This window comes from Cnephaeus nilssonii (genome assembly GCF_951640355.1).
Source record: "Cnephaeus nilssonii genome assembly, chromosome: 6".
NCBI lineage: Eukaryota > Metazoa > Chordata > Mammalia > Chiroptera > Vespertilionidae > Cnephaeus > Cnephaeus nilssonii.
In genome coordinates this window covers 68,460,495-68,532,583 of record NC_137077.1, presented here as the reverse complement: position 1 = coordinate 68,532,583, position 72,089 = coordinate 68,460,495, and positions in this window count along the sequence as shown.

The following is a 72,089-nucleotide window of genomic DNA, read 5'->3' as shown; positions in this document are numbered from 1 at the left end:
TTGACTAATTTTAGGCTCATGCTTGCACCAATGTTAATAGTAAATTTATAAACACAAAAAAACTAGTAAAATAATTTACTAACTATTTAATATAGGAGTTAAAATTTGTTTTTGATTCATTTTCTTAAATAGGCTTATTTTTACCTTATTTTCCATGAATTTTCTATTTTTCAGTGTAATCAAATGCTTTTTCTCTACCCTTCATTCCCTTTTCTTTATGTCTTGGAATGGTAGAGCAGACTGTGTAAGTTATTGTAAGCACATAGGCAGAAATTTGCAGAAAATTTAAACAGAGCAAAAAAGAAAGTAAAAATTACAACAAAAATTTATATATATATATATATATATATATATATATATATATATATATATAACCATTTTCATTATTCTTTCCTATCTCTACACTTTCTATACTTGGCATATTCTCCAACTTTCCTCCCTTAAAACTGAACTCATATGGCATTTTCTCAATGTTTTATTTTTTCTTTTCTTTTCTATTCTCCCAGAATGTGAGAGAGAGTCAGGTTATATATTTAAAATCTGGCATTAGGCAAACCTCACTAATTGCATTCTTTCCTTGCTAATTTAAAGTCACTATTTTATCTTAAGTGGAAAAAGAGGTGTCCCTGCCTCAGGAATTTCTATGAGAATTTAATGAGCTTGTGTATATAAAGTTTAGAATTATTACATGTTCTGCCGGGACTGACCAGCAGACCCTGAGCAACGGATGAATGGATTACTCTGACACACGTTTCTGTGAAAGAGAGGGTTAAGGGGCTGCTTGGCAGGAGGCACCAAAACAGCCTTGATTGCCGGCCTCCTTAGGCTTTTATTGTAGCAACAGCTTGAACTAAAACTAACCTCTAGGTACTATCAGCAGGGTAAGCATCCTTGAGAAAGCACATGCTTCCACACAGCCGTGTCTGAAGACTAAACATTGAGATTCTAGTAAAACACCTGGGGGCTCGGACTTGTTTGGAAAAGTGAAGGCAGGGGCTGCCACCTTCGGCAAGGTCCCCCTAGAGACCCCGGCCTTTCGGAGAATCCTCCTTACAGACTTTCCAACCAAGTCCTGTGCTTCCCCACAATGTTCTACTACAATATTCCCTTGTTGCATTATAAATGCTTCTGCTCTCTAATCCTTATTCTCTGATTGTTTTCCTTAAACTCACCCCAATGAGATTATTCCCCATCCAACACACTGAAAATCTTATCAAGGCCACCAATGGTACTTTATTTCTCAGTTCTCATGAAATTACAATAGTATTAGACACAATTGATTGATTATTTCCTCACCATGAAAATATTCTAGGGCCACTTCCCACTACTGCACGTTTTCCTCTTCAATCATTGGCCACACCTCAGTCCCACTTCCTGATTCCTCCTCATATCCTCAAAATTTTTTTAAATTTATCTTTATTATTGAAAGTATTACAGGTGTCCCATTTTTTTCACCCATTGACCCCCTTCACCCAGCACCTGTCCCCCACCCCAAGTCTTCACCACACACTATTATCTGTGTCTATGGGTATTGCAAATATGCATACAAGTTCTTTAGTTAATCTCTCCCCACCCACCCACACCTTCCCTCTGGGATTGGACAGTCTGTTCTATGCTTCTATGACTCTGGATCTACTTTATTCATCAGTTTATTTTGTTCATTAGATTCCACATATGAGTGAGATCAGGTGATACTTGTCTTTCTCTGACTGGCTTATTTTGCTTAGCTCACACCTTCCAGGTCCCTCCATGCTATCTCAAAGGGCAAGAGATACTTCTTTTATACTGCTGCATATTATTCAATGGTATAAATGTACCACAGCTTTATTATCCACTTATCTTTTGATGGGCACTTGGGCTGTTTCCAAATCTTAGCTATTGTAAATTGCACTCCTATGAACATAGGGGTGCATACATTTTTTCTGGTAGGTGTTTCAGGTATCTTAAGATATATTCCTAGAATTGGCATCACTGGGGCAAATGGCAGTTCCATTTTTAATTTTTTGAGGAAACTCCATACTATTTTCCATAGTGTCTGCACCAGTCTGCATTCCCACCAGCAGTGTACTAGGGTTCCCTTTTCTCCACATCCTCACCAACAGTGGTCATTTGTTGATTTGTTGATGATAGCCATTCTGACAGGTGTGAGGCGATACCTCATTGTCATTTTAATGTGTATATTTCTGATGATTAGTGACTTTGAGCATTTTTTCATATGTCTCTTGGCCTTCGGTATGTCTAGTTTGGAGAAGGGTCTATTTATGTTCTTTGCTCATTTTTTTAATTGGATTGTTTGAATTCCTTTTTTAAAGTTGTATGAGTTCCTTATATATTTTGGATATTAACCACATATCAGATGTATTATTGGCAAATATTTTCTCTCAAACAGTGGGCTCCCTTTGCATTTTGTTGATGGTTTATTTTGATGTATAGAAAGATGTCTGCTTTCTCCACTTTTATTCAACATAGTACTGGAAGTCCTAGCCACAGCAATCAGCTAAAAAGAAAACAAAAGCCATCCAAATTGGAAAGTAGGAAGTAAAGCCGTAGAAAACCATAAAGACTGCACCAAAAATTTATTAGATTTAATAAATGAATTAGACAATGTAGCATGATACAAAATTAACACACATAAATCAATGGCATTTTTATACACCAATAATTAATTCCCAGAAAGAGAAACTGAAAAAACAATCCCATTTACCATTACAACAAAAAATTAAGATTCCTAGGAATAAACCAATGCTAGAAATGCTCTTAACTGATGTTGCAGGGATAAAACAAATGCTCGAAAATGGATCAACAAGGCACTTTTATTTTTGCAGAAGGGTGCCAGTGCAACCAGCAACAATATGGTGGGTAAGCACAAAGAATAGGAAATCAGTTCTCCTTTTAATCCCTCATGTGTTACTGCACCATGCCCTGATTGGCTTAAGGCCATGGTCATAATCTGGCAGGAATGTCTAACCTGAGGAGGGCGGTGCAACAGGGGTGGGGGCTGTTTCAAATGCCTTCCTTGAAGAGGTGCAAAGCTATGTCTTGTCTCCTACAGGAATGTCTGTGGTTTTAACTGCCTATGAGACTTTAACTGCCTTCCAGGAAATGGGAGAGAGCTGTGCCTCTGTCTTTTCTAGGAAGGGAGGCCTGGGTGAATTTGAGTACAAAATGAAGAGTTATAAAAAAAAAAAAAGAAATGGAGTTAATATTTAAACTATAGCTGTGATAGAAAAGACTTCCTAATTCTTACACCAAGGAGGTAAAAGACCTATACTTGGAAAACTACAGGACATTGAGAAAAGTGATAGAGGAAGATATAAATAAGTGGAAGAATATTCCACGTTCATGGATTGGTAGAATTAACATAATTAAAATGGTCATACTACCCCAAACAATCTATAGATTCAATGCAATCCCTATTAAAATACCAATTGAAATAGGAATTTTAGGGGAATATAGGCAGGTTTAAGGAATTTTTAGTATTGGGGGTCCATGGAAAAAACACAAGGCTACAGACTGGGAGAAGGTACATTTCCATAACATAAGGGAGGGCAACAGTTACATTTACAAAAGACAAGGGAAGTGGGAGTAGCCAAAGGTCTATATTTACAAAATAAAGAAAGAGGAAGAAAGCCCAGAAGGAATAGGAGGACTATAAGGGAGGAGGGCCTCGGAGTTACTATAGTAACCAATTTAAAAGGGAATATTGACAAATCAGAAGGGATATCAGGGCATAGGAACTGCAGCCTTTATAAACCGTGGAAACAGGAAGTCTGTGGGACTCTTCCCCCTCCCCACGTGGGAGTCTGTGCTGTGAGATTCTTTCCCCTTCCCCACATGGGAGTCTGTACTTGTTCTTCAATAAAATTACTACCTTTCATCCGTGGATTCATTCTTCGACTCCATTGGACAAAGAGCCCAGGAACCATCCTGCCCAGGAGAACACCCTGTGTTCCAGTCCAAAAATTCCGTTTCACAATGGTATATTTCACAGATCTAGAACAAATACTCCAAAAATTCATATGGAATAAAAAAAAAAGACCCCAAATAGTCACAGCAATCTTGAGAAAGGTGAACAAAGTTGGGGGGAATCACAATATCAGATATCAAGCTATATTACAAAGCCACTGTACTCAAAACTGCCTGGTACTGGCACAAGAACAGGCATATAGATCAATGGAACAGAACAGAGAACCCAGAAATTGACCCAAACCATTACGCTCAAATAATATTTGACAAAGGAGGCAAGAGCATAATGGAGTAAAGACAGTCTTTTCAATAAATGGTGTTGGGGAAATTGGACAGGTACATGGGAAAAAAATGAAACTAGATCACCAACTTACACCCTACACAAGAATAAACTCAAAATGGATAAAAATCTTAAATACAAATTGTAAAGCCATAAAAGTCTTAGAAGAAACCATAGGCAGCAAAATCTCAGACATCCCTCATAGCAATATGTTTGCCAATACACCTCCGAAAGCAAGGGAAACAAAGGAGAAAATGAACAAATGGTACTATATCCTCAAATGCTTAAAGATAGAGGGACAGACCCAAGGCTCATGGACCTTTCTTCACTGTCTGTACTAACTCCCATTGTAATGTCATGCAGTCTATACACCTAAGGCTCCTATATTTACAACTGCTATGGAAGCAGTACTTGTCTATCCAAGGGCCTGCATAACTTTTCCATTTAATACCTAAGAGACATCTCAAATTTGATCTCCTCAACACCAGTTTCCCCATCTCAACCTGCTCTTTCCTCATTCTTCTAGACACCTCAGTTGATGGCAACTCTGTGCTACTGGAAGAGGCACAAACCCAGCTGTTGTCTTTGCCTTTTCTTTCTCTTAGATACCACATCAAATTCCTCTATTGGCTAAACTTTAAGATATATACAGAATTAGACATTTACTCACCCCTCTATTACTCTCTCTCTGGTCAAAGTAAAGAATACAGCAAATGCCTTTTAAAAAAGTTCCCCGATTCTATTATCTGTTCCTCTGGAGTATCTTCTCAATACAGAAGCCAGAATGATCCTGTGTAAAATATACTTAGATCAGGTTCCTTCTCAAAATATTTATAGTGTTTGCCGATATCATTTAGCACAAAAAACAAAAACAATGTATTTACAATGACCTTAAAATTACTCAAATCTGTTCTTTACTTCTTTGATGTCCACCTCTACTAACTTTTTATCTTGCATATCATTTTAGCTATAATAGCATCCTTGCTGAGTTTCGAGCTTTCCAATTAGGCTCCTACTCCAGGGTCTTTGTACTTACTCTTCTCTCTCTCCATGATGTTTCTCTTCCACATATCCACAGGCTAGTTCCTTTATCAACTTGAACCTTTTGCTCAAATATAACTTTCTAAATAAAGAGGCCCCTTATGGCTACCCTTTTTAACTTGGAGCACTCCTTATCTGGCTTCCTTGCTCTAGTTTTCTCCATAGGATGCATGACATATTTTATCTGTATCTTATCACCTTCATAATGTAGAACAGCTGTTATATAGTAGGCCCACAATCAATAGTGGACTAATTGGATTGAGCTGAATTCCATTTCTTCTTTGGATACTGTGTTAGTCTGCTTGGGTTGCTATACAAAAATCATAGACAGGTTGGTTTAAACAACAGAAATATATTTTCTTACAGTTCTGGAGGCTAGAAGCCCAAGATCAAAGTTCTGATCAATTCTGGCTTGCTGACAGCCACCTTCTCACTATGTCCTCACATGCACTTTCCCCAGTGCATGCACATGAAGGTAGAAAAAGAGAGACAGCTCTCTGGTATTTCTTCTGATAAGTATACCAGTATTATCAGATCAGGGCTCCATCCTTATGGTTTCACGTAACTTTAATTATGTCCTTGGGTCCCATCTTCAAATACAGCCCTATCGTGGGGCAATGATTCAATATATGAATTTTAGAGGGACACCTACCTTCATTCCATAACAGATATCACTCTTATAATCTGTGAATTTTTAGATATAGATTCAGCATTGTCCATGTTTCTTTGTATAGTACCCAACATATGGAAATTTTATCAGTTTACCTAAAGATGAAGTCACATAGGCTGCAAAATATTAAAAGTCCATCAGAATATCTAAGAAGCATTTATTAATTTATCATAGACATATAGAGTGATTTAATCAGTCATACTTCTTTAAAAACCACATGACCACCATTCTTTTTTAATATTATATGATTGCTTTAGAAATATTTAGAAAATCTATAGGCTGAAAGCCTGAATTTATGCTTGCGTTATGATTAAATGCGATTCTACACATTAATTTCAAAAGATTCAATAATGAACATAATAATAAAAATGAGTATGTTTTGATAATGATCAAGATAGCTCTACAATTTAAACTTCCTTCTTTGCTTGGTCTGTTTATAATACTGCCTTTTCCCTTCATCTAAAATAGAGATCTCTTTATTTATACAATCAAAAATACATTAATCTTTTTTCTTCATCACCCACTGAGGTTTTCACTTAGGTTTTTTGTTGTTGTATTTTTTACTTTGTAAAAGTGCTCACCTCTCTCTGGGGTGATTTTGCTAAATGCAGTGTAGTTTGTTTAAATATAACACTTATAATCCATAGATAATGTTCTTAAACAAAATGCTTCACTTAAGAATAATCTATCTTTCAAGTTCAACAGTATCCTCAGAAATAACTGAAAATTTTCAGTAAATGGTCAGGAGCTTTTTATTTAATCTAAAAAGTGCATTTTCATTTCTCTTAAATGTGTAGTAACTATTAATGAAATAAAAATATTTCAAAGGATTCCAGTGTTACAATAGATTCTAGGGTCGAGTGAGCTCCAGGAGTTACTATCCTCACTTATAAAATTAAGATTATATGCTAACATGTGCCAAGTACACAGTTAGAATGACTGGCTTATAAAAATAGTATTTCTTAGTCTATAGAATGGAATAGACAGGAAGGAAAGGCATAAAGGGTCTAATTAATCAAAAGAATAAAAGACTCTAAAGCTATGGAAATATAATATAATAAAAGCTTATTCCAAAATAAAAAAGTGATTTGATTTGGCAGTTTTATAGAAAATATTCCATAGATATAGATTTCTACTTTTATTTTTAATTTAGAGCATTCTTAAAGCAACACCTCCAAAATGAATTGGATAATACCCATCTTGTTTGGGAGATATGCCAACAAGTAAGGTTTTTAAGTTCCTTTACTATTTCTACACGTCTAATTTATTTTAATTTTGTTACCAAATATTTTCTCAAGACATGTGTTAGAAAGAGATCTTCCACCCTTAGGTATGTACATTTAATCAGTAGGGTTATATGTTTTCCCTAAATACTTACAACAAAAATTCCTGTCTAGAAAAAATATTTTCAAACATTTTTGGTTTGACAAATAACCTTGCTCTGCTTATTGCTCTTCAAGAATATTGTTTAATTTACACAATTTATTCAACAGTTGTGACAAATCTAAGATTTTTCTGCTAGGAATGTCATCCCATCCCCCTCCTGTAGTTAGCTCAATAAAATCTAAAAATAAAATTTCAAGTAATAGTAGATATACATTGAGTCACTCCTAAATAATGCTTCAGAACTCAACAGGACTTATAGTAAGTCTGAATATAGGAATGATTCCCTACAGTTGCCAGAGACCCACCATAGTCTTTGTATTATTAGTAACACCAGGAAGCTTTGTCAAAGTGCGTGATTGCTGAACCTGGAAATACTCTGAAATGTCACACATCAAATGAATCTCCATTGCTATACAGAAACTACACAGACTTGTAAAGATATTTTAAGGTATATTGACATCTCTGCTTCCTGAAAAACTAGCTTTCAAGAAGCTAATGTTCTTTGGATCTATAGTTTGCTTCTTTCCATGTTATAAGAATATCATTTCTTGGTAATACTCTTACATAGCTATTCTAAATTGTGTTTAATTTAAGGAGTTTATATATGAAAAATGAACAGAGGGTACTAAACTATGAAGGTAATTGAACAACTTAGAAAAAGAAATGCCTGCACATGTTTCAAGATGTTTAAAACATGAACAGACCTAAACACTAACTAAAAGAAAAATAAAATTATTTATTTAATAAAATAAGTGTTTAATTTGATGATAATGAAAAACTCACTAAAATGCAAAACTACAGGGACATTATTATAAATGTTAAGGAACTTTAAACTAAAAAACAGAATCTTTAAACTTACATATTCTTTAGAATTGCTAATAGGAAAAAATATAAAATTCCAACTAATTAAAAAGAAAACTAGGCTATGCTTTAAACATTAAAGAGTGAATTAGAAAATATAGGCAATAATCTAGATAACTGAGTGAAATAAAAAATACCTCCATGCATCTTTGCAAATTTGTAAGCATTTTGAGTGACAAACTTTTTGCCAGATGATTTAAACAATTGCATAAATATATATAGGCACAGACAAAATCAGTAAGAAATGAAAAAAAAATGTACTAGTTGTAGATTCGTGAAATAATTGTCTTTGTAATCACTGGCTTAATGCTTACTAGTGTTTAGAAAAAAATGAGGTCTACAATATTTTTAAATGAAACTAATTTTTATTTGAAAAACATTGTTCAAGCTCCTCTACATATCAAATATATCTAGAAAAAAAAATCAAATATATCTCCAAAAATAATTTGTTAGATTTTCAAAAGTATTTGGAATGCTGCAGATTCTTGCTGTGTTTTTTTTTATTATAATTTACATTGCATTGTAAAACATTTTTATGGGAGGCATAGCCACTCTCATGAGATCTGTTTGTTGTAGGCAAAGGGAGAATGCTAATACTTCCCCAGCTGCATTGTCTCTATTTCCACTGGCATAAGAATGGAGGCTTTCTCTTGGGAAATATTGGTGGCCTCTGTTGAAACCACCTTCCTCAAAACATACATACTGCATACATAGTCCATTTCCTGACTTGAGAATACCATTTTCTATAGCCACAGCTTAACCTAGTGGAAATTTACATACCTGAACCTACTTCTCTGCTACCATCTCTCATCACCATACTGGTCATGGTTCATCCAGTAAACCACCAGTTTTGAAAATTCCTCAGAAAAGAGCCAGGATCCAGCTCTAGGGACAAATTTCAATTTCTTAAGAATATTGTCCTCCAGTGGCAGTTCTAGGATGGGCCTAATGGTTCCTGCAGCTTTTGAAACATCCCACTAGAAATGATCAATGTCAACTCCCCTCTGGTAAACACCCCCAATCTCTCTGAGATTGCGCTCCACTCAGTTATGCCAATGAGCCTCACCCAGCACTAACAGACTCATTTCTCCCTCCATAGCTCTCAATTTTCTGTTATACTAGAGGCCGGGTGCATAGATTCATGCACCGGTGGGGTCCCTCGGCCTAGCCTGTGCCCTCTCGCAATCTGGGACCCCTCGGGGGATGTCAGACTGCCAGTTTCGGTCCAATCCTCACAGACCAGGCCAAGGGACCCCACTGGTGCATGAATCCGTGCACTAGGCATCTAGTATGCATATAAGATCCCTGGTTAATCTCTTCCCACCCTCCCCCTTCCCTCTAAGATTCATCAGTTTGTTCCATGTTTCCATGCCTGTGCATTGAGCGTCTGCCCCCTGGTGGTCAGTGAGCATCATAGCTACCGGTCAAACAGTCGAATGGTTGGACACTTAGCATATTAGCCTTTTACATATATAGATGGCTGGATTGACAAGTAGATGGAGTCCAGGGTAAGGTCTGGGGAGAGCTATGACAACTCCATAATTCTTTTATAATGTTGATAGACTTGTTGTCTATTGTCCTCAAAATTAAAAAAAAAAATCACACCACATTTTACATATTGTAATGTACATCAGCTAATTCACTCATATAACTAGAACTTTCTTATAATGCATGAATTAAAGGGGTTAGGAGTTACGAAGAACAACACTATAAAAATTACCAAAATAATTTTAATGGGTATAAAAGATTCTCTTTCATGAACATGTAGCCACAAAGTGATGTGCTAACATAAATATCAAACTGGGGATCAATTCTGTGTGACTGTGTGCATAAACACTAAGCTTTGATGGTCATTATATTAGTTCTGAATAAAACTCACTGCTCATAGGCTTCTATGAATACTTCACTTATGCTATGGTACACATGAGAATGTTTATTAATATATATTTTACTGAACAAGATACAACTTGCCTTCCATTTTCCTGCCCTCCACTTAGCACACACCTGACATGCATCAAATGGAGGGTTAAAACAAAAATCATTACATAACATAGCCAGAGTGATTTATTAAAAATTTAATGTTGCAGAATAACCTTTTGAGAAATTAACTGTCTAGTGTTGTTGTTGTTTTCCTGCCATAACACAACAAAACAGATAAAGTGCTATTCTGTTTCACCATCCTTTGCAACAGGGCGCTGTGTTCTATGTCCTTGAATTCTGGCTTTTCTTTATTTCCTAGGTATGCAGTCAGAGGAGAGTGTTTTAGGTGTTTTTGGACAATGGAGAGGAAGTTGTCAGGCAGAATATATAATAATAATATGCATTAAAAAGTAAAATCCCCTGGGAGGTGGGGGTAATGGAGGAATAAGGACACATATGTAATACCTTAATCAATAAAGAAATTAAAAAAAAAAGAAATGACCAAAAAAAAAAAGTAAAATCCCCTATGTTTCCTTCTACCCACTCTAATCTTTTGAATATACTCTACTCATTGGGATGACAGGGTTTAACATGTCTTTTTGTTCTGGCACTCAAAGGTCTATGGTTCTCAAAGGATTCTTAAATCTCTGATCTTCTTACATATGGATGGCTTTGGTTGATTATAGCAATTCCCACGATTCTAGACATTCACATCACCTACTCTTGCTGGCATAGTCTCAATTGCAGGAGATACATGGAATACTAATTTTCTTAGAAGAAACCAAAAGAAAGGCATATATATACATATATATGTGTGTGTGTGTATATATATATATGTATATATATGTGTGTGTGTGTATATATATATATATATATATATATATATATATAGTTATTTTTAACATCTTCCTTTTTTATTGTTGTTTTATTTTTTTGAAATATATTTTATTGATTTTTTTACAGAGTGGAAGGGAGAGGGATAGAGAGTTAGAAACATCGATGAGAGAGAAACATCAATCAGCTGCCTCCTGCACACCCCCCACTGGGGATGTGCCCGCAACCAAGGTACATGCCCTTGACCGGAATCGAACCTGGGACCCTTCAGTCCTCAGGCCGACACTCTATCCACTAAGCCAAACCGGTCAGGGCTTTATTGTTGTTTTAATGTAATTATGAAAATGTTTCTTTACTGTCCAGTGTGGTAACCATAAGCCATTTGTGTCTAATGAGCACTTAAAATGTGCCTACTGCACTGAGAAACAAATTTAACTTTCATCTAATTTCAAATACCTTAAAATTAAATTCAGATAGTTAATGTAGTTTGTGGATACCATACCAGGCAAGGGAGATCTATAGGAAAGTCAGTTTTATTTTATGACAAGTTAAAGTAGAGAAACATCTTAGAGGGGGAAAAGTATGCATATTTTCAAGCAGTTAAAGAAATGTGCAAACTTCTGCCTTGTTTTAACTTCATAAGAACCAATTAAAAATGGGAAGATGGCAATGATTAAAACTAAAAGTATATATTGATTACTTAGAAAATTAGAGACGGTGAGCCACAAAATTTCCTGTTGCAGAAAGTATAAAAGAAGGTAATATATTTTATAATATATAGATGATTAATGATTCTACAATATAAGTATATTTAGAGATGTTATAAAACATTATAAGTGGGCTAGATCTCAGAATCCAAAAATTCACAAGATGCAAGTGCATACATGAAATTTTGAATTACTTACAAACTAGAAGGCAGGATGCTCTCCCATTGAGTTGTCTATGAAAAACCTGCTTGTTATACAAGTCAGGTAGAAAGTGGAAGCCATGGAAAGGAGAACACTGGTTTTTAATTAACCCATAAATCTGAGGCTAATATTCAGAATTCAATACTTCCATTGAGATTACAGTTTTGTTTTCCCTCAATATCATAAATTTTGCAAAGAATTTATGGCAATAAAGCTAAAATCACAGCATAGCTGTTAAATTATTCTGTTGGATTTCTTGAAAAGCTAAGTTGATATAAATACATATAACATTTCCTAATTATGCTAAAATGTGTAGAAAAAACAACTTGTGAAGTTTTTATCTATTTAGTAGGGATATTTAAAATTTAATCTGAAGTTTATTTATAATTTATTTTTGCTTTATTTCACATTTAGGTAATCACCAATGAGTTTATTTTAGCATCTCTAAATTAAAAAAAAAGTCTGTTTTATGTTTAGAATTATAGACATAAATATCTGAGATGAATCCGGCTAATAGTAAAATTGGAGACTTTTTATCTTCTAAAATTTATCCTGTATTGTGTGCATTCATATTAAATATAAGTCAATAAAATATCTAGTCATGAGCTTTGAAAGTTCACTGAAGAATATTAAAGATGAAAAATTAAACATTTTATCAGATCTGCAAGTTTATATAAGTATTACATTTGAAAAAGGGTTTTCCTATAGACCAATGCTATAGATTTCACTACATACAATATTTGTCTCCAGCATTACTTTGCAAGAGTTATGGCGTAAACCCACTATTTAAATTAATATATCAAATACTTTTCCCTTATGCAGCAGTATCTCTGTCCTGTGTTTAGACAGTGCGGCCATTTATGAGTATGTGTCTGTGTGCCTGCCTGACAAAGTAATCCATCTGAAGGCTAGTGAAGGGGAAAAGTTGTCTTTTCTGTTGTTGAGTTAATGAAAATGTCCAAACTAAGCCCTCATGGAGAAAGGAAATAAGATATTATAGGCAAAGTGGTATTTTTTGCATTGTGTCTGATAAGAAAAAAATTAAATTGAGTATTAAATCATATACTTTCTAGCCCTAGCTGGTTTGGCTCAGTGGATAGAGCATCAGCCTGCGAACTAAAGGGTCCAGGTTCAATTCTGATCGAGGGCACGTAACTGGGATGTGGGCTCAATCCCCAGTTAGGGGCATGCAGGAGTCAGCTGATCAATGATTCTCTCTCATCATTGCTGTTTCTATCTCTCTCTCCCTCTCCCTTCCTCTCTGAAATCAATAAAAATATATTAAAAAATAAATCATATACTTTCCATAGGTTTGTTCATTATGATATACATGTTCCAGTAACATAGTAAATAAGCCTGACTAATCCACCTTTCTGCAAAGAATATTACTTCTCTGATTTGCCCTGTTTAGGCAACGAATTTGAACACAAAATTTTGGGTGGACCCAATCAGCCCACATGGATTCTACATGAATTTTTAGATTAAGAAAATTTTGTAGAAACTTTTGAAATGGTTTTATTATTTGTTATTTACATATGAATAACAAATGTCACATATTGGTTATAAATATAGAACAAACACCCATGAATCTACCACCCAACTTAAGAAGCAAATTCTATAAATAACTCTACATGTTCTCTTCCCTATCCTACTCTCTCCTCCACCTTCCCATAGGTAACCACTATCCTGATTATGAGATTATTCACCTCTGTGTGTTTTTTAAATATAATATACCACAAATTATGAAAAATAAAATTTAAAACATTTTAGGTATTAAATACCTGTGTAGTACAAGCAGAAATAATTTGATTCATATCATGTTTTGCCATATTATTTCTGTATCTTTGACCTTTTTAGTTTGACTTAAAAGGTGCAGAAGGTATTGTTGGTACCGCTTTTATAAAGTTTTTATGAGGATTCAATGAGATAATGTATCTAAAATGCTCAATGTTTGCCTCATAGTGAATGTTTTCTTTCAATACTGTTATAATTAATATTGCTGACACTATTTTATGTTGATGTATATTTGTAATTTTTTATGATTTAATAACTGTTTAGTCAATCAGTATAGCTCAATCCAAAGTCTGGACTTAATTCTCAGACTATATATGATACACACACACACACACACACACACACACACACACACACACTAGAGGCCCAGCGTGCAAAATCATGCGAGACCCAGATGCGCTGCGCTGGCGGGACCCCTGACCTGCCGCACCGGTGGGACTCCAGAACCACCATGCGTGAGTAGCTCGTCGCCGCGAGCCGCGAGCCCCATGCGAGCAGCTTGTGGGCTGAGGGGAGGGACCTAGAGGTGCTCCTGGTGACTGGTTATTTGGTCGTTCCGGTGTTACGGCCACTGGCCTTTTGTAATATATATATTGCTGTTATACATGTTACTCTTTTTCTTTTTTAAAAATATATTTTTATTGATTTCAGCGAGGAAGGAAGAGGGACAGAGAGAGAGAAAAATCAATGATGAGAGAGACTAATTGATTGGCTGCCTCCTGCATGCCCCCAACTGGGGATCAAGTCTGCAACCCAGGCATGTGCCCTTGACCATAATCTAACCCGGAACCCTTCAGTCTGCAGGCTGACGCTCTATCCACTGAGCCAAATCAGCTAGAGCACATGTTACTCTTTTGATTAAAGCATTTCCTGAGTGATTATTAAGAGAATTTTAGCAAATAATTTTATATCAACTTTTATAGTCAATACCCTAACATTTCTATAGTTGGTTAAGATAAACATTCACATGAACAATTGTGTCAGAACAGACTATATTCCTGTCCAGTATTGTATTCCAGTGTCTACATATAGTGAAACATGTTTAAGCTGACACTTTCACGACATTTAAAAAATGTCTATAGCGTAGCCAGTGTGGCTCCCTGGTTGAGTACCAATCTGTGCATCAGGAGATCACGGTTTGATTACTGGTCAGGGCACATGTCCAGTTGTGGGCTCAATCCCCAGTAGTGGGTGTGCAGGAGGCAGCTGATCAACGATTCTCTCTCATCATTGATGTTTCTATCTCTCTCTTCATCTCCTTTCCTCTCTGAAATAAATACAAAAATATGTTTTTAAAAAGTTTATAACTTACAACCTATTTCAACCTCCCTGTCTCTTGCTTTATGTGAGAAAATTGGAATAAAGCCCCATATTATTCTAAAATTGTTTCCATATATAATATTTATAATTTAAAATTTCAGGGGATTTAGCTATATACATTTTATATATACAAACACCATGTAGTTTTCAATTACAGAAGTAATTAATAGGTATGTAATAATGCTATAAAAGTATAGAATTCCTTTGATATCTATGCTCCTGCAGTGTTTTACTACATATGTGTGTCATATGAAAAAGAAAAATGATATCATTTTGACAATTTCCTATTCTCCTCGGCTTGTTGCTTAGCAATGCAGATGGCCTCATTTCTTTCAGTTCTTTGTGTCACATGCATAATTTTAAAAGTTATAGGGCTTGCAATGGCTTTGAAGAAATCACTGTCCTCAAGATTGTGTACTGTGTTATTGGTATGTTACTTAACAGGTACTTTTTATACATTCTTGCTAAAATAGGCAATACGGTTTCCCCTATCACTTTCCTCCTTCCCTTTGCATTTGTTTAATAAGAAAATCTGAGGGAGTAAAAAAACTGTTTTATAAATAAAACTAGAGTCCCTGTGCACAGATTTGTGCACTGGTGGGGTCCTTAAGCCTGGCCTGCACCCTCTCACAATCCGGGACCCCTCGGGGAATGTTGGACTGCCAGTTTTAGTAGTGCATGAAGCAGCAGGCGGCCAGGGAGGAGCCCGAGCCTGGGCCAGGCACCGCGCCACTCCCGCTCATCCTGGCCCACTGTGCCTGCCACTGCCACCACTCGGTAGCGCTGCCATGGAGGCAGGAGAGGCTTGTGCTGCCACACTGCGCTCGCCAGCTGTGAGCTCGGGGTCTGGCGCCCATCGGTCAGCTGAGCAGCGCTCCCGCTGTGGGAGTGCACTGACCACCAGGGGACAGCTCCTGTGCCAAGTGTATGCCCCCTGGTGGTCAGTGCGTGTCATTGCAACCAGTCAAATGGTCAACTGGTCAAATGGTCTGCTGGTTGCTTAGGGTTTTATATATATAGACATATTTTCAAATTATGACAGAAACAAATACAAACATATTTCAGGTCATGTCCTAATGATGATAAGGCTATATATGATATACATATTATATAATATAGGCTATATATTATATTATATATAATACAGTTCTTTTAAATAAAAATATTTAGGGTAGGAGAAATTACTGAATTTAAAAGTAATAGAAGAACTCCTAAAAAAAAGTCAATAGATATTTACCATAAAATATCACAACTTATATATGAAGGAAAACCAGTTAAAAGATATACCACTATGAATCACAATATTAAAAGAGATTAAACTATATTTATACCATTAAAGTTTAAATGACTGAGACAAATGAATATGAAAATTTAAATGTGATATTAAATAAATGAGTGTACTGTGAATTGACAATTCACAAAAGAAGAAAGAAACTATAATGATACTATTAGCTTCAAATTTCAAAATCCAATCTGAACCTCAAGCAGTTTATAAAATTAAAATTTTAACAAACATTATATCACCTCTGAGGTTCAAGATATCTGTGTACATTTTTGTGGTCACATCTTAGTAGCTCTTAAAAAATTTAGACTCTACGACATAACAAAATGTAACTTTTTCTCCACTGTGTGTGCCCATTGCCCCTTATGATCCTTTTATCTCTGCTTTCCAGTGGTGTCCTTAAGAAGGTCTTTTTCTTGGATTTCAGTGTAACCTTACCATCTCTGTTATTAATTAACCTTTTGTCTTCTGAACTGGTTACACATTCCGTGTGCATGTTTGTCTTTCTTTGTTCTATTTGAGCTATCTATGAAATGCAGCAAAAGGGCACCAAGGCTTATTATAGCCTACTCTTTGGATCGGGGTTTCTTAGCGGTCAGGCTGAGGCCATAATTGTGTTCATATGTCACCATAGACTATTCTCAGGGGCTTGCCCTCAATTCCTTATTCCCTTACAGAATCCTAAATATCATTTCTAGTCTCTTTACTATTTAAGCTTACAACTAAATAACTTCAAAACACAATCCTCTGTGGAAAACCAAAAAATAAAAGAATGTGAAGTGGAAAACTAGCTTCTCTGTGTGTATATTCAGACAACCAGTGAGCAAACTGCAGAGAGTTCCCCGTCCCTCCATCACACATTTCTGAAAGAGGAGAAAGGTGGGACACAATTGTCACAAGCCCAGCAAGTGTCATGTATGTAGATTAGATATTCCAGGGCTGGTTACTATTTTTTAATTTGAGCAAATACAGTGCTTGCTTATTCAGCGCATACTATGAAAGGCTTAACATTCTACAGAAAAACATCACCGTTACCCTTTGTCTAAAAGCTTCTGCTGGGTTCTGGTTAATTTGTTTTGAACAATCATGATATTCGAATACAGGCATTTCTTAAAAGTTAACTCTATCAGCAATGTGATACAGGTTGAATCTTTTAAGATAAGGGGTCACCTGGATATTTATTTCATGTGACATTGGGTCAAGCTAACTATGCCTTTGAACTACATTTGTAGCACTTACTGGGAAGAATGATCGACATGAATTAGCCAGGCAAACAGACACTAGGAACAGGTAAGGCAACTTTGTTAGAAGCAACTTCTCCATCACTTAACCGCTGGGAGTCGTGGAAGTTATGTTCATGTGCCTGTGGAAAGTAGAACAATGGATGGGGATTAGACTAAAAGCCTCATTGGAAATGGAAGACTCTTCATTACGTGAAAGAGTGTGGCAGCAGGTATCAACAGCGGTAACATTAACCCTCAGAATGGGTTCCTGCCAGTCATTCTCTGACAAGAGATTTCAAAGGTGAGATCCAAGTTTGTTGGAGGCAAAGTAGAGTGGTTTACCTCACAGGGTTCGCAGCAACTTTTTGACTGGTCCAGAATAGTTTATCACTGAAAGCTGAATTACTACACAAGAATTAGGGAAATTTCAGTTCTTGTTGAAAAACAAATGACAATTGAGTTGATGTCTTGGCCTGAGTCAATTTTAGAGGTCTTTTAATGAGACTCAGAGGCTGGGATTTTCAAAGCAACAAAAATAAGCAATCCAAATCAGCTGTCTTTTTTTCTAAAAAAAAATCATGACATTTCATCAAAAATATACTTTATGGGAGAAAATGGGAGATATCTCAACAATAAAAAATATATTAAAAATGTATATACTTTATCGAGAAGTTTTGTTTCTGTTTTGTTTTTGTTACCTCAGGCAAGTCTCTCTCTGCTGAGATGTTGACTAAATGGATCTCTATTCCTTTTTCTGACCTCTGACCTCTGACTTCTAAGTCAGAGGCCTGACTTTGATCCTATGAAGTGCAACCAAGGAAGGACATCAGAGACCGATGAAGTAAACTGGCATACAGATTTTCTCTTACCTGGGATTCCTTCAGGTTTACTCCGGGTTCTGTGCTACAGATTTGGTAGAAATAGAATGCTGCTATTCAAAATGCCTTCTGGCCAGGCAGTGCTTGGCTGACCTTCACATATGGTACAAATATAACTCAAAAAGTTAGATAGTCAAGGAGGAGGTGACCATAAAGTTAAATAATGAAAGAAAGAAGGAGAATTAGGTATTGGTGTCTAGAATCTTAGAGGTTGCCTCAATGAGAAAAAGGAACATGTCTGGGAAGGACTGGGGTTGATTTCATAGGTTTTAGTAAGTGGGATCATGTGAGAAATTAACTAGCTTCTCATTAAATATAACTATTTTCAAGGGCCTCTTCCTTGTTATAACTGAATACTTGCAGAAAAAGAGAAATGGCAAGATAGGCATATTTTTATCGCACCTAGAAGAGAAGTGTGACTATCTGTATAAAAGCACATATATGTACACACATAATAACCAATAAGAAATCTTAATCTCCATCTTATTTGGATTACTTGAGAACATAAAAAAGCAAAACTTTTGAACTCATTAAAAAGTCAACTATAGCCGAAACCCGTTTGGCTCAGTGGATAGAGCGTTGGCCTGTGGACTGAAAGGTCCCAGGTTCGATTCCTGTCAAAGGGCATGTACCTTGGTTGCGGGCACATCCCCAGTAGGGGGTGTACAAGAGGCAGCTGATCGATGTTTCTCTCTCATCGATGTTTCTAACTCTCTATCCCTCTCTCTTCCTCTCTGTGAAAAATCAATAAAATATATTAAAAAAAGTCAACTATACAGTCATATAACACAACCAAATTTTAAAATCACAGCTCAATAAGATCTTCAAGTATTCACAAATATAATTTGCCAGTGTATTGAAAGAAAAATATATCATGACAAAGGTAACATTTAATCCTGAGAAGGCAATGCATACTTAATAGTATCAGATTGATATTGTCGACAATCATCCTAAGAGTTGTCAAAATTTGTGATAAATTAAATCAAATAAACCATAATTACATTTTTAAAAATATAAAACAGTATATTAGGACTAATTTACCGTTATTGAAGATAACTGTTCTTAGAGGAGAATTAAGAAATTTATCAGTGACTGACAAATGTGTAAATAGTTTCATCTAGGTAAATTGTTGCACTAATTGCACAATGTAGATTAAATAATCAAGTCTTAGGCAAGTATGTACTCCATATTCTAAGACAATAAACATTTTATTGTCAGGAACATATATATTTCTGCTTCTGGGAAGACAGTGTAGAGATATTTATATATGTTTCTCTATTTCTCTGGTTACGTACAATTAAAACTCTGAACATTATACACTATCTATAAAACAGGCATTCTGAAAGGTAAAGAGAGAAAGGCAGACAGGCTAGGGACCCTGGGATCTGAGGAATGACAAAATGGTGTTTCTCTGATTTTCTTTTTGTCCCTTATATCCCAAACTTGTAACCAGAGAATACAGCCACCTAGAGATCCAAATAGGTGCAGACAAAAATAAAAGTCCCAACAGATGCCTGTTGTTTATAACCAAAGGACCAAGAAAGTGGCTGTCTAGCAAGTTGGCAGTTTTGCACAACGCTCTATCCACTGAGCCAAACGGGTTTTGGCTATAGTTGACTTTTTAATGAGTTCAAAAGTTTTACTTTTTTTTGTTCTCAAGTAATCCAAATAAGATGGATTTGACTCTATTGCAGAGAAATAGCATAGAAAAGACCATGGCACCACCCCTACCTATCCAGCAAAGGCAGAGTGGAGAGCCTAGATTTTCACTGTCTCCAGGTATCACATGAACCTCCCTCCCTACCATATATGGTTTGTGTCAGAGAAGGCTGAGAGCCAAGGCATTCATTCCCTCTAGGTGGTAACAAGGACCCCATATGGTATTAATGGAGATCATATAGTGAGCCTAGATTTCCGCTTCCACTTGGCAGTAATGCGGTGGTGTTCCTCACCCTCCCACTCGGAAAGCAATAGAGGAGTCCTCTTGAGGAGGAAAGACTTTTACTCTTTCTAACAGCTAAAAGGCCATCTTATCCACAACCTCATGTAAGTGGAAACCGTAAGATATAGAAACAAGGCAGACCTATCCCTCCACATGGGGTGATATTGGCAGAAGAATAGCAGGGAGCCAGAACTCGTACCATCTCATAACAATAATGAATACCCATCCCCCGCCCCCCCGCCCCCCCTCCCACACACACACACCTACAAACCTTGGGCCAAGTGGGGAACCTGGACTTCTGCTCTCTTTTCGAAATAATGAGGTGGCATCTCACCCTTCCCTTACCAGAGCAGTATCAAAGCAAGCCAGATAAAACAGGGTTGAAAAAGATCCAGAGTTTCATAATGCTCAAAATTTCTAGGTTTCAATTATCAAATTATTAATACAAAGAAGCAGAAAGATCTAAAACTGAATAAAAAAAATAATCAATAGATACTAACACTGAGATAGTAGAGATGATAGAGTTATTTGATAATAAGTTTAAATCAGCCATCAAAACAATCTTTACATGAGTGATTTTGAACATCCTTAAATGGGGGGAAAAAAAGAAAGTTATAGCAAGTAAATAGAAAGTCTCAGCAAAGAAAATGAAGCTATAAAGAAGAACCAAGTGAAAATTATAGTACAGAAGAATATAATAACTGAAATAAATAACTCAGTGAATAGGCTCAAAGCAGAATGGATGGAACAGAGGAAATACTCAGGGAACTAGAAAATATAACAATAAAAATATCCAATGAGAATAGGGAGAAAATGGGCTTGAAAACAACAACAACAAAAGATCAGAACCACAGGAACCAGTGGAGTCATAACAACAACAACAACAACAACAACAACAACAAAACACAAAATAAAACTCTAACATTTGGAGTCCAGGAAGAAATTAAAGGAGATGGAGCTGAAAGAGTACTTGAAGAAATAATGGCTGAAAACTCTTCCTATTGGTCAAAAGACAGAAATCCTCGATTTTAAGAAGATGAGCAAATACAAAATGATAAACCCAAAGATATCAACACCCACATCATAGTCAAACTTCTGAAAAATAAAAACAAAGAAAAAAATCTTGAAAGTTCTGAATGACAACACTTTATCTATAAGGAAAAAGTAATTCTCATGATAATAGGTTTTCCATTAGAAACCATAAAGTCTAAGAATAAAAAAACTGTCAACAGAGTCCCGTTTCCAATGAAAATATCCTTCAGCAATATGGGGAAAATCAAGGCACCCCAGGAAAGAGAAAACACAAATGTAAATAATAATTGATAAAGAATAATACCCAAATCTCAAAAAATATATGAAATATATTCAATATCATCTATCCAGGTAAACTCAAATTTATTTCTCCATTAATTACTTTCCAGGATAGCTAAAATTAAATAGGTCTATAATATTAATTATTGGCAAGTATCTGCAGGATCTGGAACTCTCATTCATTGCTGGTGGTTGTATAAATTGGATAAGAGGATGCAAAACTATATCTATTAAAATTAAACATATGCCTATATCATGAGTCATTAAATTTACTGCTTTTATATATCCAAAAGACATGAGCATCTAGGTCTTTAAAATCATATGTGAAAGGATGTTTAGCATAGCTTTATTCATAATATTTTCAAATTAGAAACAACTTACAAATCTGCCTACAGGAAAGTGGAAGAATGGTAGTAAATTCAAATAATAGAATACTACACACCTATAAAAAAAGAATAAAATCCTGATATGAAGAATAATATGTGTTAATTTCATAGATATTATGTTGAGCAAAAGAAATGAGACACAAATGAGAATACATCATATAAATTCATTGATATGAATTTCATGAACTGATGGTACTATCAATGATTATAAAGGTCAGAAAATTAAGAAATTCTGAGGGTAGTAGTCAGAAAGGGGGATGAAATAAACTTCTAAAATCTTGAAAAAGATTCTACATCTTATATTGTGTGTTACATATGTAAACAAGTTTGATCTCTACATTTACGTTTCATGCACAGGTGGAATTAAATATAAGTGTTTTCTAGCACTGAAATTTGCTTATTATTTGAGCTTCGGTTCCTCAACTTTCAGAGTCCATACTAATCTTCATTATGTCATATTACCCTCTGAAGATAAATAGTGCCATCAAGATCTAATTCTACAGCTCAGTAACCCTGAAAAATGAAAGAGGATTTATCCTGATTAAGAACTCTGAAGAAATCATACTAACAATTCAATATAATTCACCAAATATTCTGCATAAAGTATCATCTCAAATGGAGTACCATTTATGATTTAATAATTGGAATTTAAGAGGAAGTAAAAGAATAGGTCTTTTGTTATTCTCATAGTTTGTAGACTCAGTAGTAATACTGATAAACTATTGAAAAAGTAGGTGTTTACTTTTTCTGCAAATATTTAAATTGTTTGGGTAATAGCAAAAGACTGTATTTTTTTAGCCTAATCATACTTTAATATATTTTTATTGTTGATTTTAGAGAGGAAGGGAGAGGGAGAGAAAGATAGAAACATCAATGATGAGAGAGAATCACTGATCAGCTTTCTCCTGCATATCCCACACTGGGGATCTAGCCTGCAGCTTGGGCATGTGCCCTGACCAGGAATTGAGCCGTGACTTCCTGGTTCATAGGTTGATGCTCAACCACTGAGAAACACCAGCCAGGCAGCCTAAACATACTTTAAAAAGTGACTGTCATATATTGGGAAATGAGACATTAAAGTAATATGTAATCCTATATAATAAAAGGTTAATATGCAAATCGACCGAACAGTGGAATGACCGGTTGCTATGACATGCACTGACCACCAGGGGGTAGATGCTCAATGCAGGAGCTGCCCCCTGGTGGTCAGTGTGCTCCCACAGGGGGGACGCCATTCAACCAGAAGCTCTGAGCCGGGCTCACTGCTGGCAAGTGTAGTGGTGGTGGCAGGAGCCTCTTCCATGGGGAGTGGGCCTAAGCCATCAGTTGGACATCCACTGAAGGCTCTCAGACTGCGAGAGGGCACAGGCCGGGCTGAGGAACTGCCCCCCTGAGTGCACAAATTTCATGCACCGGGCCTCTAGTATTAAAATAATATGCAATTAGCTGTAATATCCCCTATGGATCTGTTCAAAGTAAAGTGTACTCACTAAATCTTTCCCAACCCATTACTCATATGGGTACTTAATCCTCTCTCACATCTTTAGTTATCTCCTGGATGCTGTAAGTTATCAATATTCAGCCAGACTTATCCTCTACTCTCCCTTTACTATTTGGACATTTAACAAATGCTTCCAGAGCAAAATATCCTGCAATAAGTTCCTCACCCTCTCCTCTAAATTATTCATGTATTCTCACCATTAAATCGCAGTACCATAGTTAACCCACTCACCCCACTAAGAACATTGTGTCATACTTGAGCTCCTCAATTTTATAATTGTCCACTTCCAGTCACTTTATATCTTTCATTATATGCTTAACAGTTCTCTACACACAACACGCTGTGGTTCTTGTCTCTCTGATCATGCCTATTTTTAAATCATTTTCTAAAAGCAGCTCAAATATCTCTAATCTTTATACCATTTCTTGCACTCTAACTCTGTGCACATATCTATTCTTATTTAACTAGTATTATAACTATGTATTTAGTTTTCTTATCTTTCTTATTAGACTGTAACTATATCAAGGACTATGCATTTAGCCTCTAACCATCAAGGCTATCCCATACATGGAAACTTCTCATGTGAAGAGACATAATTAACAGCCCTTTAGTACTATGCATTGTTCGTTAAGATCTATGTACTCTGTTCTGAAAACAGAACCCTTATCTAAATTAAGAGACAACACATAACATCTAAAAAAAATCAAAACATTTTGTTTTGAAATCATACTAGATTGTTTTTCTTGTTTCTACATAAAGAATTGAGAGAAACCTTGCTCTTCTTATTCTAAATGAGATTTGAAATTTATGACTTGAGGGCACACTGGCCCACAATTTCTTCCCTGAAAATTATTGAGTGTCAAAACACTTCCTCACACTGTTGGTAAGGTTAAATTCACAGATATTTGGCTTTCACAGTGAAAAATCCTTCTGCCAGCCTCACACTCCAAGGGAATCATGTTTTTTTTCTCTTGGTCACAAGACCAGTGGGATAGTTGAAGAAGGTGAGAGCAATGGGATAATAGATCTACTTTATTTGAAAGAGAAGAAGGAAATAGTGTCTTTGGTGTCCTGCAATTACTCTTGATCTAAGGGATCTATCTAGTCCATAGAATGGCAGGAGCCCCAGTTTGACTTACATGAACTCACAGGTATATATTTTTTAATTTCCTTAAATAAAGAATCTATGCATGAGAAAACCAAACACAAAATGTTTATCTTTGAATATTAACCTGTTTAGTTTTTATTTTGGAAGAGAACAATAGATACTTCACTATCTAGCCCAAATTACGTTTTTCTTAAGTTTGATTTGCCAAACACTTATTTGAGATGCTAATTGATAGGAATCTTATATAATAAAAGCCTAATATGCAAATCAACTGAGTGGCAGAATGACTGGTCACTATGATACACAATGACCACCAGGGGACAGATGCTCAATGCAGGAGCTTCCCCCAGCCCACAGGCCCCAGACCAGCCAAGGCAGGTGCCAGTTGGGGCCCTTCCAGTCGCCCCGCAGAGGGAGGCGACCAGTGGCAGCAGCAGGGGGACAAGGTTGGTTAGTGGGCGGTGCCAGGCCGGACAAGGTGGGTACTAGTGGGGACCCCCAATCACCCCGCTGGTTGCCTCACAGATTGTCCCTGATCACCAGCCAGGCCTAGGGACCCTACCCATGCCCAAGTTTTGTGCACCGGGATTTTAGTTGAATAATAAAAAGACTTCTATGATTGAACTCATTTGGGAATCATAGTTAAGCAAAGTTCAATAAGTTTCTTTTCTTTATGAGTTACAACATTGATATGCAAATGCTGTAGAATCTGTTAGCATAAGAAGATTTCCCACATGTATTTGAACATGGAATTTTTTTTTTCATGGATTGTCTCAAGACAAAAATATTTTATAGAATTAATGCTACATGAAGCATGACTTGCAAAATACTACTGTAAACTCACAATATCTATCTTTCCATTTCTTCCTAATATTTTCCCCTTTTTATAATGTATTCCCTTTTCATTCTTTTGTTTTTTACTTGTTTGGTTTTCTGACCTTAATAAACACACACTGAGCATGGCACAGCAAAGATAAAAACTATATATTGCCATGACAAAATGGGGAACTTGAGAGGGTGAAGTACGGAGAAAAGGATGTTATTCTAAAAAAAAAAGAAAAATCATTTTTCTTTTCAGTCTGCTATGTACTTTGTAGACCCATTTCATTATAATATAAATGACTACACAAAATGTCAATCTAAAGTACATCTTGGCTCCCAAAACCCTTTTGAGTAGCCATATAAACTATTCAGGGATTTCATATGCCTCTAAACTGTCATAAAGTACCCACTAGCATTTAGGCACTTGAGTTTAAGTAAAATATAAAATCTTTCAATAAATATCACAAAAGAGGTTAAAAGTAACATGAAACTTCACTATAGTTAATGGTAAATGGATTTTCTCTCATCAATATCTATCTCACCTATTGAATAATTATTATATTAGATTGATAATTTAATGAATATGTCTACAGTTAGCTCTCTTGCATAATAATAAAGTTCACCAGTAGGTTATAATGGATAATAATCCTGAAATTATTTGTTTAAATATTCAACCTGATAATCCACATGACTCATTTATATTATAAAATTAGTATGTGACATTTCCAAGATTTAGTACTTATAATAAATGAGATTTTTCTGATATGAAACAATTTCCTATAAAGTAGGTTAATTGCTTAAATCAAAGAAAAGAATCCTACAATGATCATTTTCTCTTAACTTCTCTGAATGTAAATCAGGTTAGATTATACTATGTTATATTTTATATTTATCTTGTCAGTCCTACTAGGATTCTGATTCCTTAACCAGTGTCTGCCCTGCCCAAAGTTCATGCAGAGCGTACAGGGCAGGCCATTAGTGAAAGGCCTTGCCCTCAAACTCGCACATAGAATATAAAGTCATGGTGACTTGGGTAGGATGATTTTTTGAGTCAAAATTATAACATTGGTTCTTGGAGTCCAAAGTCTTGACTACAATATTAATAAAAATCATTCCATGCTGTCTTTATGCCTGTCTCTAAATGTCTCTTTTAATTTTTTTCCTGATTCTTTCAAGACTTTTAGCATACAAGTTTTCTTTTTTAAAAACTGTAACTATTTGATTCATTTTTATTGGTTTACTTGAGGCCTAGTGCACGGATTCATGCACATTGAAAGGAAATTAATTAGAAGAAATATTTTAATATCACTATTTGCCCTTTCTCTATAATAGAAGTGTCAACCAAATTTATAATTGACAATGACAGATCGAACTGCACGCATGAGATTGGCGCCAGCGAGAGCTTTATATGTACCGTGCAAGCGGTAGTCAACTTAGCCTTTTAGATATATAGAATTAACTTGCTTAATTAGACCTGCTTTCTGATTTAGCTACACTTTTCCAGCCCAGTGAAGCACCCCAACTTCTCTTTCAGGTAATTGTCAGCAACACAGCAGTAAATATCAACATGAAGCAGATTATTATTATAGATCACACAGGGAGAACAAAGGGTAAACTATTTAACTGCAGCAGTGTTTGACTACTTTCTGCACAGTGAGAAAACCTTAAGTCATTTTCAAGGTCCACCATTTTTTACTTCTTTTCAGTCGGGTCAAGTTTCTAAGCCTTCTAAATCTCCATTTTCAGGCTAATGAAAAGAAAATAGGATTCCACCTAGTCTCCTATCTATCCAATCCAGGACTTCTGTGAGGATCAAATGAGATGAGGCATGGGAAAATGCTTCACAGACTTTTTGTTAAAGTGTGAAATGTTTCCACCTGGCTATAAAGCAAGTCATGTTCCTGGGCTGAAGAAACTCTAAGGAGGCTAGTCACTAGGGAGAGGAAGCCAGGCATTGCTACATGACGTTGTTACCCGGAGCCCATAGCCACCATTTCTGGGCTGGGCTGGGTTGTGGGTCGCATTTTTTCACTGTTGGGTCTTGGCAGTGTTGGCTGCGATTTGGTGGGGTGTTGCTCCAGGGTGGTGGTGGGGCCTGTGTCCCACTTGGGGGAAGCTAAGTATTACTTTGTGGGTGTTAGATCTGTAGTGCCGTTTAATTTTAAATGGCCTGTCACTAGGGAGAGGAAGCCAGGCGTTACTATGTGACATAATTACCTGACACCCACAGCCATTGTTTCTGTGCTGGGCTGTGGGCCACATTTTGCTTCATGGGGTCTTCACAGCATTGGCTGCAATTTGGTGGGCTGTTCCTCTGAGGTGGCGGCGGGGCCTGTGTTCCACTTGGGGAAAGCCAAGTGTTGGTCTGTTGGCATCAGGTCCACGATGCCATTTCTTTTTAAATGGCCAGTGCACGTCATGGTGGTCAGTGTGCGTCATAGCTACCGGTCGGATGGTCAGACGAACACTTAGGCTTTTATCTATAACTAGAGGCTCAGTGCACAAAATTCGTGCACTGGGGTGGGTCCTTCAGCCCAGCCTTCCCCCTCTCACAGTCCAGGAGCCCTCAGGGGATGTCCTACTGTTGGGAGGCAACTGGGTTGATCAAGGGAAGGCGCCATCCCCATCACCCCGCTGCTGCTGCTGCCACTGTGGCTGCCACAGCCACCAAGGTGTTTTCATCAACACAGACTCCAGTCCCTTCACCATGAAAAAATGACAACATTCTTTAGACATTTTCAAGATGTCTCTTTCATAGGATATGACCTTTCTTTCTTTCTTCCTTTCTTCCTTTCTTCCTTTCTTTCTTTCTTCCTTCCTTCCTTTCTTTCTTTCTTTCTTTCTTTCTTTCTTTCTTTCTTTCTTTCTTTCTTTCTTTCTTTCTTTCTTTCTTTCTTTCTTCCTTCCTTCCTTCCTTCCTTCCTTCCTTCCTTCCTTCCTTCCTTCCTTCCTTTCTTTCTTTCTTTCTTTCTTTCTTTCTTTCTTTCTTTCTTTCTTTCTTTCTTTCTTTCTTTCTTTCTTTCTTTCTTTCTTTCTTTCTTTCTTCCTCACCCTAGGATATGTTTCCATTGATTTTTAGAGAATGTGGAAGAGAGAGGGAAAGACAGAGAGAAACATCAATGTGAGAGGGTTACTTTGATTGGTTGCCTCCTGCATGATCCCTGACCTGGGCCCTGGCCAGGGAGGAGCTTGCAACCTAGGTACATGCCCTTGATCAGATTTGAATCTGGCCCCCCTGCGGGTTTGTGTCTCCACTCTGGCCCCTGCAGCCCAGTGCCGTGGCCGTGGGGCTGTGGCTGGGGGCCGGCCCCCCTGTGGGTTTGTGTCTCCACTCGCTCTGGCCCCAGCAGCCCAGTGCCGCGGCTACGGGCCTGAGACTGGGGGCCGGCCCCACTGCGTGTTCTCTCAGGTTCCGGGCCACACCTGCGTGTTGTTCTCTCAGGCTCCAGGTGGTGCCTGTGTGTTGTTCTCTCAGGCTCCAGGTGGTGCCTGTGTGTTGTTCTCTCAGGCTCCGGGCCGTGCCCAGCCCCTCCTTCTAAGCTGGTTGTGACCATTACGGCGTCGGGCCTAATTTGCATATTACTTCTTTACATATATATAGATAATAAAAGCATAATATACTAATTAGACCAAACAGCCAAACGACCTTCCCTAAGTCCTTCCAGATGACCTTCCAGACAAAGCTGGGGCTGCAAGGGCCGAGGCAAGCCACCACGGCTGCGAGGGCCAAGCCCCTTCCCCAAATTTCGTGCATCAGGTCTCTAGTATATATAGATTGATGAGTGCTATTAAGTAATTGCATCATTTTTCAAAACATATAAAAATCCAATTGCATAAGCCTTAATAATTTTTCTGCAAAATCATGTCAATATTTTTCTTCCTTTCTTTCTCAATGAATGATTAATTTTTCCAAAACAGAATTTCTTATGATATATCTTTTGAATAACCTCTAGTCCACTTCATATAGAAAAAAATTAGTATTATTTTATAGATTAAATAACTAAAATCTGGAAAAAAAGAGTTTTCCAGTTATATTTATCTAGTTAATCGCAAAGACAAAATATGTTAAAGCTAGGTTATATGGTACTGTGACATTGAATGGTGACATATTTATGCAAATGTATGTTCCTTAGTTTCTAGGGGAATACCTCATTGTTCTCCTGTTCCTTCTGGGCTTTCTTCCTCCTTTATTTTGTAAATATAGACCTTTTGGCTACTCCCAGTTCCCTTGCCTTATGTAAATGTAACTGTTGCTGCTGCCTAGTCTTATGGAAATGTAATCTCTCCCAGCTCTGTAGTGCTGTGTGTTTTCCATGGGGCCCCAATTCTAAAAATTTCCTAAACCTGCCTATATTCCCCTAAAATTCCAATTTCAGTTACATAAATATTAATATAATCAGTCTAGTCTAGAGGTGTTGTTTTCTGATCGTAATTTATGAGCAATTACAACTTAATAAAGCATTTTGCAAAGTTTTTAATAAAAATAAGATCAATGTTTTTCTCAAATAAAAAAATATCTTTAATTTTTAGATGAGTTCATTCTTTTGATAAAGGAAATGCCATTCAGGAAACTGGGACCCAAAAGGTAGCAAATTTTTATATTGGTAAAGTATGTATTTGTGGACACATGACATGTATAAGTAAAATACAAAGGCTAAATTCTAACTAAGAGGACGGAATTGATTCCTTTATCAAACAACAATTTACTGAGTCCCTACTGAAGCAGGAATTTTGGGGGAACATAGGTAGGCTTAAGGATTTTTTAGAATTGGGGTTCATGGGAAAAGCTGTGGGGCTGCAGACTGGGAGAAGGTACATTTCCATAACACAAAAAGCCAGGTGCAGTTCCATTTTTATAAGACAAGGAGGCAGCAACAGGTATATTTACATAACACAAGGGAACTGGAAGTAGCCAAGAAATGTCTATATTTACAAAGTAAAGAGAAGGAAGCCCAAAGGGAATAAGAAAACAATAAGGAAGGAGGGTGGAGAACCTCACATGTCCCAAGTGAGGTTTGACCTTTGATCCCAGGAGTTACTATAGTAACCAGTCTAAGGGAATAGTGAGCAATCAGAGGGGATATCAAGGCACCAGGATCTGCAGCCTATATAAGCTATAGGGAAAAGGAATTCAGTGGGACCCTTTCCCGCTCCCCAATGGGAATCCATTCTGTGGGACTCTTCCCCCTCCCCATGTGGGTGTCTGTACTTGTTCTTCAAATAAATCACCACCTTTGCTATACTATCCTCTGTCCGTGGATTCATTCTTTGATTCTGGTGGACAAAGAATCCGGGTTCTAGTCCAAAAATTCAGTATCACTACTCTTACTGAGCACTCCCTTAGGTGGTTGAGCTATGTCAGTGACCAAAAAACCTTGCTTTTGTGTAGTCCATGGACAAGCAAACAGAGGGATACAAAACAACAAAGGAAAAAAATAAAAAGAAGAGTTAATAAGGAAATTGTAAGACAGTAGGAATTATAGAAAAAAGAAAATTTAAAGCTTGGTAACAATAAATCTGTAATTTGATGTGGCTGATGGTGGTAGAAAGGCTGTCGTTTTTAACGGGGTTTTAAGATGATAGCTAACATTTGAGCAAAAATTGTAAAGAGTTGAGAAAGGCAGTCCTGCAATTTTCTGGGGAAACATTTTAGGAAATGGGAACAATACAAAGTATTTCATGTGGATATGACTAGCATATTCAAGAAATACCAAAGTGGCCAGCATAACCAATTATGTAATTTACATACAATTAAGATGTTAAAAATACTATTGAGAATCTAAAGATGTTGATAAAGAAGAATTAAACCAAGTGTGTGGAATATCTGAGCAAAGGGCCCTGAGTAAAGATACAGGTTGCATGCTCACAGAGCTGGCCCAGGTGGCAGAGGAAGTGAATAGGAGCAGAGAACAGAAAGACAAAGAGAGGCCACATCTCACATACCATATGATTTGGGCCACAGAGAGGCTTTTGTTTTTATTCTGACTGAAATGGGAAACTACTAAATGGTTTTGAGTAAAAGAGTGACATGTTTTTACTTACAGTTTTAAGAAGACCTCTTCAGCTGCTGTTTGGAGAATAGCATATAGCTTGGCAAGGGTGGAGGCAGTGAAGCAGGAATTTTGGGGGGACATAGGTAAGCTTAGGGATTTTTTAGAATTGGGGTCCATGGGAAAAAGAACTGGGCCACAGACTGGGAGAAGGTACATTTCCATAACACAAAAAGCCAGGTGCAGTTACATCTCCATAAGACAAGGAGGCAGCAACAGGTATATTTACATAAGACAAGGGAACTGGAAGTAGCCAAGAAAGATCATATTTACAAAATAAAGAGAAGGAAGCCCTTCAGTCAGAAGGAGGAGAAGAAAGCCCAAAGGGAATAGTGACCAATCAGAGGGATATCAAGGCACTAGGATCTGCAGCCTTTACAAGCTGTAGGGAAGAGGAACCCAGTGGGACTCTTCCCCCTCCCCACGCCCACGTCAGTTCAGGGACTTTTCCCCCTCCCTACATGGGAGTCTGTACTTGTTGTTCAATAAATCACCACCTGTGTTATACCACTTTATGTCCATGGATTCATTCTTCGATTCCAGCGAACAAAGAATCCGGGTTCCAGTCCAAAAATTCGGTATCAGCAGGGAGAAGTTTCAGTTGCTACTTGTTTGGGTTAGATAATCACACTTTAAGAAACCAGATACTTCTTTGCAATGACTTTAATAACTTTAACTATATGTGTAACTATAAATGTATGTGTAGTGGTATATGTATAGTTAAAAGACTGGTCTGAATTAAGAGAATTATTGGGCTTTATGTAAATTGATTATACGAGATAAAAAAAAGTTACAGAAGAGGGTTATGTACCAGAAGTAATGGCATTATATTCGGTGTAAACATCCATATATGGAAATGTTGTTATTTAAGTTGTGTCTATAAACTGGGTATACATTTAAAAACAGCTAATAAATTACAGTGTATGAGTTGTCATTGACAGTAATCACAAATTTAAGATATATGAAAAGATTTTTGGAGACTACATCATTTGAAGAAAGTCATGCTTTACTCTTTTTTAAAAATAAGTTTTTATTGATTTAAGAGAGGAAGAGAAAGGTAGAGAGAGACAGAAACATCATTGATGAGAATCATCAATGATCCACTGCCTCCTGTGCCCCCTACCAGGGTTCAAATCCATGAACCAGGCATGTGCCCTGACCAGGAATTGAACTTTGACCTCTTGGTTCATAGGTCAACACTCACTCAACCACTGAGCTATACCGGCAGGGCTTAACTCTTTTCTTCTTTTTTTTTTTTTTAAATGAACAGCTAATTTGTAACTTTTACTTTTTAATTTTATTTTTTAAAAATTATCTTTATTGTTGAAAGTACTAGAGATATCCCATTATTTTCCTCCATTGAGCCATTCCACCCTCCAACCCCTCAGAACTTCACCTCACTATTGTCTTGTTCATGAGTTATGCATATATGCATATAAATTCTTATGGTTAATCTCCTCCTGCCCCTCCCCCCACTGCCCTTCCCTCTGAGATTATTCGGTCTGTTCCAAGCTTTCATGTCTCTGGATCTATTTGGTATGTCAGTCTAATTTGTTCATTAGATTCCGCATAAGAGTAACATCATGTAATATTTGTTTTTCTCTGACTGGCTTATTTCGCTTAGCATAATACACTCCAGGCCCCTTCCTGCTGTCTCAAAGGGTAAGAGATGCTTTTTTTTTTTTTTTTTTTTTTTTTTACAGCTGCAGTTTTCCATTGTATAAATGTACCACAGCCTTTTTATATACTCATCTACTTATGGGCACTTGGGCTGTTTCCAGAACTTAGCTATTGTAAATAGCATTGCTATGAACATAGGGGTGCATATATCCTTTCTGATTGGTGTTTCGGGTTTCTTTGGATATATTCCTAGAAGTGGGATCACTGGGTAAATGGCAGTTCCATTTTTAATTTTTTGAGGAAAATCCACACTGTTTTCCACAGTGGCTGCACCAGTTTGCATTCTCACCAGCAGTGCATGAGGGTTCCCTTTCTCCGCATCCTCGCCAGCACTTGTCATTTGCTGATTTGTTGATGATAGCCATTCTGACAGTTGTGAATGGTACCTCATTGTCATTTTGATTTACATCTTTCTGATGATTAGTGACTTTGAGCATTTTTTTCATATGTCTCTTGGCCATCTGTATGTCCTTTGCCCATTTTTAAATTGAATTGTGCATCTTCCTTTTGTTGAGTTGTATAAGTTCCTTATACATATTTTGGATATTAATCCTTTATCAGATGTATCATTGGCAAATATGTTCTCCCAGACAGTGGGCTCCCATTTAATTTGTTGTTGGTTTCTTTTGCTGTACAGAAGCTTTTTATTTTGATGCAGTCCCATTTGTTTATTTTCTCCTTTATTTCCCTTGCCCTAGGAGCTGTATTGGCAAACATATTGCTACGTGAGATGTCTGAGATTTTACTGCCTATGGTTTCTTCTAGGATTTTTGTGGTTTCACAACTTACATTTAAACATTTTATCTATTTTGAGTTTATTCTTGAGTACACTGTAAGTTGGTGGTCTAGTTTCTTTCTTTTGCAGGTACCTGTCCAATTTTCCCAATACTTTTTATTGAAGAGACTGTCTTTATTTCATGTATGCTCTTGCCTCCTTTGTCAAATATTAATTGAAAAGCCCAGAATGTATATATACACAAAACTGCTCAGTGTGACACTGTAACTAGTATAATCAAATTGTTATTATAAATTTATTATTCAGGATGCATGAAGCAGAGGCTAAGGTGTTACTGCTCAGAAATACATTTAAGAAATATTCTAGGCTTTAGAAATTAGATTTACAAAAGTCAACTACCAAAATGCCAGAAATATAAAGACTTTGTCCTTCAAATATTTTTTGGCAATTTTATATGCATAGAATCTTGCATTCTATCTCCATTATTATAAAGTCATAAAAGTAGTCAGAGTTAATTACTATAATCTACACTATAAATAAAATTTGAAGAGTTCATTGCTTCTAAAGCAATAAAAAGATGCTTACATACAAATAGTTTGCCAACTCTGAGAATTTACTGTGAAAAATAGACCAAACTGGGAGTCTAGAAAGCTAGACACAGTGAAAATTTGTAAATCTCCTCCAATCACCTAATTAAGAAACAAACAAAAAGATAACAAAACCAAAGTCCCATGGAAAATGCTGACAAACAATAAAGTGACATAATGGTTTCATACCAGTGTGTGCAGTCAAACCTACAAGCCTCAGATGGAATCGGAGATTGCAGAAGGGAAAGGCGACAGAAAGCAACTGGATTCTGACTGTCCTGGGACCTGTGAAATCCCCCAGTTGCCAAAGATATTCATTGCCTGGTGTCTCAGGTCAAGCTGAGAAGAGCATCTAAAGCTGAGAGGGAGAATCCAATCTAAATTGATAGGGGATTGAAAGGAAACTGTTAAAATAAAAGGCTGAAACTGTCAGAGGCCTATGAAATCTAAGGCACTGAAGTTCATATCTGGATAAGATGCTGCACTGGGGAGAATGTGGGGTAAACATGATGGACATGAGCAGGACTGAGACAAAAGGGGCAGAAGAAAAGGGACAGATATCTCCATATAAAGGCCCACGATTACCTTAAAAAAATACAACACTAATCTCACTAAAAAATATGCAACCAATAAACAATTGTGGTTGGAGTCCATAGAAATTGGCACGGAGAAATAAAACAATATACAGCAGATAACATTCTTAAAAAGTGGAGGTGTAACAGATAGACCTGCTCATACACAGAAAAATTAAAAATTTAACCTAACACTTCAAATTGAACTACAATTGACCTAAAAAAAACTAGAAGCTCTGAGAGGACAGCTTAAATCAGAAATTTAAAAAATATATTTATTTGAGAAAATATTTGAAAGGAATATGATATAAATTAATTAGATTTTGTTGTTGTTGTTGTTAATCTTGATATTTTTCCACTGGTTTTTACTGAGAGTGGAAGAGAGAGGGAAAGACAGAGAGAAACATCGGTGTGAGAGAAACACATCAATTAGTTGCCTCCTGTAGGAGCCCTGACCAGGGCTCAGGCCAGGGAGGAGCCTGCAACCAAGGTACGTGCCCTTGAGCAGAATCAAACCCGGGACCCTTTGGTCTACAGACTGGCACTCTATCCCCTGAGCCAAATCAGCGAGGGCAATTAATTAGATTTTTTTTTAAAAAAGTCACCTCAGAAATAAAGACTGAATTGGAAGAAACAGGAATAATCATGAATAATGCCATAAGAAATATAAAATGTGGGAAATCTGACAATTAAAATACTGAAATAAATGAAGAAATAAATAAAATGGATTGAAGTAAAGGCATTAGATATGGAAGATGGACCAAAGCAATCCAACATAACTAAAGTAAGAACCCTCCCCCACCCTCCACAAAAAGCAACAACAGCCAAACCCAAGCAATTCATCAGAAATAAAATTTTTTAAAAATCATTGAAAAAAAAAAAAACTACTGGAAGCATATTATTGCAATGTCACAGTTTATACATGAGAAACACATAATGACCCACCTAATGACATATACTAGCAAAAGTATAGGTTTTAAGTAGAAACACAAAGGGGAAACAAAAAGCTATTTGGACATTTAGGCTGGTAAGTTATATAATGTGTAAGAGAAAGATAACCAGATTATCCTCAGATATTTTGATAATACTTAATACTATAGACAATGGATTAGCACATTTAAGACAGTTAAGCAAGAAAAAAATTAAGCCAGCTTCTTATATTCACTCAAACTGGCCAGAGATAACTATTGGGACCATACAAACACTCAGGAAAATTTTTTCCATTGGTTCTCTTTTAAGAATATAATTGTTATGCCCAGAATTCGGGGTCCTCAAGAAAAACCACCAGGGAGCCAGATGAGTCCGATGCAAGAGCAAAGAGTCTGTATTCAAGCTGGCTTGAGCTTTGTCCCACACGCGCGCGCACACACACTGGTGCAGCGGGGAGGTGTGGGGGGAGGGAGCCTTGGGAGAACAAAGGCTTTAAAGGGGGTCCAAAGCAGTGGGCGGGGGGAACGTTCGTGGCCCCGTTGATTGGTCAGGGGGCAGGGTCAGGGGTCTGGTTACACGGGGGGGGGGGGGGGGGGGGTGGAACTGTGCAGCTTGCCTAATTTGGACTGAGTCTACTTCTCTACATTCCTATTGGCAGGTTTATGCAACTGTTACATTCTCACGGTTTTCTAAGAAAAAGGAGTCATATACATAGTTCCACAGGATGGAGGGTACAGTACATTTTGTGCTGTCCTGCTCTGCCCTTTCAATAATAGGTGCAAAATTTCCCACAGTTACTAAAAAGGTTATTCATATATTTTAATAGGTAATGGTTTTATCAAATTGTTACAGTGTTTGGATTTCTTGGAAATGTTAAAATCATGCTTTAAAGCAGGGCTATCGTAATTAAGTAAATATCATTTGCAACTATTTAAAGTGTTGAAATATTAGATCTCTTCCCCAAGTGTGTAAGAGAGTAGATATTTATTCAATAATTAAAATTTTGTGAAGATTAAAAAAATCATTGTTCTAACAGTAGTGAATTAAATAATTTATTAACATGGTTAAAATAAAAGAAAGGAGGCTACATTTCAGGTTGCTGCAATTATCTTGGTATAAGCCAATGGTGGCTGTGTTCCGGGAACTTTTGGTAGAAATGGAGAAGGATCAAATTTGAGCTTCTTTTAAAAGAAAGAATTAGCAGGATTCAGTGTCATAAGGGACATAAAAGGATCTTTTAAAATAAATACATATCAAATATGACCAAGTTTTCCAGACAGGGAATCTAGAAAGTCAATGGGAAAAACCTCATTGACAGAATTAGGTTAGCTGGAAAGCAAATGTATGCTGGAGGATGATATGGTAGACTTATATTTTATATATAGTGAGTTTGAGGTGACAATTAGCAAAGATTTTTTTCATATACAAGTAACAAGTTAGTTTCAGGACTCTAGATATAAATATGAGACTATTTTTGAAAAATAAATGAAAGTAATATAACAATAGATATTCTAAAAAATTAAATGAAGAAAATAGAGCAGATTTCTAATATTAAGTAACTTCTGATATTTTACAGCCAGTTATAGTGTTTCTTAGCACTAAGGATTTATTGAAAGATGGGGTGATGTTACAGGGTATAGATTCAAAATAACTTTATCTTAGATTACTAAGGTCTAAGTAAGTCATTCTTAACAAATTAAAATTTTATCAAGGGTGCTGCAGACATATCATATAAATACCTAGCTCTCAATTACATTTTAACCTCTCAGTTTACAATAAAGTTATCATGGCATAGATCGCAGGAGTTATAAATTGGGAAGGAGGGAAATGCATCCAAGTATGTAAAGCACTTTATCTTTGTATGTAGAACTAGAATACAAGCTATATTTCTGTGTTGTAGCATTGTCTATTTTATAAGAAAAAGTCAGAAAACAGCCCAAGGCTGTGTCAACCCAATGTGAAAACAAATTTGATAAATTCTTTATGAGAATAGCAACATTGTATGCTTACTTTAAATAATTATACTTGAATATTGATATTTTATTTTATTCTTAGGTGGGCCAATTAACAGTAGAACATTTTATCTTATTAAATTCTCAGCACATGTCAAACATTGCAGTTTTTTAGCACATTTTGCTAGGTAGACTCCATGCTCAAATTTTTTTTATTTATTTAAAATATTCAGGTAGTCATATTATATGACAGCCTATTTTCTGAATCTGTGAGCAACTGAGTTTTAGTTATGACAATAGTATCACCAGCTGAAATATTTCTATTTTTAAAGAAAGTGAATCATATTACTTAAGGATTTCTCCAAAAATTAGATTGAAAATTCTCACTGTAAAGGAAGGTAAACCATGAAGTTTTACAGTTACAGAGCCTGCTATATGTAGATTCTAAAATCTCCCTCTCCACTGTCAAAGTGAAGTAGAAGTTTAATTATTGAAATTTTTAGCAGATTTATTTGTAAGTTATAACATATTACATTAAAATGAGGAAAAACTCAAACATTTTATGGAACTCAACACATTTAATCTTTTCATTTCAGATATCACTGGATCAACTTTATTTTTTTTAGGAGATGATATTTTAAATCAAGATTTTATAAACAAAGATATAAGAAAGACATGAGGTAGCATTTTGTCTAATAACAGGAAATGTGAAGAAAATTAATTTTTAACTTCCAGAGAAAGTAACATGACTTGGATAAATCAAGACTATCTATTGATAATCTCTCATCAAAGTCTTAACATATCTGCCTACCATGTAACTAACATAGCATGTCCACAAACTTTATAATATCCTATAAAAGCCTGTGTGCAAGTTGTTTTTTCTATTTAATTTAAACTTAATTTATCTATAAGAGTAAAATAAACAGCCTCAAAACTATTTTGTATTATAGCATGCCAGATAAATATATTGTTTTAATAATTCTCTAAAATCTCAGCCTCTTTATAATATGATTTACATAAGAATATGTCCAGAATTATAAATTTTGTCATGTACATATTGCATCTCCTGTGTTGATGAATTCATTGCCCATGAACTAGGGCTAAAATATCAGGAGATCTAGAATAAGGAGAGTATAGATGGCAAAAGCATTTTATTGATTCAAGTAGGTGATAGGTTGAGAAACATTTGGAAGCTGGGACCTCCTAGTGATATAAATATCTGGAAATATATATACTTTTCTAAACAATCCTCCATCCATTTAGTTACTCTCTATTCTTACAAATAGATTAGGGTTATTTTGTGTTCATTATTTTATATTTTGGATGAGTCAAACTAATATGGCTTCAGAGACCATTGTTAATGAATACTAAGCTTGTCAACAGGGAGGAAAAGAGGAAGATAATGGTGGAGAACTGATGAAAGATTTGCAGAATTCTTTAGTAGAAGTACAAAGTCTGGATTTTTAAGTGAAATAAATTGTCATGTACTTATTGATCATATGTATGTCCTTTTAAGGAAAATGTCTATTAAGATCCTTTTGTTAATTTTTAAAGAACACTTAGTTATTAATCTTATTTTTAAATTGCAAAATTTTTATATATTCTGGATACACTTCCTTTATCAGATATGTAGTTGTAATTTATAAATATTTTCTCTTATTATATGGATTGTCTTTTTATGCTCTTTATGGTGTCTTTTGAAGCAGAAATGTTTTAATTTTGATGAATCCAATTTAGCTTTTCAATACTGTTGTTGCTTTTGCTTTTTGTTGACATAGTTAGGAACATAGATTAGATTGCCTAATCTAAGGGCTTGAAGATTTATGCCTGTATTTTCTTCTAAGAGTTTTATACTGTTAATCATTATATTTTGGTCTATAGTATATTTTGAATTTAATTTTACATGGTGTGTGTAGAGGCCCAAGTTGATTCTCTTGCATATGGCTACCAGTTGTCTCAGCACCATTATAATCTCCTTCCTCAAGGGAAAAACTAGGTTCTAATTACTATCAATACATTCAATTTGTTCAATAATAAATTATAGAGCAATAATTTTCAGATTTATTAACACATATCCATGCAATAAAGAAATCCACTAATTAGAGTTCAATATTTGTTTTGGGATTTTATTTTTTAAGGTACAATCTACATATGGTAAAATGTACATAACTTTATCATATAGTTCTATGAATTTTTATAAATTATACTAGAGTTCCGGTGCACAAAATTCATGCCCTCTCGCAGTCCAGGAGCCCTTGGGGGATGTCCAACTGACGGCATCAGTAGTACATCCTTAGGGCTGCCATGGAGGAGAAAGAGGCTCCCACCACGGCTGCTGCACTTTCCAGTCATGAGCCTGGCTTCTAGTTGAGCAGCGCTCCCCCTGTGGGAGTGCACTGACCACCAGGGGCAGCTCCTGTGTTGAGCGTCTGCCCCCTGGTGGTCAGTGCAGGTCATAGCAATCAGTTGAGCGGCTTTAGCGTATCATTATCATATTACGCTTTGATTGGTTGAATGGCCAACTGGATGACCGGACACTTAGCATATTAAGCTTTTATTATATAAGATTCTCATGTAACCCACATACTTAAAATAAAAAAAACCTTCCTATCACTCCAGAATGTTTCCTATGGCACTATACTTTCAATACCAAAAGGCAAAGTCTGTTATAAATATGGAAAAGAAGACCATAATTGAGCAATATAAGCTCATATCTTAGTTTCAAATAGCAATCTCCATTCAAAAGAATTATTTCCTTGGAGGAATCACTGATCCTACACTAGGACAGGGGAATAAAAGTTGAGCAAGAGAGATCATGTTATGAAAGAGATGAAATACCAAAAATCATGGACACTTGTCAGAAAGCCTCAGGAAGCAGAATGATGGGGTTCACAATGGCCAAATGTGGAACAACTTGAGCACCAAAAGAAATATTTACTAAATTATATCTTAAAAAAGAAAAATCGGTTAATTCGATATAACAAGTAAGTGCATAAATGAATCAATGCAGACAAGGAAAGCATTTCTTTTCAATTCAATGGCAAAAAATCATGTAAAAGGAATAAAGGAGTTAAACAATTATTAGTAATTACTAAAATTAGCAGACAGTGTTTGCTGACAATGCATCGAGTACCATCTCCAACTGGTAGAAAGCTTGAAAGTTGTCATTTTCATCCAACAAGAAAGAGCTGGCCAAACAGAATCTACTTTTTTTGAATCAATAACTGTTAGGACAGGACATACTGCTACCCACAATCTAGAGAGACAATCAAATCCAGAGACAGAACCAAGATCTGCTTAACTGCAGCAGAAGCCATAAACAGGTTGGGATTCAGAAGCCATAAAATGATAGAAATGATATTTTTGGTAAATTGCTGGAAACACAGTAGTAAGGAATTCCTAGAGGCTGGAGTTTTAAAGGGGACCCATAATATCCATTTGATTTACTGGAATCTCACTAGATTCTCAGAAAGAGCATCCAAGAAAAATCCCCGGTGGCAGGGAAGGGGGAGAGTAATTACTGAAATAAACCGGAGTCTCCTCCACAACAAGTGCTACTGTCTCAAAGATGGAGATTTAATCAGAGGACTATGGAATACCCTTTTTCCTCTCCTCCACCACCACTACAACGGGCTCTAATATAATAACTGGATTACAGGTAGAAAAGCAGCAAGACATTAACTTTCTCCAATGGAGAGTACTTAGGGAAGTCAGAAGTCAAGAGGAGAGTCATAAGCATGGACAACAGGAACATTGGAAGCCTCTGGCACCTATAGGTACAGAAAATTATTAGATAGAGAATTTAAAATAAATCATTAATTTGTTCAGAGTTCTAGTGAAAACTGTACTTATGCAAGATCAGATGGGCAAAGTGAGCAGAGAGATGAAAAATCTAAGAGAGATAAAAATAGAACACAAATTCAAAAAAAATAAACAAATACAATTAAAAATGCTTAGGATGTTATGAGGTGCTTCAGTAAACTTGATGTTGCAGAGAAAAGGGTTGGTAAGCTTGTGATTAGGTCCATGAAAACTATCCAATTCAAAAAGAAAACTTAATAGAAACCACCACCACCACCACCAACAAAAAACAACCTAGAACATCCAAGATCTGTGGGGTAGTTTTAAATTGAGTAACATATATATAATACCAGGAAGAAAAAAAGAAACAATGGAAAAATATTTGAAATAATAATGGCCAAGAATTTCCAAAATTAATAACAGATACCAACATAGAATATTATAACTAAACTAGTAGCCCTGTGCACGAATCCGTGAGCCAGTAGCTCTCTGCGGGGCATGGCCACTCCACGCCTGCTGCCCAGAGGTTCTCCACAGCCCAGAGGCCCATCCGCGGCCAGGCGTGGAACCTTTGTCTGTTCGCCGCGGCGATGAAGCCAGCATTCCTCCAGGCCGCTCACGCTGCCCTCTCTCAGTGGCCACACCCCCGGGACTGGGGGACTCCGGTGGGGCTGAGAGGACTGGGTGCCATCATCTTTGTGATGGAGTGATGGTTAATTTGCATATTACCCTTTTATTAGATAGGATTAAAGCAAATCGGGAAAAATATAAACACTTGGAGGACTGGGTAAAGAGTATATGGGAATTCCTTGTATTTGTACATTTTGGGAGTTTAAAATTGTATCATGGAGCTTTCAAATCAATATAAAAATTACCTTCCAGTAAATCCATCTTTCTAATTCATGACCTTCTATGATTAGGTAAAAAGAAAGGTAGAGATCTAATTTTTTCAGTTGATTTCTCTGAAGTACAAAACACAAAATAATATGTTAAATAATAGTGCACAGTGAAGTCACTGCTGAGGTAAGAAGCACCTTGGCTGGAATTATGTTAAGGAAGAAAACATGTTTATTTTGGGGATTGCTTGACAACTAGGCCTTTTTCTTGCCACCAACAGTCCTAATATAACAGACATACACCAGAATATCATAGGAGCAAAATGAGAAATAATGATTCATTTAAAATTCAGGCAATTCTATTCTGACAAAAGGGAGGGAAAAGAACAAAATGCAAAGCGTTAGTGAGGAAGCTGGGAAGTTTCTCTGACTACTAGGTCACTCAGCGTAATATAAGTCACCGGTAAAGGATGAATCTTTACATTTGAGCAACAAGTGTTAGCATGTTTGCATTCACCAAAGAATAAGAGATCAATCTACCTATTCTATAAGTACACAAATAAATGTTTAACTTAAAAGTAAAATATAAGTTACATTACCACATTTATTTTAGATATCCTTATTTTTATACATGGTCAAAATCCAAGCCATAAGAGTGTTTTCTAGCAAAGTAAGTTTTAAACGTGTGGGAAAAAATGTTAAAACTTTTGCAATACGAAAAGTTTCTGTAAGTAACGATTCCAATTTTCAGCTCATTTTGTAACCGGTTATATAATCATAAAACCTGTTGATGTGAACCAAAGGAACAGTTTATTCATGCAGTATGAATTACTCCTGAGCCACTCCATGCTTCTTCCTCTGCCATCCCTATTAGAGATAATTGGTGTAATTCATGTGTTACTGAGCATCCTATGAGCCTACAAATAACATTGCAATTATCACTTCATATTTTCAAAAAACTTTACCAAATCTGACAACCTCCTACAAGTCTATATTGATTTTAGCATATTGTCTTTATCATGATTCCAGAGGAGTAGAATAAAATTAACTGAAGAACTATAATTAGTCTATTAATCACTAATATTTTTTAATTTAATGGTTCCTATATATTTGGTAAATTATGAATATCAATTGAAGATATAAAAATCTCTAAGAGCAGATATCAAGAATCACCTCTATAAAGAAAGTTCAATTGCTTTTTTTTTAATGAGTGGTAGTACATTAATCCATACAAATATATGTATATTTTTCCCCTGAAGAAATTTCTGTACTGAACTGTGAATTTTATCCAAAAAGGAATGATTTGTTTTATTCACCTTTGAATTTCCAGCTTTCAGCACAATGTCTTGCACCGTGTACCTTGTGGATAAAATAATGGAAGGAAAGAAAGAAGAAAAGGAGATAGAGAGGGAGTAAGGGAAGTTGGTTGAGTGGGAGGGTAGGTTTTCTGAGAACAGATAAACTAAATCTCATTTTTGTGGTAGTATTTAGTATGGGAATAGCAAAAATATTCCCAGGAATACTTGGCAAATAGAATCCTTTAGTTCAGGGTGAAACTGAGCACTATGTAATATTGAAGGTTCATCATAAGCAAGATAAATTGAAGAGCAAAATCCTTGGTTGTTGCAGTTTAATACTAATTTAAAGACACAGGATGAATGATCAAGGAGCTCCAGAAAGAATTTCCTTGGTTATTCTTGGGAGACAGTAAAGTTTAGAGGTCAGAAGTGTGATTGTGGGAACTAGTCCACTTTCATCTGAACCAGAAATTTGTCACTGTTATTTAACGTCTTAATGCCTCTGTTTCAGCATGGGTAAAATGGAATTAATCCATATTCACATTCACATTACTGAATCATGAAGCTTTTTAAAAACTTTTGTTACCTTTTGGTGTGCCAGGATATCTTGTTGAGCTTTCCATTTGCATTTACCTGAAGTCAATGAGATGACTTTAAAAACAATGTATCTTTATTGTTGAAAGTATATAGATGTCCCCCTTTCACCCCCTATTGACCTCCTCCACCCCACTTCCACCCCCTCCTCAGGTTTTCACTACACTCTTGTCTGTGTCCATGAGTTATGCATATCCTATCTGATAAAAGAGTAATGTGCAAATTAACCATCACTCTGCTACACAAGCCACACCCACCAGCCAATCAGGAGCAAATATGCAAATTAACCCCAACCAAGATAGCTGCGGCCACGGAGAGAGCAGGAGGCTTGGGTTTCCCCGGCAATGGAGGAAGCCAAGCTTTCTGCACACCCTGGCCGGTCCAGGACTCCACTCAAGGCTACAAAGTTTCAATTATAGAAGATAAATAAATCCCAGATACCAGGGCCTCTGCTTGCGTCACCAGGGTGCGTGGCCAGCCTGCAAACCACCACAGGCCCTTCACCCAGGCCGCCCCACACCCCAAGGGAACCCCCACCCTTATCTGGGACACTCTTTAGGGCAAACCAGTTGGCCCCACCTGTGCACCAGGCCTCTATCCTATCTAATAAAAGAGTAATATGCAAATTGACCATCACTCCAACTCACAATATGGCTGCCTCCATGTGGTCAAAGATGGCTGCCCCATGTGGACACAAGATGGCTACCACAAGATGGCCAGCAGGGGAGGACAGTTGGGAGGGACCAGGCTTGCAAGGGAGGGCAGTTGTGGGCAATCAGGCCAGCAGGGGAAGGCAGTTGTGGGGGACCAGGCCTGCAGGGGAGGGCATTTATGGATGACCAGGCCGGCAGAGGAGGGAAGTTGGGGGGAACCCAGGCCTGTAGGGGAGAGCAGTTGGGGGGGACCAGGCCTGCAGGGGAGGGCAGTTGGTGGGGACCCAGGCCTACAGGGGAGAGTAGTTGGGGGGGACCAGGCCTGCAGGGGAGGTCAGTTAGGGGCAACCAGGCCTGCAGGGGAGGGCAGTTAGGGGCAATCAGGCTGGCAGGGGAGCAGTTAGGCATCAATCAGGCTGGCAGGGGAGTGGTTAGGGGGTGATCAGGCTGGCAGGCAGAAGTGGTTAGGGGCAATTAGGAAGGCATGCAGGCGAGCAGTTGGGAGCCAGCAGTCTTGGATTGTGAGTGGGATGTCCAACTGCCCGTTTAGGCCCGATCCTACTGATCCATCCCTTGAAGGGTCCCAGATTGGAGAGGGTGCAGGCAGGGCTGAAGGACACCACCCCCTCCGTGCACGAATTTTGTGCACCAGGCCTCTAGTCTATATATATAAAAGCCAAAGTGACTGAACGACCAAACGACCAAACGATCGGTTGACTGGTTGCTATGACATGCACTGACCACCAGGGACAGACTGTCAATGCAAGAGCTGCCCCCTGGTGGTCAGTGCGCTCCCACAGTGGGAGCGCCGATCAGCCAGCTCATCAAGCAGCGGAGGCGGCAGGCACAGCGTGGCCGCAATGAGCTGAGTGGCACTGCAATAGAATGCTCTGGTGTATTTTAAAATGGTACTTTCCCCTCCCACAGCTAAAATCAGGAGGGGTTTTATCATATATTCACTGTAAGAACCTAGTCCAGCTGTTGGAGGCAAAACTCTAAATTGTGGGGCCACTCTGACTAGTTTCCCCTGGAGTTTTTAACTCTCAGACTTGTCCACGCTGAGACTCCAAGTATTTTTCAGTTACAATTTAAATTTTCCGACCCTAGAACTGCTTCCCACAGAGGTTTCTGCTCATGGAATTGTGCTCCAGGATGTTGCAGTCCCTTCTATTCCCCTATTTCTTTAGTGCCGGAGGCAGTGCTTTGCCCAGTGAATTAATTTCTCTGTCAGGTCTAAGAGAAATGGTTGATTTTTTAGTTTTTTCCTTGCTGTTAGCATTAAGTGAGGATCTCAAATCTCCTCACATGCCAGGATAGACACTAGAAGTTCTTTTTATTTACTTTGAAAAGCTTACTAGAATTATTACTTGTGTCCTTTCATTTTTTCCCCAAATATATTTTGCATGTTGGTTTTGTGCCAAGCACTATGTTAGGTGCATTGGAGGAAGGCAAAAACTCATGTAGCTTTTAACCTCTCTTATTATTTTCTATATGAATGCATTTTGCTAAAAATCATCATCTTTTAACATATATGCCTCAGAATAACATCAAAGATTACTTAATTTTCTAATACATACACACACACACACACACACACACACATATATATATATATATATATATATATATATATATATACATATATATGCATGAATTAGAAATATGCTTGAAATATATGTACCAGGTGTTTTTTTTAATATATTTTTTATTGATTTTTTTACAGAGAGGAAGGGAGAGGGATAGAGAGTTAGAAACATCGATGAGAGAGAAACATCGATCAGCTGCCTCCTGCACACCTCCCACTGGGGATGTGCCCGCAACCAAGGTACATGCCCTTGACCGGAATCGAACCTTTCAGTCCACAGGCCGACGCTCTATCCACTGAACCAAACCGGTTAGGGCTATGTACAAGTTTTTAAGAAAAACTTCAAGTGCATGTGTGCTTTATGGCTATGGCTCCAGGTGACTCTATGAATGAATGAGTGATGTCTATACCGTTCTGTCCTCAACTCCTGTAGACTCATATGCTACTTTTATGGAGTCAAAATACCTTATGCTTGGTCTTCTTCTTTTCCTGCTGCCTTCTAGTTTTCCAGCATTATATTCTTTTCCAAAAAAAACCTTACTTTCTCATAATGCATCCAAAGTAGGACAGCTTTAGTTTTATCGTTTTTACCTCCAGTAATATTCTGGGCATACTTTGCTCTTGGTGATCTTTCCTAATTATTCCACTGTTGCCATTCTAAATCTCAGCTTACTCTTGATTTCTTGGCTGCAGTCTCCATTTGAATTGATGACAACCAAGGTAAGCAAAATCTTTAACAATTTCGATGTCAAGTATATACAATTGATCAAATTCATTAATTAATGATGTAACAGAGTTATGTTCCTTTAATCTATAGAAATATAAATATTATTTCAATATACTGATTTTAGGTATATAGAGACATATAAGTATACACTGAGTGGCCAGATTATTATGATCTCTGAACACAAAATAATCTGGCCACTCAGTATATATCCTATATAATAAAAGGCTAATATGCAAATTGTCCCCTCGACCAGGAGTCCGACCAGCAGGCAGGCTGGCCAACTGCCCATGTCCCCTCCCCCTGGCCAGGCTGGCTGGACCCCACCCATGCACAAATTCATGCACCGGGCCTCTAATATATATACTGAGTAGCCAGATTATTATGCATTCAGAGATCATAATAATCTGGCCACTCAGTGTATATGTGCATTTTATATATGTATGCATATATGTATTTATATGCATGTATACACTTCTAAATACATTTTTATATAATTTTAATGAATATGAAGTATAAAAATATAATATTCAGGTCTAATAACATTCTATCTAATCCATTAATCATGTTAGTTTATCTCAACACACAAATCTCATGGCATCCATAAAAAAATCTCAGTTACTCACTTTATATCATTGATACTTCTTTGGCTTAGATAGCATTGGATTTTAGAATTTCTCATGGAATGTATATTACTTTGAAAATTAGAGATAAAATAAAAACAAACAGAGAAAATAAATTTTGGTGTCTTGTAAGTCTCAGTGATCTCTAGGAAATACTCAATTAGAATTTATTTTATATGTAGCAGTAATTTCTTCAGAATGTGGTATAATTAAGAAACATTTTTAATTGTTCTCTTTTTTTGTAGTAGAATCTTTTTCCAGTCCCAATTCACAACCACCTAGTTCTTCACTTGTCATTTTTTTATCCATTACAGAAACACATCAAACGTTTGTGCGAGTTTCTGTTTTAAAGTCTCCTCTAAATAGAAATACATTTCAAAATAATGATAAGGAATAAGTGACTTGTGTCTCTCATCTCGACAAATTTGCAATATCATTTATTTTCACTCTCTCATGATGATGTTGTCATCTTAGACCTTGATGCATTTTTCCCTTTGAAGGTAAACTGTTTTTTATGAATTATTCTTTCAGTTGACTACATGTATATACACTTAATTATTCCTGTTTCTCAGTCTCTGATCATAGTCTACAAAAGAGGAAAAGACTTAAGAATATCTGACAGCCATGTTATATTGCAAGTGAATTTTCTAAAGTAAAATACTCTCCCATTGGACACACCACATTGCTCTTTTTATGCTCTAGATTTTCTAGGGAAATGCATGGCTGATTTACTTTATCATTAAAGTTTCCATTCTTTTCTGTAATTTTAATGTGTGATAGGTGAGATAGGATAGGAAATACCAGCCTGAAGAATGGCTAGACATCCCTAACATACAAAAGCTTTATTAAAAATTTAAATAATACCAAGATGAATTGGGGTGAAAAATACAGATTAAGAAATTTTGACCTAATATTTACTTTTAGGCACAGTAATTATTTTCTATTAGTATTAATGGATGATATATAGGGCTAGAATGGAAACAAGCTGCATTTTTCAAACTACATGGAATGCTTTGGAACTCATAGCAAGTTACTTTGTTGTGAGGCATAGATAACACCTGTAGACTATATTGTGCATAGTAAAAATACATTATGTATTTAAGATTTTTCTGCATTTATTATTTATTTTAGTGTAACTATTGTCTCTTATTCTTAGTAATTGACAAATAAATATAAGCCTCAAAATATATCCATGAAGTAAATAAGTTATTTAGACAGTATTTGTTTTTAATTAAAAAGATTCATTCTTTAATTCCTGCAAGTTCAATAGTAAATAACAAGCTACTGGAAGTCTGATGTTAAATGTAGCAGATCCAGACTTAAATAAATTCAACACATTCCACATAGAGCATAGTTTGAATAAAGGTTACTGGTCTCATGATTAAAACATACAGAGTATGAGTTAACAACCCTTTACTTCTAATCCCTGGATATTATTCTGGTTTGTAAAGCTCAGAGAGGAGAGAAAGCTTTGTGGGCCGATAATCTATATTTTTCAAAAGATACCATATGTCATGTTAACATTCAGTACTTTTTTCAATTGTATTTTATTATTCCTTTCACAAAATTTTATTAACTATCTGATATATACAATATAAACTCTAGATTATAAAGATATCAAATAAACAAATTTTGGCCCATACACTCAAGGAAGGGAATGAATAATCACAATGTAATTTTGTAAATGCTAAAGATTATGAATGCAAGAAGGGGAGGGCCAAAAAGTGATCAAGTTGACCTGGGTATGGTGGGGGTTGAAGGAAAGATGTCACAGAGCCTAAAATATAGCATATTCTCAGGAAGTACAGTCTTTAATTTTTGGAGAGTTCACATTTTTAAACGCTAAAAAATATTTAAGATCATTCCTTTGTGACTGCTTTTTATTTGATTTTATGTGCTCTGGTGCTAATACCTTTACAGATAGAAATTATGATAGTAGTTACATAAGACACAAAAGCAGTGTATAAAGATAATCTCTAATTCTTTATTTTCAACATTGAAACTACTCAGCCTGTGACATGCTAATATTTGGAAAGCCAGATATCAATGAAATATCTTTCAAAAAAGAAACGGTGATTACTATTTGATTGGCTGCTCTTTGTTTTCCTGTTCACTGATACAGGACGTTCAGTATAAACATTACAAAGTTTGCTTATTTCAGTGTGTAAATTCTTCTTTTGCTGGTGCATGTAGCAGGGGGTGGTGGTGTGCACTCACCAATAATGTTTGATTAATAAGGCAACAGATATCTGAAAATTTTAAAAGTAGATTCTAATCAACTATACTATTCTTTGTTCTAGCTATGTTAATTAAATGTCAAAGAGTGCTTCTTAAACTGATTAGATTATAAATTTATGCTCAATTTTGCTGAATAACATATTTTTAGTGAATTCCCTAGGAACTAATTGAGGCAATGGAGATACTCAGGATAACATCTTTACTGCTTTGATTACATATCATCCTATATAATAAAGAGCTAATATGCAAATGGTTGTCACACAGTCACACCATAACGGCTCAGACACTCAACACTGGGGACAGAGGAATGGGGACCAGCCAGGCACAAATGAGCTTGTGAGAGAGGAATGAGGACCAGCTAGGCTATAGCCCAGGAGAGGGAAAAGCCGCCTGCCCTGCAGTCCCGGGCACCAGCGCCTGCGCCTGCAGTCCAGGAGAGGGACAAGCTGCCCGTCCCATGGTACCAGGCGCCTGTGGCTGTGGCCTGGGTGAAGCCTCCCGCCCATGGTCCCCTGCGGCTGTGGCCGGCCTGGGCAAAACTGGTTGGGTCCTGGGTGCCTGCGGCTGGCCAGAGGGAGGAAAGCCCGGGTCCCAGGTGCCTGTGACAAGCCGGAGGAGGGAATCCCGGGTCCCGGGTGCGGGGCGAGGCAGAGGTAGTTAGGGGTGATCAAGCAGGCAGAGGGGTTAGGGGCGATCAGGCAGACAGGCAGGCAAGTGGTTAGGAGCCAGCAGTCCCGGATTGTGATAGGCAGTTGGACATCCCCTGAGGGATCCTGGATTGGAGAGGGTGCAGGCTGGGCTGAGGGACCCCCCCCTCCCCCCCGTGCATGAATTTCGTGCACCAGGCCTCTTGTTTTTATATAAGTAAACTCCTAATGTAAACCAGACATTTCTATTTTGAAGACCATAATAAAAACCAATGTAATTTTCACTGTTAGGTAAACTAAGATATTGGCCTATATCTGACTTTTTCAAATGAAGCCAATAAAAGTGTGTCCATACATTGTGTAAAATTCTCCTTTTGAATGTTAACTTTTATTTAATATTTGTTTCTAAACTAAAAGGAAATTGTTTTCCATAGGATAATTTATTTATTCAGTTGTGGTTATATATAACCACATATATTTGTATTTGTGTGTGGAAATGACATTGCACAACTTGACTTCCATAACTTGTAGAGTTGTCTCACACTTCAGCACAATACTTGAGCCTTTTTTTCCAGTAGGTATGTTTGCCATCTACTTCTAAGACACTAAAGGAGTTAGTAGCCATTACTAAATGTCTTTAAATGCTTGGCTCAATTGTTCTATTTGTGCAAAAAGAAGCATCAATTTCTGCTATTCAGATGATAATTAAAATTACTCAGATGATTGTTCTTTATCCATATTGTTCTTTATACATATAATTTTCATTTCCTGTTTCATCTCACATTAGGTATATTTAACTGGTAATAGTTTAAACAAATAAAAAATTAAACTGAATGTGCCTTTGAATTCTTTTTTTATAATTATGTTGCCTCTTTGTCACTTACCAACATCAGTGTGTACTGGTAGTTTTTAAGCTTTATTGTATACAGTAATTACCCAAAGAGTTGTTAGATATGACTAATTCTTATGCCTCATCCATAATTACTGATTAGAGTCGCAGAGTGTGGTCTAGGAATCTAATTTGTAATGAATCCCATAGGAAATTCTAATTCAGACTATTGGAGGATCACACCAGCCTGGTTACTAAGATCACCCATTTTGTGCTTTTAATTGAAATCTACCCTTTTAGAAGTCTCATAACTCACATAAAGAAAAAAAAACAACAACTTTGCCATGAATCACTTTGTGCATTAGTTTAAAAACTTTAAATTTAAACCTCTGTCCTCTCTTACTGTGAATCCAGGAAGCTACAGTTCCTTCCATTGTCTGTTTTCTAGCTGACATCTGTGGAAAGCGTCTTCCCACACTAGCAGCCTGAATGCCAGCCAGTCACAGAACTACCAAGTTTTGAATGTTATTCTTATCTAATTGCTGCCTGTGGACGATGGCACCGCTGTGCAGGATGCTAGTTCATTAGTTATGACTTCGAATGGAACTTGAGGATTAAAACAAAAATCTCTTCATTTCCTCCAGTTCACACAGAGCCTCCGTGCTCTCCTCTTACAGGAGGCTGATTCCAATTGCAAAACCAGGTGAGCACACCCACACAGAGCGCCTTCATTCACTAGCAGCAGGCCCTCTGCTTTCCTCCCTCCAACTCAGCTCCCTGGGACAGCCAGCTGCAGCGCAAATGTAGTGCAGCCCCCTTGCACAGAACTGATTTCTACCAAGTGGGAAATTGATGAAGATTGTGTGATTCTAGGCAATTTCCCTCACAATGGGTAAGAAGTGCCTGTGCACAAGCTGGTTTGTCACTTCCAGAGCAGCTGCTGCCTTTTACCTGAGCCCATTAAAGATGCAGAAAAGAAAATGGAGCGGATCAGAAACAGCAAGGCAAATGTGCTAGCCTATCTTATTTTCCATCTTTTCACACTAAGAATTCACTATATTTTCTCATCAACAATGTCATTAAAAGATCCACATATGGTCATAGTCTTACCTGAGGTAATGAATGTAACTCCCAAATGGTTCATAAAGTTCCAAACGATACAGGATTTATTTTCAGTATACTACACAAGAGGACACAGGGTTTTTTGTTTTATTTATATTTTGTTATTTTAAAGAACTTGTTTGTTTTCAGAATGACAGACCAATAAACCATGAGGCTTTGTAAATATTTTAGATATACATGTACTTCGATGCAAACACTGGACAAGCTTAATGGCTAAATAGGACATATTGTCTCAGATTAGGACAAAAATAAAAATAAAATCATGTCTTACGGTTTCTTAAATTCTCTATCAGTCCTCCCTACCCTCCCCCACCCCCATCTACACACTTATCTGCACACAGCACTAACCATTTATCTGAAGTCCCAGGAAAGGAGGTGTCTATCCAGCCCCGCTCTTCTATCCAGGGATGGGCCATCTCTGTGCATCTGCATCCTTATTCATACTTGTGCTTCCCCCCAGACTTCACATATGCTCAAGTCTTTGTCATGACAATGTGCACACACACACTCACTTCGATTTTCCTCTAAGTTAGTTGTTCTCTCTCTCTCTACCTCTCTTTTAATTATGCAACTACATTTTTTTTAGAGTCTATTGATATGATACCATCTTCATCACTTTCCACTCATTTCTTAACCTATTAACATCTATATATCTCCTCTCAACTCTATTAAAATTATTTTGGTCAAGCAATTCATTGCTATATTCTATATTCCTAAGAACAACAGCTATTTTGTACTTTGTTACTGATTCACTGCATTCAATATTGTTGACCATAATTTTCTCTTTAAATTAATTTGCCCACTGAATTATGTGACACTGCTCACCTTGTTAACTTTCATTGAGGCATTACTATTTCCTCATTTTCTTTTACTCTTCTTTTTCTATTAACTAAATTCTGATATATCCTAGAGACCTTATCTTTGCTCTTTCCTTTCTACAATTACTCTCATAATTTTGTGGTTTTTTTTTTGTGTGTGTGTGTTTCTTTTTTAATTATAAGCACTATGGTATTGATTATAAATATCGTATAGGTAACAAATTCCTCATTCACAGAATACCAAACTGGGCCTATTTCTTATTTCTCACTTTCACCCCATCTCAAATGTGTCCCCCTCCTCATTATCTTTTTATCTCTCAGGAATTAGCAGCAGCATGCATTCAGTCACCAAACCTAGATATCTAAACAGGAAGCTTGATTTCTACCTTTTCCTCAACTTCTATACCTAAAAATAAAATCATGCTCTCTCTTTTCCTGTTTTATTCTGGCCCCTTAAAACTTTATTATCTGTTACACTATCTTGGTACAAGCTCCTCTTTGGCTAAAAAAACAATACAAATTACATAACATTGTCACTAAAGCTTTCATGATAGATTCCTAACTACACTCCTACACTCCTTTCTTGCCTATCCCTTTTATGCTACAGGAAGGAGATCTCTACTTGTTTTTAGAAAACTTCATGCTGTTTCTTAGTTCCTTAATGTATTTCTTTTACCCCCATCCTTGGTATTAAACAAATTTTTCCACATAGAAAGCTGTTCTTCTTTCTTAGTTAGCTTAGTTTCTTTGCTCAGCTATTCATTACAGAAACATTTTCTGAATGCTAAGCTAGCTTGAATCTTGCTTTATGACCAAACAAAATAATTGGAAAACATTATCGATTATTCTTCTCCAAGGAACTCAAAGAAATTTATAAAATTATTAATATTTATTACTAAGTATGTCTGTAGGAGAGAAGCAAATGCCATCATTAGCACATACAGTGTTTTTGTAACGAAAGAATCTGCCTTTCTTTCACTAGTACCTAAGTAGTTATATTAATCCATGGTTTAATAATATTTTTTTTCTGCAGTAGAGATGGGCATTCCTGAGTACTGAGTCTGTAGTACCTTTATGTATCTGGGTAAAGTCATAAAATATTGTGTCAATTATCTGTGGCTAGGGATAGGGCTGTGAATCTGGAAAAAAAAATAACTATAGGTGTCTGTATGTTTTCCAACAAACAAATACTCATTTAAATATATTTAATATATGGCCATTTAACTTATAGCAACCATTAGAAAATCCTGATTCACTGATCAATTGACAACTGTTAGATTAGGAAAATTAATTTTACAAAATATATTTTTAAATTTTTTATATAAAAATATTTTTAAAGATGAGTATTCGGTAACCACTAAATGAGTTTTATTATTATTATTATGACCTACAACAAGATTCTGATCCTATAAATGAAAAAATTAAAAACTTTCTGAAGGGGACATCTAGTATCAGATCTCACATACAATGAACTTGGAAGTCATCACTCCTGTCTTTACAACAACAACAAAAATAAAGAAACTTAAAAATCAGTGACTCTTACTCATCCAGAGAAACAGATTTGCTTACTGGAGCAGAAGCTGTTGGAGCAATGAACTAGTGGAAACTCTTAAATAGAAATTTTGACTCGACTGGGTATAGATTTCAGCTTGAGAGTGAGAAAATCCTGGGGACAACGTCAAGGTTAATCATTTGTGGGTTTAATCCACCAGGTTCTCATAATGAAGATATGAGAAAGACACTCTCTAAATGTGTCAGGGGCAGGGAAGCATAACCAATGTAAGCAATGCTCAGAACTTTCTTTGTAGTAAAGCCTTGCTCTTCAAGGGGAAAGGTTGGCAGAGCATTATTCTAGCTGGAGGAGAGTTATCACTCCCACTTCAGCCTTCTCTAGTTTTTCTGTGTCACCTAAGGGGAACAGGGAGAGTAAATAGGGGTCAGGACATCAAACAAATAGATTGAGAATGATGATGTCAAAGAAAGAAGCAAGGGGAAAAGAGAAAAATAAAGCAATAGCATTGGGGAAAAACTTGTGAAAATCATACTCCTGTACATAAGCTCCTAAAACAATGAGATTAAATTAGATGTTAGAGAGATTCTGTTCTTCCACACTTTTCAATGATCAATATGGCTTTAGTATAATTTTAAGAATTATAGCTAAAGAAGCTACAAGACATAACATATCTGAGGAGAATGCTTAGTGAAGACTAAAGTCCAGGTGAGACAAAAGCAAAGATAACAGAATTTGAAGCCTCTGACACCTGTAGCTACCCAAAAGTTAAGTAAAGCCTGATTTCTAGCTAGATTAACATAGAATATTACAGTAAGGACCTATTTCATAGGTTTCTATTAACCAACATTGTTGCTTTTAAGAACGAGAACACACACACACACACACACACACACACACACACACACACACACACACAAATTACAAAGCTTGCCTAATGGCAAGAAAACATAATCTCAAATGGTAAAACAATCATCAAAGCCAGACAAAGATGGGACACAGATGTTGAAATTATCAGATGTCATTTAAAAATACTATGGTTAATTTGTTAAGGGCTCTAAAGAAGAAAGTAGATAATATGTAAGAACATATGGGGAATGTAAGCAGAGAGATGAAAACTGTAAGAGAGAAATAAAAGAATGCTGGAAAACACACACACACAGTGTAACAGAAGTAAAGAATATCTTCACTGAAACTATTAACAGACTTGAAATGGCAGAGAAAGAATCAGTTATGTGGATTGATAGGTCAAAAGAAACTTCAGATATTAAATGAAAAAGGAAAAGAGAATGAATAACAACTGCAACTCTACAAGAACTACGCAATAATTCCCAATATCAAACAAAAACATATAAACAAAATAAAAACACAACAAAAGAACACATATGAATGTAAAAGGGAAAAGTGTTATGTAGAAAAACAAAGAAAAAAGGAAATTCTGGAAAGAAGCTAGAAAAACATAATGTACCTACACAGGAGCATGGATAAGAAGTATGATGGACCTCTATTCAGAAATATGTGTCAGAAACAGAATGCTATTTAAAGTGTTGAAAGAATAAAATAATCCACCAACCTAGAATTATATATCCAGCAAAATTATTCTTTACAAGTGAAAAAGAAATATTTTCTCAGACAAACAAAGCCTAAAGGAATTTGTTGCCACCAAACCTTCCTCCCTGCTAATGGACAAAACAAAGGATAAAATAAGCTATTCAGAGGAAGTAAGTTCATATAGGGCTGAGCCTTGGCTCTAAAGAAAGTAAGGATATTAGGGAAGAAATGAATGAAGTTTTTAAAAAAAATCTTTCATATATTTGATTCTTAAGTGATCTTGTTTAAAGTAATGAGTAACATAATTATACAGATAAAGAAAATAATGACAGCAATAGAGATATAGGAAGAATTGGAAACCTTTTGTAATAACGTGCTTGCCATACATAGGAAGCAATACTAGTATAGGGCAATTTGAAGCTGTATTTAAATTAGTAAAATGAATCTAATAAATATTAGTGTAGTAGCCACAACATTTTTTGTCATTGTTAATCCTCACCTGAGGATATTTTTCCATTGATCTTTTAGAGAGAGGGAAAGACAGAGAGAAATATCATATCGATGCAAGGGAAACACACCAATTGGTTGCCTCCTGCTCATGCTCTTGACTGGAATTGAACCCTGGACCCTTTGGTCTGAAGGCCAATGTTCTATGCACTGAGTCAAACCAACTAGGACACCAGAACATTATTTTAAAAGAAATATAGACTTTTGGTTTCAGCTCTAATATCTAGAGAGATTAAAAGTCATGAGTCTCATTTTTTTCAATAAGAAAAACTGAACAAATTGTAAATTAATGAACAAAATTTGGAAATTAATTAAGAAAACTGAGGTTACAAGGCAAAACCAAAATTCTGAAATTTAGAAACACGGAATTGAGAGTGTTGCAAGTGAGATCTACTATCCTGGAGCAGATGCCACTGGAGTCATAAACTGGTAGAAACATTTAAAAGGTAATGCTGATGACATACATGGTGGAGTGTGAGTGTAGACTAACATGAGAGTGAGAATCTCACAGAGACCACAGTCATATGGCAACCTCTACACTTTCCTGGGCTTTACCTCAGAGAATGACTTTCCGGTTCTCAAAGCAAAAAAACGAGTAAAATCCCTTTGTTGTTATGGCATGGGATAGGGACAGGAATCTCTGCAAAATGTGCCCAAAGTCTTCTCCATAACAAATGTCCAATCTCAAGGAAAATGACTTTTTTAGAGAGTTATCCAGGCCTTGGAATAGTTCTTTACTCCAGTAACCTCTAACAGTTGGATTTCACCTAAAGATAGCAATAAGTGCTATATCATTGACAATCAACTTCTGAACATCGCAATCAGAGACATGGATGGTTTGAGCATGAGGTTTAATCATTCGATTATAGAATGCTTCCCCTCTCTATACCTATCTCCACACTACATGACTCCAGAATAAAAAGTGGGTTAGAGTTAAAAGAGCTGTAAATCACAGTCTCTTTCTTTCTTTTTTTAAACATATGTGTTTTTTGTTTGTTTTCTTTAAATATATTTTTATTGATTTTAGAGAAGAAGGGAGAGGAAGAGAGAGATAGAAACATCAATGATGAGAATCATTGATCAGCTGCCTCCTGCACACCCCACATTGGAGATGGAGCCCGCAACCCAGGCATGTGCCCTCACCAGGAATTGAACCAGTGACCTCTTGGTTCCTGAGTCGATGCTCAACAGTTGAGCCACACCTGGCCAGGCTAAAAATATGTTTTTTATTGATTTTTAGAGAGAAAGGAAGGGGGAGAGAGAGAGAATCATAATGTAAAAGAGAAATATTAATCAGCTGCCTCCGCAAGCCTCCTCACCGGGTATTGAGTCCGCAACCCAGGCATGTGCCCTGACTGTGAATGGAATCAGCAACCTTCTGGTGCATAAGATGATGCTCAGCTCACTCAACCACACCAGCCAGTGCTCAGAGTCTCTTTCTTAAAATAGTAAAGAATAAAGATGAAACAGAATAATGGAATAATTTGAAGTCTTGGCACTTGTGGTAGGAAGAACATTTTACACAACTCAACCATTAGCCAGATTAACACAAATCCTCACATTCAAGGTTTATTTAATTTGGTTTCTATATACATTATACTATATTTCTAAAGAAGATATTTTGAAATAAAAGTGGTCAAGAAGATTCCAAAGTGAGTGAGAGTAATTCAATTTCAGGAAGTTCATTAAACACCAAGCAGAATAAATACCAAAGCAAATAGACACAAAAAAATAGGCATATTTAAACATCAGGAATCCAAAGTCAAAGAGAAGATGTTGAAGAATGGGGGTGAGGGTAAATTATTTAAGGAAAAATCAGAATAAGATATACTACAGTGTACTTCTCATCAGTAACCATACCAGCAAGACGAAAATGGACTGATCTTTTTAAAAAGTATTGACAATAGAGAAATCAGCAACTGAGAATTCTAAACCATAGAAATAACCCTTTTAAAGTTAATGAAAAAGTAAACTTTACTAACAAAGAAACACTTGGAGGAATTCATCTCTAGCAGACCTGACATGATAATGCTGACTGAAAAAAATTCAAGTGGCTAAAGTATATGAATGGTGCCATTTATATGCTGTATTATTAAAATTGTACAATGATATCATATTTATTTTATTTATATATAAATATGTAGAAATAAAACAAATGCAAAAGTATTATAACAACAGTGACTAGAAATGTGGATGTACCTTTGTAGAGGGAGGAGAATGAAAATATGGAAGATTCAATTATATTAATATCTATAATAATTTATGTATGTATATCCATTTTTTTATTTTTTATATATTTTATTGATTTCAGAGAGGAAGGGAAAGGGAGAGAGAGATAGAAACCTCAATGATGAGAGAGAATAATTTATCAGCTGCCTCCTGTACGCTCCACACTGAAACCCAGGCATGTGCCCCGACCAGGAATTGAACGGTGACTTCCTGATTCATAGGTCAATGCTCAACCACTGAGTCACACTGGCCAGGCCTGTATATCCATGTTTTAAAAGTTCAACATGAATGGCAGAATAATAGAATTTGAAAGAAATGAGTGGCAAGCAAAGTGATACAGGCCATATTATCACATATGCTAATTTCTATGTTTGACATCCTATCTAATAAAAGATTAATATGTAAATTGACCATCACTCCAACACACAGGATGGCTGCCCCATGTGGTCAAAGATGGCCAGCAGGGGAGAGCAGTTGGGAGGAACCAGGTCTGCAAGGGAGGGCAGTTGTGGGTGATCAGGCCAGCAGGGGTGGGCAGTTGAGAGGGACCAGGCCTGCTAGGGAGGGCAGTTGGGGACAATCAAGCCTGCAGGGGAGGGCAGTTAGGGTGACCAGGCCGGCAGAGGAGGGAAGTTGGGGGCGACCGGGCCTGCAGGGAAGGGCAGTTTGGGGGGCCCCAGGCCTGCAGGGGAGAGCAGTTGTGGGGGACCAGGCCTGTAGGGGAGGGTAGTTAGGGGGGGCCAGGCCTGCAGGGGAGGGCAGTTAGGGGTGACCGGGTTGGCAGGAGAGGGCAGTTAGGGGCAAACAAGCTGGCAGGGGAGCAGTTAGGCATCAATCAGGCTGGCAGGGGAGTGGTTAGGGGGTGATCAGGCTGGCAGACAGAAGCGGTTAGGGACAATCTGGAAGGCAGGCAGGCGATTGGTTGGGAGCCAGCAGTCCTGGATTGTGAGAGGAATGTCTGACTGCCCATTTAGGCCCGATTCTACTGGGATTGGAGAGGGTGCAGGCTGGGCTGAGGGAGACACACCTCTGTGCACGAATTTCGTGCACCAGGCCTCTAGTATTTTATAAAATAATAAATATAATAAAAACATATGGATAGCCACAAATAGATAATTAAACACACATACACAAATACACTAAAAATTCTCACTGCCACCACTACATTCCATGGGAAAAAATATAGCTTTTATACTAAAAATATAGAATAATATTATATCTTCACAAATTAGTAAATAACATTTAAAACATGAAAACATGTGAACTTAAATATCCCTATCAAAGAATGTGATATAACTTTTTTCAGAAATAATCAACTTTAATTTACAGTAAATCAATTCACAATGACCTAAGTTTTGAATATGTTAGTTTGTTTTGATAGTTTCCCAATAACAGTTTTACAATACCAAAAAAGACCCTGAATAACCAAAGCAATCTTGAGAAGAACAAAGTTGAAGGCATCACATTTCCTGATTTCAACCTATATTGCAAAACTATAGTAACCAAAACAGTGTGGTATTGCCATAAAAGGAGACACATAGTTTAATGAAACAGAATAGAGAGTCCAAAAATATACTCATGCATATAGTATGATTTATAAATTTATGGAAAAAGAGATAAAACATACAATGAAGAAAGAATAGTATCTTCAATAAATGGTGTTAGGGAAAGTAGAACAAAAGGCAAAAGAAACTGAACCCCTATCTTACCCTACACACAAAAATCAACTCAAAATTAATTAAAGACTTGAATGCAATTCCTGAAATTACAAAACTCCTAACAGAAAACATGGGGGGTAAATTTTTGGACATTGGTCCTAGAAATGATTTTTTAGTTTTACACCACAGTAAAGGTAACAAAAGCAAAAAATAAACATATCCGGTGACATCACACTAAAAAGCTTTTGCACAGAAAAGGAAACCATCTACAAAATGAAAAGGTAGTCTATGAAATGGACAAAAATATTTGTAAATCATATATCTGACAATAGGTTCATATATAAAATATATAGGGAGCTCTTACAACTCAATAAAAACAATCTGATTTAAAAAATAGAGAACCTGAATAGACATTTGTCCATAAAAGGTATATGAATGGCTTATAGGTACATGAAGAGGTACTTGCCATCACTAATTGCAGGGAAATGCAAATGAAAATCACAATATCACCTCATGTGTTAGAATGGCTATCCTAAAAAAGTCAAGAAAGGATATAGAGAAAAGGTAACACTTCTGCACTGTTGGTAGGGATGTAAATTGGTGCAGTCACCATGGCAAACAGTGAAGTTCCTCCCAGAATGCAAAAAAATAGGACAGGAGTCTTTTTCTTTGAATTAATGCATGAAACCAAGAACTTGTAGAAGGGAAAGACATCCTGTGTGTTAAAAGAAAAAGGTTTCCTTTCCTGTTGACAAATTAGTAGAATGCCAATAACTTCTTTTTTAGTACTTATTGTAGCTAAAATTTCTGCAGGAATAGAATAAAAAATTTTAAAAAATCGAAATAGAAACAGAGGCATGGATACATGAAACAGACTGACAGCTGCTAGAGGGGTTGGGGGAATGTGGACTGGATGAAAGAGGGTGAAGAGATTAGCCAAAGAAAACATATGCAATAATCTATACACACAGACAACAATGGGTTGGTGGCCACAGGGAAGGGGGGGCAGGGTGGAGGTGGGCAAAGAAGGGGAAGATAGAGACATGTGTAATAGTGTCTATAATAAAAATAAAGTAAAAAAAAATAAGATAGTTATACTCTACTGCTTTCTAAAAATGCCTTTAATGTAAAACTGAATTTACTGGTATATAGTAAAATACTATAAATGTGAAATGGAAGCAGCATTTAGTAGGGACAATCAGGTTCCTTTTAAGGCTGTTATCCAGATATTGGTTACATTACTTTCTCATAAGGCAAAACTCAGTCACCTGGTCATAATTAGTTGCAAACTGCTTGGGACATATGGTCTCTAGCTCCACTATGTACAGGAGGGATTCTATTACTAAAATCATGGAAATAAAATGTGCAGACAGTTAACAATCCATGTCACATACAAACATGTTAACATAAACTGACTTTTTAATTTTTTGTTGTTTTTGATGCAGAAGGAACATAAGGGCATTAGTTATCATGTTCATTACTTTTCATTGCATATTACTTTAAAATTCTTTTTCTTTGAACTTTCTAGACTTTTATTTCCTAGAGCATTTTATATTTGTTTACAGGATTTGATAACAGGGTAAGAAACCATTCTTTCAAATATGATAATCTTTCTCACAAATGTTCAATCATTATGCAACTGACTTTAAGACCATAGACCAGTTTCAGTAAAAAATAGTGAACTACATTTTGATGCATCCTATTGTTATCCATCAGCACAAAGGCATGCAGTGTAGAAGCAAACTGGTCCGCTGACAGTCTTCCCAAGGTTGTAAGCCTAAGGCAAGCATAAGGGGAAAAAGATGAGGATGAAAATGTGGGTAAACAAAATGGTTAAAATCTCTAAACACCATCATGTACCTTCACACTGCCATTATGTAGTTGGGAGATGAGAAATCTCCAAAATATTTTGTTGCATATTCCTGTCAATAAATACTATTGAGCATATATTGCAAATATGCTAGGATGTATTTAGTGTATGCTATATACACCTTTACTGTTCTGCTGTATTGTGTGCATTATAAAGCTTATACTATGTTAGAGCATAAAAAGATAAGAAAAGAAATAAATATTTTAAATATTTAGTTTACATGACTGTTAAAAAGAGTTTTTATCTCCAATTATAAAGCTTATTTTATATTCTGGATATTTAGTTTTTAAAAGTCTTAGTGATATGAAAGTCATAAAAGAAGAAGCTTTATATTAGTCCGCAATTATATTTAGAGTGAAGTTCGGTATTCACATTAGTGGACAGAAATCTCTGTTTCATGTAGTTTTCTTGTTAATGGTGAAAATAAAGAATTCCTCCCCAGTAAGGGGGGTATAAACCAGAGTTCTCTACTGACAGTCCTTTGTGTTTATCATTGCAAATGTAGTTCCATGCAGGGCAGGTTCCAAAATCCACAACTATGGGCAGTTATTCCTCACCTTCGTACTCACCAGGACCTATCGCCTTAATGTAAGCAATCCTGAGGAAGTCCTGCTTTTTCTCACCCTGTCCCATAAACCTTCAACACATTTCAGGACTCTTAGCAACCATGGCCAAAGGTTTGCCTTGATAGATGTATGTTCCAATGCAATTCTCTCTTGCTGGGCAAGATTTTCAATCTGTATCTTTATTTTCAATATTTAAATAAAGATAACCATTCATGGAAAATGTCAAAAGCATTTGGAGTTATTAGTAAGCTTTGATAATATGTTTTTACTATGTGCAATGGTTGGAAATTAGCTCATGTCAGAAATAAGGCAAGTATTTAACACATTTGAATTACACAGCCATGTCCTCTGTTTGCATGTGCTGCATTACTGTGTTATTTCTCTCTGTCAATCATGGATGTTCCTATAGTTTAAAATGAAAATTAAATGGATTTAAGCAGACATGAATAATCCTCGAGGGCAACACTGTCAATGTTGCCCATTATGAAATTCCCACCTTTCTCATAGAATAAATCAATTGCCTAAATACAGGATGTGGTCAGTAAGTAAAGGAGCTTTGTAATCTTTGCAATAAATATTATTACACCCTAGTATTTTTCTTACTGCCTTTAGATACAAAAATTAATATGAATCAAAGTGCTAACATTTTTGCTAATCTTTCCATGGGTTACATGAAGACCTCTTTGGAAACTTCTGCTCTAAGCAAATTTGCTGCCTGTTTGTTAATCATTTAGGTTTGCATGAGATCCTGTCAGATTGAATATTCTAGGTATTAAGAATCTCAATATAAGATACAAAAGTTACACCAAATGTCTGACTTTTAAAGGCTAAAATGTGTATTCTAGCTCTAACTCTTTAAAAGTTATCCTAACTCAGCTTTTACCTTTATTTGGGAATATTAAATCAAAATGTAGCTGTAATAATTAAAGGTAATTAAAACCAGTTATTAACACTGATATTGTATAGACTTAAATTGACAGCAAGTGGTGTCTCAATGCCTGTATATATTATTTGTCTGAGGATATCAACTCAATAACACATGAAGAGGTGGCTTGTAGACTTATAACACAGACATTTAGTGCTCTCAAGTACTGATCAAATCTTAATGTATGTATTTGCTGAGATGGTTCAATGATGGACTGTTGATGCTGTGAGTAATTCTCAGCTAAGCCTCTGTTCCTCTGTTTCTTGGCTCCATAGATGTCTGATCAGCCATCAGAACAGAATACTTTTAGTCCCTTCTGTCCCCCTGCATCTGTTCCAAGGGATACCAAGCAGAGCAAATTAGTGATCTCAAACACCAATCTGGCACAGGTGCCGGGTCACCAGCTTTCATTTTAAACAAGTAATTGAAAGCCAATCTTCACCTGGCCAGAACAGAAATGAACTGAAATGTTCTATGCCACATTTGTTTATGTTAAGAGGGAATTTTATTATCGTTTAGGTTATTCCTATTATAGTCTTTGCGACAAAGTAATTATATTTTTTATTTTGCCCCTTTCTACTTAGGGAAAAATAGAAGAAATACAACATTTTTTATCAGGATGTTATTGCTGTCTAAAAGATATAAATAATTCTCTATTCCTACTTTAGAAAATAGGAAGATGGGTAGGTATGCAAAGTCCTGCTAAAAATTCTACTTACCATAAAATTCAAAGGAATTCATTCAAATTACAAAACTTCAAACCTCATTCTTGTTCAGAGATACACTGTTTTTCAAGATTACATACAATTTTGAGAAGCAGATCTGTGAAAAAAATCATAGACCGACTTTTTCTTTCAGATACATGAAGTTCTCAGGATTCATTTCTGTACCAAACATTGCTTTAATATCATGTCTTTCACTCTTTCAAACAGGTTATTGATTTTTCATGGTTTCATCTCTCAATCAAAGCCTAACATGAAAACTTGTTTGTTGACTGAACTTTGATGTAAAATGTAGTTTAACTCTTTTTCTAGTAATATGTTTGTCAGTGGCATAACAATTTTCCCGTCACCGAAACGAGTGCATTCTCCAAATGCTTCGCTCGCTAGAGCATAAAATTATTATTTTCTTCAAAGAAAATATTTTGATTGTTCAAGTCAACAAATGCTAATTTAAAAAAGTAATAACTAAATAACTCTTGCAAGCAAATACATCACATTCCACATGGGTGAAACTGATTCCTATTCTCTGCCATCTTCATTCTTGCACAGTGTTTGAAGCTAACACTCTCAGCAGGTGCAGGAAAGAAACATCCCTGGGCTGCTTCAGGTACCTGTTTGCATCTCCCGGGAGAGACACAAAGCTCTGAGCAGATGTCCTGGAAGGTTATGTGTTTCTCTGCTATTTTTATGCACCCAAATGGAAATGCTAAAGTGATGCCTGGGATTGGAAAGAAGCAATTTTTATCCGAGGTTTTTTAAACATTCAATTACCATCACATTAGTAATAACTCGGTTCCTATACCTCATAGGACACTGTTAACTAAGGGAAAGAACTCTAGGTTAAATAAATCCTTTTCTGAAATAAGATCCATGGGCACAGACTTTATTAATTCACCAAACTTAGGAATCTTTCTATAAGCATGATTACTTCATCAAGTGACACTTCATAAAACATGCACATTTTGTTTAAACAGATGCTTTAGGAATTTTAAAATAATAATTAGAGAGTTTGTAAAAAGCCAGATTTTGTTTAATATGTAATTATTCTTTTACTAGAGGCCCGGTGCACGAAATTCGTGCACGGGGGTGCGGGGGAGGGGGTCCCTCAGCCCTGTCTTGGTCTGCAAATACACCAGCATCCCTCACCCTGGCCTATAGCTAGAGGTACCTCCCCTCCTTCTGCACAGCCTCTGGGAAGATGCTTGTCCTGGGGTCTCCTCAAGGCCCTGGCCCACGACGCCCTGCAGTTCGGGTACCCAGGGGCCTGGGCTTTCAGGTCTGGCTTCCTCACCTGGCATGGTGAGCATCAGCTGCTATGGGAGCCTTGCCTTAGGAGTCACCCCCTTGGACCGTACTACTTGCGAGTGTGTGTGTGTGTGTGTGTGTGTGTGTGTGTGTGGCCTCGGTGGCAGTGATTTGATGTCTGTAGCATGCCCACTGACACCCACTACCGCGGCACAACACTGGTCCCATCTGGATTGCTGGCAGGGGGCTTCCAGTCTGTGACCTGGGCTGATAGGATGCGACTGGGGCTGCAGGTGGAGGACCCGGCACCCATAGGGCTGTCAGCATCAGGAACTGGAAAGATTCATTTTTCTGGTTCCTCCTCTGCCCCGCAGATGCTGAGCTCCGGGCCCCACAGGCCCGTTCACTCCCGCCGCAAGGCTGGCCAGGACTGGGTCATGGGCTCGCTGCCCCAGAGGCCCCTTCTGTGCCCCAGCACAGCCATGGCGCAGACACTGAGCTCGCTCCCCAGCTGGCGATGGGAGCTCAGCATCCAGCCGGCCCCATTCGGCCACGCCCGGCCTTTGCCTCCATTTGCCTTCACCGCTTAGAGGTGTGTGTGTGTGGGGGGGGGGGCTGCGATCGCGTCCAGAGGGAGGCAAGGGTGGGGGGAGGGGACCCTCCGTCCCTGCTGCCCGGCCTTTGCCTCCATTTGCCTCCGCCAATTGGGTCTGTAGGGAGGCAAGGGCGGGACCTTCCGTCCCCGCCGCCCGGCCTTTGCCTCCCACCGGCCAATCGGTTACCCCGGCCACCCGGAGTCCCGCCCCCTGCGCCTCTCGGCCCAATCATGAGCGTAGCGGAGTGATGGTAATTTACATATTACCTTTTTATTAAGTAAGATTATATTTTTATATTCAACTTATTACTACAGAAACATGAAAATCAGAGGTTAACTGCTAAAAAGTAGAGAAAAGAATCTGTGCTCTCTCATTCCATTCTTCTTTACTCAGTTTTATATAATATGATGAAATGAAGTTATCTTATTTTGCCAAAAAAAATTTATTCTATGTACTGTCCTACAAGGAGAGTTTTATGTTCTTTCCTTTCTCACTTCATTTAACTCGGAATCTAAGTTAAAGAAAAGAAATTCTTCATACTTGGAGTTCTAACAGTTGTTATGTTTAGATGGCTGCCAGCACATTTTTTATTGGGCTACCAATTTAACAATTGGTAACCCAACTCATTTTTAGCCAGAGGGAGCCATTAGCTTTAATCAAGCAACCGTTCTTACATGCTTGAATCAGATTGGCAATCAGCTTCCTGGTAATTGGATTAGTAGTATTCTATAAGTTTCAAGTTTCTATGCAATTTGCATATTCATACAAGTCCTGCTTCACTCTGATTTATAACTCTTTGGTATATATTTACAATACAGTCTTTTAATTTATGAGTGGATGGCCATCTGAAAAAAATTGTTTGATGTGAGCTAGATCATATTTACATGAATGTTTAAAATTCTTAAAATTTAAAGAGGTTGATAAATGTGATTTCTTATTTTCATATACTTAAGGTATATTTTGTATGCAAATATGACTCATTATATATACCTTTAATTTATAATAAATCAAATTGTTCTGCTGCAATCTAATTTTTAATACACACATTTTCAATAAAATTATGTTTCTATATATTACTCTGGAATTTTAAAAGCAGCTTCTAGGATTTTGTATAATAAATAATTCATTGCTTTCTAAAATGTTTGCAATTTAGTACCATAAAAGGGTGGTAGCTTTCATATTCTGTGACATGCTTGTATACTTCTCTGTCATTCAATTGCTTAAGCTCTTCTAAAGTAATAGCTTCTTTTAATAGCTGGTAGAAAAAGCAAGTCTAATAAAGTAAAAGAATTCTGGAATGGACATTTAACCTCTACTTTAAATTTTAGAATCTTTCTCAAAACTATAAAAATGATTTTCCACAGTTTTTAAAAGTAGTGAATAATATATTAGAAATGTGTTATGTTTTACATAAGTAATGCATTTGCTATTTATCCTATATAATAAAAACCTAATATGCTAAGTGTCCATTCAACCAATCAAAGCATAATATGTTAATGATATGCTAAGGCTGCTCAATCGCTCGCTATGACGTGCACTGACCATTGGGGGCAGAGAGTCGACCAGTTGACCAGTCGCTATGATATGCACTGACGACCCCGGGGTAGACCCTCCTACCAGTAGGTTAGCTTGCTGCTGGGGTCTGGCCAATCAGAACTGAGCAAGATGGGCCCACATGCCCTGGAGCCCTCCAACAGTCACTCCCTTGCTGGCCAACATCCAGCATCACTCCCCGGCCCCAATTGTGCACCAGTGGGGTCCCTCAGCCTGGCCTTCACTCTCTTGCAATCCAGGACCCCTTGGGGGCTGTCAGAGAGCCAGTTTTGGCCCAATCCCGCAGGCCAGGCCGAGGGACCCCACTGGTACATGAATTCATGCACTGGGCCTCTAGTTGCTATATATTAAATAATCCCACAACTTAGCTGTTTAAAACAAAACAAAACAAAACAAAACAAAACAAAACAAAAACAAAAACAAACAAACATTCATTATGTCACATGCTTTCTTAGTGCCAGGAACCTGGGGGCTCCTAACTTGGTAGCTGAAAGTCTTTCCTGAGGTTGCAGTTAAGATGCTAACTGGGGCTGTTGTCATGAAAGCTTCCGAGCTGGAGAACCCACATCCGAGCTCACTCAATGTCTCAGTTCATCACATAGGTTTATCCAGAGAGTTACTTGTAATATGGAGTTGGCTCATCTGGAGAAAGTTGTCTGAGAGAGAGCGCAACACCAAACTGCCTTTATGACTTAGTCTCCAAGTTACACATTATCACTTCTGCTTCCATCTGTTCTTTAGATGCTGGCCACTAATTCCAGCTAAAATTTAATGAAAGGGTTTAAACAAGTAGGCAGGGAAGTTCATTGGGAGCCATTTTGAAGGCTGGCTTATCTTGAAGTAAGATATCATATTTTATTCCATTTAACACAGTCATAAGGTGACACAAATATAAAACTCGATTTTTGTCTTCTATTTACAGAATGCACTAAAGAAAAGAAGAAAGAGAAAAAATAAAATTAATAAATCTTAATTAGTATACATAGTTATATACTATATTAAATAATATTAAATAGAATATAAAACATTTTCATATTAAAGTTTACATAAAATATCTTAATATTAATTAATAGTATTAAATGAATGCAATTATATATTAACATAAATTTAATTAGCACTTAAAGTATATAGTGTAAATCTATTCATTGTTAACTGGGTACAAATTATGAAAAGGTTATCAATGATGGGGTAACATAGAAGGTGAAAATTAAATTGAGCATTGGAAAATGAGTAAGGTTAGGATGGTAAAGCAAAGCAAATAAATGGAGGGTGGAAAGTAAAGGAAGTTCTAGGCCAATGTGGCAACAACATAAGGAAAATTAGTGATATATAAAAGATTGTAGCTTCTTTTTAGAACTGAAAGTTGTTCAATTTTGTTGGAACATATGGCAGAAGAATTCTCTGAATGGAGCAAGCAAATAGTTGGAGATATAGCAAAGAACCAATCATGGAATATATTTTAAAGTGTTATCTCATTTAAAGGAAAATGTTTGAAAGATTTAAAGGTGAAGAGCGTGAAAGGCAGGATGAATAAATATAAAACTAGAGGCGAAGAGATGAGTGTGTTAATTGTCCACATGATTGATGATAAAAGTTTGGACAAATGTATAGCACTGAGTATTAAAATTAGAAGACAAATGCAATGTTATGAAGGAGACTTACACTTGTGGTTATGATGGTGGAGCTTATGCCAGTCAAATATTCCTTCTCGGAACAGCTATGAAAGGTAGGTAAAATTAGAAATTGAACAGAACCAAGGCAACAAGCACTAGAAAGGCCAAGATTATAAAGAGGAGGGAAAGGCATACATCTGAGGTTGATGTTCTCCTTATCTTTTCTCTTCAAAGTACTGGACAATTTTTACACTGTGAAAACTAAGCTGAGCTTTGGACATGCCCACAGGATTGAAGAGACAAAAATTGGCAATGTGTGGATCTGTCAAAAGAAAAAAAAAAAAAAAAAAGGGAGGGGGCTGATGAATACCCATGGATTTTAGTTAAGAATTATGACAGAATTACCCTGGCTGGTTTGGCTCAGTGGATAGAGCGTCAGCCTGCTGTCTGAAGGGTCCTGTATTCGATTCCAGCCAAGGGCTCAATGCCCAGGTTGTGGGCTTGATCCCCAGTAGGGAGTGTGCAAGAGGCAGCCAATCAATGATTCTCTCTCATCATTGATGTTTCTCTCTCTCTCTCTCTCTCTCTCTCCCCTCCCTTCCTCTCTGAAATCAATAAAAATATATTTTAAAAAAGGAGAATTATGACAGGATATAATCCAGGAGTAAGAACTAATAAAAAGTAGACCAAAAATGTCTAACTTTGAAATTACTCATTTCCTGATTTGATCAACTTAAACTGTACTGATGCTAAGTACCTTCCCTCCAAAAGTATAGACTCACTGCAGGAAGAGTTAAAGTCATCATCCTAAACTGCTATGTTTTTGTTTGCTTTTTAAAAAAATTTAAATTCTTTATTGTTTAAAGTATTACATAAGTCTCCTTTTTCCCCCATTGACCTCTTCCCGGCAGCCCCCACCCCCCAGCACATGCCCTCAACCACCCTCCTTCCCCTGCTATGTCCATTGGTTATGCTTATATGCGTCCTTTGGTTATCTCTTACCCCCTCATCCCCCGCCTTCCCTCATATGTTGGACAGTATGTTCGATGCTTCTATGTTTCTGGTTCTATTTTTGTTCATCAGTTTATGTTGTTCATTATATTCCACAAATGGGTGAGATCATGTGACATTTATCTTTCTCTGACTGGCTTATTTCGCTTAGCATAATGCTCTCCAGGTCCATCCATACTGTTGCAAATGGTAAGAGTTCTTTCTTTTTCACAGCAGCATAGTATTCCATTGTGTGGATGTACCACTGTTTTTCAATCCACTCATCTGTTGATGGGCACTTAGGCTGTTTCCAAATCTTAGCTATGGTGAATTGTGTTGCTCTGAACATAGTGGTGCATATATCCTTTCTGATTGCTGTTTCTGGTTTCTTGGGATATATTCCAGAAGTGGGAAGTTTTTATACACAATTTCACACAATCAGTAGTCACTAGGTACACCTCCACATCTGACCTAGATGGAGAACAGAGACTGGATTTAACCTTCTACCTAAGACATCTGAGACAAAATAAGAAATGGTTTTCAAGATATTACACATAAGAAAGTGAAAAGTAGTGATTTCCAAGAGATGAAAATCCAATGAGGTGAATCCTAAAATGGCACCATCTTATTACTTGGAGAAGGTTTTCAGGCCACACAAGGGAGGAGAGAATCCAGTTGGAGGTTAGTACATACCTTAAGCTGCAGAGACAGAGTTGAAACTAGTGAAACAGAGTTAGCTAGAGTTCACAGGACAAAATAATGGACATGAGAGATCTACACAAAGACAGAATCCAGGAGACCTCCTGATGGCCTCCTTGAGTGGTCACCAGAGAACCGATCAACAT